The sequence below is a fragment of the Mya arenaria genome, chromosome 9 (genome assembly GCF_026914265.1).
Source record: "Mya arenaria isolate MELC-2E11 chromosome 9, ASM2691426v1".
In the NCBI taxonomy this organism is placed as follows: Eukaryota; Metazoa; Mollusca; class Bivalvia; order Myida; family Myidae; genus Mya; species Mya arenaria.
This window is the reverse complement of record NC_069130.1, coordinates 13,334,879-13,406,967: the sequence shown is the minus strand read 5'-3', so window position 1 is coordinate 13,406,967 and position 72,089 is coordinate 13,334,879. Positions and strand designations below refer to the sequence as shown.

The window sequence follows — 72,089 nt, the reverse complement described above, 5'->3', positions numbered from 1 at the left end:
AATGCTTCTTGATGGGAGGATGCCGGAGTATATACCATTTGAATACTGCAGTGTATACACCTACCTAACCAAGTACCTACCGACTATTTTACATAACGCGTCCGTATGGTTGACAGTTGTCCTCGCCTATGACAGACATATAGCAGTGGAAAAGCCTTTTTTGCTGAAACAGGTCTGCCTGCCAAAAAGAAGTATATCAGTTGTAATAACTATATATCTTGCCTCGGTTTTGGGCAATTTGTGTAGATTTTTGGACACAGACTATGCCCCAGTTAAAATTGTTTCAAGCACAAATGTTCAGAACTATTTTCAGTTTATTAATAGGTCATATACATCTCTTCCTGAAAAAGATCTTTCAGAAGTCATAGATAATACAACACAGTATAATATTACAGGTGCACTCAGAGAAATTTGCGATATGTCTAAAAGCATTGAAACATGCAAAGCGGTGTACAAACCAGCCTTCAGGGATCTAAAATATTACGAGTTTTGCTAGTACTGGTTTGTTATTCTGTTTGTCAAAATCACTTAGAAAATCTAAAAAGCTTCGATACCACATGGCCAATCACACAACAGCAGTGTTATAGTCACTCTCGAGCAGACTGGCGAAATACCAAGATAGTAAAAGGATGACAATCATTCTCGTGATCGCTATCATTATTGTGGTGGTCGTGGAACTACTTATAGCAGTGATTCTAATGTTATGGACACTTGCAAACATCAACGGCCAACAGTTCATGACAGAAATTGCCCTGAACAATTTGAGAAGGATAGCTAACACGGCCGTTTACATCAGTTACCCTGTTATATTTATGTTGTACTGTTGTCTGAGTGCCAGATTCAGGGCAGCGTTCTGTCGTCTCAGCTGTTTTCGAACATGTCGAAATAGTGTTTAATCTAAGACTACGTTATTGATATCAATTTTTTTTCGTACGGTCGTTGGTAAATAGCCACAGTTGTATTTCTTCTGCACTCGGTTGTCTAAGTGTCAGTTTAAGGGCAATGTTTTGTCTTTTGTGTTTTTGTGTTGATGTCGGAAATATGAATTCTCCTTCACATGAACTAACATTTACTTTACCTTTGATTTAAGTGGAGATATTATATAATGTGAAATTCAATAGTGAAAGATGTCGCATTTTCGATTTATTACGATCAATATCACAATAGAACTAACAGGGACAAGCCGAGTATCCAAAACAATAACGAAGAACCCTTGTGTATGTATCACATCGTATGTGTTAACAGGTATAGATAAATGGCAACCGCTGATAAAAACGTTCATTTCCGGAAACTAAGAGAGTATAATTTCAAATGAGTTTTTTATAAATAGCTTTTGACAGATTAAATTTTTATTTTGACCTGGATTAGCATTTAGATATAAATATGAAAAAAAAACTAAAGAAACAAGCACAGTAGTCGAAAGTTTAAACATAAACCCCGTTTAATGACACAGGGTCAACGCCAAAGACATAGAACATATTAACAAACAATCGAAAACGAGAAACCTGTAACAACAGCACAGAACTCCATAAATAACACATACATATATACTATATAAATAAAAGGGTGTGTTTATCAAGAATTGTTAGGTAACGCCTTGGAACGTTAAATAAAATGTAAATTTACTGGGGGTTTAAACCAGTGTACGTGCACAAACCTCACTAGTAAAAAAGTAAGGTAAATCTTATCAAAGTATGCATTTACTTGAAAAACATATTTTTGAAACTATAAAAATCCCACACAGTCTGCCTTAGTAAATAAAAGGTTTAAAACTGTGTGATCATAGAGTTTCATAATGAAAAGCATCCTTGTGCTAAAACTGGGAACAAACAAAGGAACTATTAGTAAAAAACACAACATATATATGCTAAAATCTGCTTCCAAATGATTACCCTAAGTAAAACTTTGAAACAAATCTTTACAATAATCCTTGAGTAAATATTCAGGGCAAATTGCACCAATTTAGAAGTTCCGTCTCTTTTTTGCTCGACATATTTCTTTTAATTGATACATGCTAGTGAATCAAAGCATGGTATAATTATCATCTTAGACCATTGGCTACGTTCCATATAGGCTTTGAAGCTGCAATATCAAAAACATTTGTTTACATTTTCACTGGATTGTTTGTATACCTACACCGGGCTTTGGTCTTTTTTTTAATACACAGTGATAGCGTTCAACTATTTTTCTTTTTTCTTATTAGATACGTAACGTTCTTACGTTGTTTACACTCTAGTTCACATCTGAAACTTTCTTCTCATATACGGTGTTGGGGTAGTGAAGCACTTTACTTCAGGTTTATTCGCATGCAAATTGGTCTGTTGTCTCTAGAATATAAAGGGAATTTATTTAATAGTCTGGGACCTTTAAAAAAAATCTCACCAAAGTCGATAATTGCGCTTTATATCTAGTAAGCCTGTTTTACTTCATAATGACTAAGAAAACATACTTTCAATGACGAAGTTAATGAATGGCGTATCTTATCTGTACCATAAGCATTGCCAAGTAATACGTTTAATAAAGTCCGTGTGGTATATGTGAATAGCATTTTATTTTCTTCTGCACGCTAGTGACTTTGCTGTCAGGCTTCGCCTACATGTTACCATTCCGATATGGAGGTAATGCATTGACGAAAACAAATTAATAGAGCTATAACTCTCCTACTTATCGAGCTATTAAAACTAAACTCCAGCGCGAGTTGGATCACTTTGATCAAGAAGGTTCGGGCTGTACAAACAGTTTTGTCAAGGACAGTATTTAATACGAAGAATGCGAATACAGTCGAACCCGTTGTCTCAAAATCACTTGGCTCGGACTCCTCATTGGCTCGAACTGGAAGTAAATACCGATTTATCTATACTGTATCTAATCATTCCCGCTCGGCTCAAATTTGCCGAGGCTGGAGGTATTTTCGCTGGTCCCTAGGAGTTCGAGCCAACGGGGTTCGAATGTCCGTGAATATCTTTGTTATTAACCACACCCTTTGTAATACACGGTACGAGCCATGGCTAGCCCGTACAGTTTTTTTATGAGGATTAACGAATTCAGCAAATTGAAGTAAACGCTTTCAAATATAGTGCAAATGGATATGAATTATAAAGTGAAACATGTTGTGACATGGGTAATATCTATATAGCCATAATAGCCATATGGAAGGGAGTTGCATGGTATGCTCATTAATTCACACGAGTAGACAACAAATGAAGAGTTCTTGAGTGTGTGGTCTGTTTGAAGTGTATGTGTGTGTGGTGTTCGTACGTGTGTGGCTTAATTCATCGTCAAATAAGTCCTTGCCGTTTGCCTCTTAACAGGATCTACGTTTGAATGCTTGACTAATGAACTTGTCCACTTACACACACAAAAACTGCCGCATTTACATATCCAGAAGATATCGACACTGGTAGTTATAATGTGGGTACAGTGGGATGGACATAGATGTGCTGTTTGTGCGATAAAGCTGAGTCGACACCTGGTTTTGGGAGGTCATATGGGTTAAAATCTCGCCTCTATGGAATTATGTTGGCAAATATTGACTATGGAGTTCATGAAAATGCTCTGTTTTCTGACAAAAATGGATAAATGCTTTACTTGCGACTTTATAGACCTAATTGTTGCGTAGTTTGTCTTTATGTAAATCGGATTTGCCACTATAGATAACTTAACATCGGCTTTACATTGAAGTTAACAAGTCAATGAACACGTGATAGAAATTCGACAATAAGACAAACAAAAAATAGATAGTATTCATAATTGACTTGTTTAAATAATGCTGTTGAATTAGGTTTAACTGTTACCAAGAAAACTGACAATATGTATAAACATCAATATTGTTAAAACACAGTTAATTTATTGAAATACACACGAACACAATACCATTTATAACTATGTGCTTGAAGAAGGCTTATTTAGTGCAGCAATCCGAAATATCGTCAGATTTCTGTTTAACTATGGCCCTACATTAAACATATAGAAGACCAAACCTATTTCCATAAAACACTATACCATAATATTGATAAACTTATACACAGACAAATATAATTTTCTGAAACAGATAAAGATCAACTAGAATCGTTAATTGACATAAACGAAATTGATAAAGTTATTAAAACCTAAAAACATGGGAAATTCCTTTTGAATGATGAAATCGCTGCCAAACTGTACTCTGTTAAGTGGTGTTGTTAGCCAAAAAACTAGGATCGCGATACAAATATGCACCGACGCTCAGTATAAAGTTAAAATCAATAAGTAATATGTTTTGTTTAAAAAAAAAATGGCGACCTATAACATTGCTTGATGTTGATAATAACAAAATAATTTAACAATGTAAAATGCAGATACATCAACGAAACAAAAACATAATAAGACACAAATATACCGAGAAACGCTCTGGACAAAAATGCACACAAATACCTATTGGGACTAAACTAATACAGAAGAGCCGATCAGTCAATTGTTGATGCCACTGAATGTTATTTTGGCAAACTTCTACCATATTTGTTTTATTCTTATTTAAACTACAACAAAACGTCTGTCTCTAAGATAATTAAATGATAGAAATCTGGTATTTTTATAGAAAAAACAAATAAAAGCATTCCGACGTTTAAGGATATATATTGGACGAACAATCATGTTGAAACCATTGGAATACTGACCATGGGTGTAATATAAACCTGAAAGAATTTTATTGTCTTTCATTTCCAAAATAAAATAGTCTATTAACACTTCCAAATCACACAATTTTACACTGCAATAGAAATGTTTTACTGCTAGTATAAAACTTTATAATACATGTATCTAAACTTCTTAATGAAATGTAAATAAACGGTTAACCAGACAAGTACTCACAAATGGTCGGTAAAATGATTTATGTATTTATATTAGACAATAAACAAGTTTGATTTAACAAAATAAGTGTCAATTACAATTTTATAAATGATAGTATAGCTGCCGCTTGCAAATTTATAAATGTAAAATCTATTTGCAGAGTTATATTATCTTAACAAATAAACTGTAATACAATCGGCAAATTCGTATCGACAATCAAATGATGATAAATACATTAACGACGAACACTATTTTCTATGCAAACACTTGTCACTGAAAAGTTAGGATTGCTACTTGGAAGTAATCCATTTTATTTAAAGGCTTCACGAACTTGGCTTTCAACAGGTCCAGGTATTGACGAATATTGATACAAGCATGAACATAGCTCAGAAATCATTCAAATTATCATTCACAAAAAGTAGATAAATGAATCAATACATTGGTCAGTAGAATTGTCGAAATGCATGCTATTGTTTAACGTCTTTGTTTTCGAATATTGCGAATATTTTTAATCTTTAATTGCCAACCATGAAGCCCATTTGGAGCCAAACAAACACATGTGCAACTATACTATACACACCTCAGTACCAAACAGAACACAAGTTGCCAACCATGAAGCCAATTCAGAGCCAAACGAAATTATGTGCAACTCTACACAATTCAGTGCCGAATGGACCACATGCTGTCAACCAAAAAGCCCATTTAGGGCCAAATAAACACATTTCGACTCTAATTTAAACTACTCAGAGGGATAATTAGTTTACAAGTTCTTAACAAATAACTGAAACAATATCGATAATTTCGGAATTTAAAGAAAAATAGATTTGATAATCGTTTTAAGGAAATCGTGATTGTTTATCATCTTTTACAATGATTTCAAGCATTTTGTATAAAAGTGAGAAATACACGAAGGAATCGCTGCGATGTTACCGATTAAGTATTACTGTTTGTAATTAAATCCTTTACCAAATGGCGGGGCGATAAACCAGACCAACAGAAAAAGGGCGCGTGTGAAGTAACAATTTAATTGGTTGATTTAATCATGAGATAGGGCGTAGAATGTGATAAACTGTAGTATTATAATTTCAAACACGCAACTCACTGTCAATAACTCATTTTGTCGATACAAAAGTAATTCAAACATGCATTGTGCAATAACAAGCATAGGGAATAAAAGGTAAAATAGCAAATCGATTAAATATAAATGAAACTGATGGTACTAATGAATTACTGTATGCAAGCAAAACATCATGCAAGTTCAGATCAAATCAAATTATTTCAGTAGGCTAGAACGTCGCGTGCAAGGTGTCACTTATCAGGGAGTTCATGTAACGATGTAGTTTCCTCTTCCCTATCGATCAGATGCGCTCTGAATTTGATCTCCAGTGAGGATAATCGACTACACTTTACCCAAACAAACAAATTGGCGGCGAGACATGATGAAGTAAGTTTTATCTAAATAAAATATTCCTTTAAAAATGGTATGAGAAAGAATTTTAGCTTTCAGCTTGTAACATAATTTCTTTTTGTTTGTATGTTTAAGATAAATGGTTTTCTGAAAACTAGGTCATGAGAATCGAATCATGCAGAGCTATTTGCAGTATGTTCTCTTATCGATAAGTACGTGTTTATATTTGTTTAATGCAAAACTAACGGCTGAAAATCATCTAAACACTTTTTTAAATGTATAGTAAGACACAGTTACCCGAAATAATTGGAAAGGCGCAGTGCCCTTACTTGACATATTATACAATCATATTTATGACAGAATGTTGTATAACACTTACTGAACCAACCGTTGTGATTGACATTATGCACGAGCTTCGCGCTTGTTGTGTAAATTTTCCATCCCTTGGGTAGTAGGTGCTATAACAATCATTTATCTACATTAAAGTTGCATCAGACAATTGCAGAATACAGCTATTGGTCGATTTTATAGAAAATCATGGCCGTTTAAGTGTTTCGATCGTTTTACGTACACGTCATTCACTAGAGTGTTCATATCTCTCTCACTCATATGCCCCAGTATCACCGATATCACGAAAATATCAATCTTGACTCGTCTTACCACATAGTAGCATGTAATGATTTGAAAATAAATGAAAACTATATGGACAAGCCCAGTAGTCGAAGATTACCAAATAAACCCTATTCTGAGGCGCAAGGCAAGGACCCAAACAGAAATGAACTAGAGACACAAGTATGAAACACCACATACACAAATACAAATAGACCACTTACTCACCAAAATAGCTTTACCAATAAATGATGGGAGTACTGCTTTGAAACAGAAGGGTTAAAGAGAACCCGAATCTACTGTGGGCGTAAACTAGTTTATTTGGCCCAAACCTCACAATTGTACCAACATTTATCAACAAAGTGTTTAATTTACGATTTAACAGCCACAAACGAAGAATGTAAGGCAGAAAAAACCCATATTAAATAAAACAAGAAACAAGCAATTTATTGATCAACATTGGGGTACCGCTTTGGAGCGGTCAATGTAAACTCTCATTGGAGGCTCAAAGAATAATGTACATGTCTATATACACTAGTCCTTAATTTTTCAATAATTACTAAATTAAAAAAGTCTTATCTGAGCACGCGGTAATCTCAAAACAATTAAATATGAAGTATGAAAAACACAAATAGACTGATAAAGTACAAACATCACCTGTAAACGATAAAGAGTATATCCAAAGTCGAATTTGACCTGTACTCATTGGTTTTAGACAGGTGAACCCTTTCATGAATAATTATCCAGACACCGTATTTTGTGCAATCTAAGTAAAAAAGGTGCCGTAACCTTATTGGAGTTGAACCGAAACAATAGACTAATAATACGCATCCATTTTGTTATAAAATATGAACGTTTTCTCTGCCTGATTTTGTCTATGAAACACAGGTTACATGAGGGATAAAACGTGTAATATCCTATAAAACGCATAGAATGCTGCCATGCCTTTGTGTGAACTGTAACGCACGTAACAAAGAATATAACACGTTGTAACAAGCTTAGAACCTATATTATTCTTTTCGACATATTACACCCAAATATATATCAGGGTATAACAACCTGTAAAATGAAAAAAAAACTTGCAATTAGTTTCTGTAACAGTTACACGTAGTTAGCCTAGTATAAGGGTGAACAACATTTTATATTATTTATGTTTATATGTGCTTTATCTAACATCCATGTTATGTGTAACCAGTTTAAAGCATCGATTTTAGGAGTTTCATCGACATGTGACCCCGCTTTGAAGTAACAGGGTGAAAAAAGCAATTCAGTTCCTTAATTACGGTTTCTGCAATAGTTACATTTTACAAGCGTAACAGGGTGCAACACAACTTTAAAACATTTTGACATTTTCGTATGTGTTGTAGATCACGTAACATCAATAGAACCCCGATAGTTGGTGTTTGGACATCCTGCACCCTGTTACAAACTATATTGTAACAGGGTGAACACAGTTTTATAACATGTCGACGCCAGTTGTATGTGTTGTAATCTATATAACATAAACGTTCATCGACATGTTACACCCTATTTTGTATCATAAAAAGGGTGCAAAAGGTGTAACAATCTGTAAAATGCCGAAATATTGATGCTAGGCAAGACTCCTATAATAAATTCATGAATGTATTTGCAATACTGTTGATGCTACATGCGAGGCATTTTTTTGTATATTATCTTAATTTTGAAAGGGCAATAACTTTTTCCCCTGAGAATATATTCCTATTTAGTAACACTGGTTATTCTTTCATTTGCGTCCATTTAGACAATAATGAAATAGATTTTGTACGGATGGTTAAAGTAATGGTGACATAAAACAACAAACAAAATGAAGAATATGTATCTGAACTGTGTATGAATTCGAATTTGATTTTGCTTTCATTACAGTGTAATAACAGTGTGTTTTAACATTCTAACGTGTTAACCATAGTTAAAAACGACTGATCATAATGGAAATAGTGATTAATTGTGAGATAAATACACAAGAAAGAATAAGACCAGCAATGCGCATCTCCAACTAAAAGCGATCACGAACGTGTGTACTGTGTGACAATTAATTTGAGAAACAAATGATAAATAGCAGAACGTGAGTGTATTTGAACTTCCTGTAGTGCATTTAGAGTAACTAATGGAAAACAATAATCTCGAACATTCGAAAAATAATTTTAAGTGATGTATAGCTGTCGTTTATATTGTAAATCGTAAACCATTATGAAGAAAGAAATGTTGCAGAAATTAAGAATCTCAAACAAGGGAAACGTGCAATTTCATTAAATTTGCATTAACATAATAGCTGATAGAGTTTATTTAAAATTTATTGTTATGAAGCTGTACTTGAAATTATATTCATAGTGAAAAATATGCAGTTGGTAATGAAAATACGGATAAAGAAACAGAACAAAAGTATTTAAAGGGATATGTCAAGTCTTCTCTGGCGGACAAACTGATGTTCATAAACATGCAAGCTATGCATGAGGGCGTTGTATGTATTTATGAACACGAAACCGGTTGTTATTTTGTTCATTTTCATAAATTATAGCATTATATTTTATGATTTTTTTTTAAATCGAGTATTGTTAGCCTCTTGTTTTTGCTATAATGTTTAGGGTGTAAACTACGTCAGTCAAAGATTGTGTGATCAATGCAAACAACAAACAAAATTAATACAATAATCTTTTAAATGATAGAAAAAAAACCGTCATCTTTTAAGATTTAGACTTTTCGTGTCCCCTTCAAAAAGTACTATTAGATAAAAAAAGATGACAAAAAATGACATTATTTATGTGAAAAACCACAGAAACAAACTCAGTAGACAAAAGTTTAAACGAAAACTTAATGGCACAGGGTAAACGCGAAAGACATCGAAAACAAAAACAAAACATGACAAATACGAAAGATGGAACAACAGCACAAAAGTCCACACACAACACAGTGCATATATACTATATAAAAACACTAGGTATTTTTATCAAGGATTGTTAGGTACCGCCTTCGAGCCGTCAGTAAAATGTTAATTTACTGGGGTTTAAACCCAGTTTACGTGCACAAACGTCACTCTTATCCCGACAATCCTGAATAAAGTTAAAAAGTAAAAGGTAAATCTTATCAAACATATCTAAACAACCGACACTCCAGAAAAATCAATTATTTAATATTTTATCGTTTTCAGCAATTAAATACATGGTAAAGATCTTGCAGTAAGTAAGTATTTTTTTCAATATTTAGAAAGTAGATAAAGGTTTAAAACCCAAATTTATATCTGTTATACATGTGTATGTATTGATTTTGAACAAGAGTGTTCACTTTAAGTACATTCTGGTGTAGGTTCAGTGCAACCCGGTGTAGGTTACAGTCTGAGCCATTTCTAATTTCCAAAAATCGAGTTTCACCAATGTTACAGCTTCCTAATGTCTTTAAGAACTTTTTTTTCTAAAAATTTCTCACTTTTAATTTAATCATGTTATTGTTTTCTTTCAATTCTTGTTCAATATATTGGATGGGTTTGGTAATTAATGTTTACAAACAATGGATATAGGATCAGTCATGAGGCGTCATATAATACACAATTTCAGTAAACTATGAATTTGTTCTGAATGCCTCAGTCAGATTTGCAATGGCGGCCGTAGAGTCTACACTTTCTTCGGCATATAGCAATCATGGATCTGCCGCATTATTCTTACGGTCACACACTGTAGCAGTTACAAATATAAGGGTAGCCGCACACGGTATTTTAAATTTTTGGATATAGAAAATCTGCGGCTGCCGTACGGCATTCAAAGTGATGACGCAGTTGCAAGGTAGCCGCAAGGCCACGGTACGCCCGAGGTATGGTCACCGTGGAAGCGCTTTACGGAATGGCTACGACATGAATATTCTACGGCGAAAATAGAAATGAAAAAGTTTTAACTCGACGCTTTAATCCGACGGCGACATCTACGGTCTGTAAAAAAACGAATACACCGTACGGTTACCCTGCGGCCACAGTAGACCCTCTGCCTTGCTTAGGCGTAGAGCAAATGTGACTGAGGTATTATAGCAAGTTATTGGCGAACTTACTGACATATTTTCTGGACGAGATTTTCACATGTAAATTTAATGCATTATGTCACAGATTCAGATGTGGGCGGCCGTCGTGGGGATTGAACGAGCTTTGTGTTCAATAAATTGTCGTTGTGGCTTATGCTTGCGGTTTGGTTCCACGCTTACAATGCATGCGCTGCGATTCAAATAGTTAACTTGAAGAGAAAATATCAGCTTGTCTACGTGAGCGACTGCAAGCTTTAACTAAATGTTCTTAATCGTGGTTCCCCTGACGTTGGTTTTGCCCTTCAATGATATCTCCTGTGTGCAATGATTTTTGATCCCCGTTTAATTTACTCAAAACAGTAAAGTGTGTTCAAAAAAACAAATGCAATTGTTACCGCATTATGAACAATAATGTCTTTCGAACATATGTTTACTTAACATGTTATCATTTAAGTAACTTTTTTGGTAATCTATATGCATTCTTTTCTTCTATTTTATCTCGCCAACTTTATGCTATGCATCATTGTTTTTCTGGTTCCTTACTGAGTTTCGGTTTACGCCTTTTGTCGGTAGTGTCCATGCAAGCTCGTATGCATGACCCTGATACAAACTGTATTGAGCAGGGCATGATGGGATATGATTTAACGGTGCAGCCTGCAAAATAAACCCGACAAAAGAATCCGTAAACATTGAAGTAAATCAGACAAGAATTTTCCCGGACACGAGGACCGATTTTGCCGGACCTCTTGTTATTTTATGTGACAATGTCAAAGGTCCGTTGGTTTTTCGCAATGACTAAACCTTATCAATACAGAAGTATTTGTTCAGATATTCTCAACTTTTACAAAATGCTTCACCATAAATAGTAAGCACTGTCAATAGACCCATTAACACGGAGAAGTTTGAGCAAGTGTCTTGCATCCAAATCAGATTCTATAACAGCATATGTATATACATTGTTCCTGCACTGCCGTGAGTTGAGTGTTTCTGTTATTTTCGTAGCAGTCAGAATTTCAGATTAAGTTATAACAGGGTAACTGTATATATTATCGATATAAGTTTTACAGGGGTTACTTGCGATAATTGAATCTAGAGGTTTTCGAACCAGCCAGCGTGTTTTGGCATAGATATTTGTGTGTAACCAATGTTTTAAACAAACCTGAAACAAATAAATTGAAATAGAACTAGAAATACAGGTTGTTTTTTAATTCACCCTGATAGAGTCGAGCAGAACTGTTGACAGGCAGTATGAAAATCATTTTGTGAATAAACATCGTTTGTTTATGCTTGCTTATACAAAAATGTAATTAAATATATTGACGATTTCTCACCAAAGCCTCGCCAGGTGTATAATTGTCTTTTCTTTTAAGCCTTCTCACCCTCTCCTGCTTTCTCGTGACATTTCTCAGTAGATAAAGGAAATTAAAAGTGGTAATGGATGTTTTTGTCACAAATTGACTTTTTTCATTTGGTAAACATCTCGTTGATCTTTGCTTTGCAATCATTACCTCTGCAGCCTTTGTGAGGCATACTTATTGGATGTCCTTGGTGTTTTTTCTCCAAAATTCAAAAATTATATGAATACCATTTGTTCATTAACTGAGCATTTTCTGAAACAAGCCAACACACAATATACATAAAACCACTGTCTTTACTGAATATTGAACATTCGATTTCGACTTCCGACACCACAAAATCACTTCGGATATTTGTGGTCCTACCTAAAGGCTGTCAGAGTCGCCCAATCTAATTAAAGCAATATTTCTGAAGTAGAAACAAAATTGAATCCACAAGTGACATATTTACCGATGGCTAATAACCTGACGTACTTCAGTACATTTCTTGAGCCTTTCGTTGTTTCTCCATATAGTTATATCAAACGAGATGTTTAAGAAAAATTGAAAATAGATACAAGGCAAAATTACTGATAGTCTATAAACGGCGAAGCATTCTCATTCATCAGAGGTTTGATAACTGCATAGCGTCATCGCTCTGGTGTACGAGAATGCGGCAAAGTAGAATTCTTTTGATTTGAATATCAAACATTTAAAACAAATACAATGGACCAAGTATTTGCTGATAACATTTCTTCCATTGTTAATTAAAAAATATGGTGTTAGACAACCTATTAGAGATTTTTCGTGTTACCTATTAGATTGAAAAATGTTAGGTTTAAAGAGACTCTCCTATATTTTGTAATTTTTCCGATTCTTTTTAAACACGAACTAAAGTGTGTCAAATCATCAGTAGTGTTAAAACTAAATTGCTGACATATGAAACCCTTGAACAAAAGTTGATATTCGCTGAAATATTTATTTCAAGTCCATATTTTCCAAATCTGCATAAGCCCCTGTTGTCGAGAAGTAAAGATGTTGGTTTTTCTATTTTGCTTTCTAGACTATACCAGTGTGGGTCGGCTACCGACAAAAACCTGATTATATTTTAATACTTTATATTGACTTCGTTATCAAAGAGTAAACTAATTGTAACATAAGTTTTATCAGATGCACTACCGGATAAACTCATTTGTGTGCCACAACGTTAGCGAATCACTTTAACTCTAAATGTTTTACTTACATGGAAGAAGGTTTTAACATCCCCCACCCCCTGAAGTATGAAGCTTCTGTACAATATTTAAGAAAAAAAGTGTTTGTTATTTTAATCGGGACGTTTTTACTGAGCTACTTCATGGGGTGGTCTAAATTACATAAGGTGGAATTTTATTTAGTATCAATATAAACATAACATACTTTCTAGGATGAGGAATATATGAAAAATTGTTTAAGCATTTCGATACATACGTTGCAAGTCTATAATTCAATACATACGGACGTAATATGAAACAAATAATTTGCTACAACTAATACATAACTGACATTTTAAAATGTGCTAATCAATCAATGACATATTAAGGTAAATTTAATTAATAATTTGCAATTAATACACAAACATTTTAGGTCTCAACTAAAAACAAGGCACTTGAACTACAAGCATTTGTTAACTATATTATTTAAATTATTAAGAAAAGATATTCTTAACAGTATTCTTAAAAATCACATTATTGCTAAATGTTCAACTCTTTGTAAGTATAATATAACTTCAAACCGACCACAAATTTCACTAGGTATAAACTTTCAAGTAAGTATTTATAAGCATTTTGGGACAAAATGGACAGACGTCATTGATATTTACAGAAATAGCCATTTAAAACTCCCTAAGAATTCATGCATTTACATATTCATATGACGTTGACACCGATGGTGCTAATGTAAGTAAATGACTCAGGGCTAGAGATACATCTGTTGCTCGCGTGATGAGATGAAGTGGTCAGTAGGTCCCGGCAGGCCATGCGGTTGATAATGGCGGCTCTAGGGAATGTTGTTGACAAATGGTGACAGTGGAGTTCATGGATAGATTCGTAGATATATTGGCTGTCAGAATAGATTCACTGCTTTAGTGAAATAAGTCGAAACTTCGTGAAACTAGTGAATATTATGGTTTATTTGTTTTTACATGGATTAATTGGATAATAGTGTTTATCTATTTTTAATTGTTCGTTAAACTTATCTCCGTTTTCTGTCACATTGGTTCTTCCGTCGGCTGAGTCCTAAATATTCACCGAAATTATGTACGAATCTTTTGTTCGAAGGTTTGAAACAAAAGATCGAAGCATAAAGAATAATTATGTTTGTGAAAGTGTAGGCATTCGAATATAACTCATTATTGCATTCATGATAGTGTCAAAACTTAGTACTGTTTTATAAGGCAGGGACCAGGTAACTGTCAAAATGTATTTGTTTTGTGGTGAATAGTTTTATTCTACTGTTTATAAAGCCGGAATATATCATGTTTATTTAGATTAAACAGTACCAAACAAAAATCCGAACAAAATATTCCAAACCAATTTTTACAAAGGAGATGCGAAACTGAGAGGTTATCATAATGATTAGTGACTGATTGTGTGATGAATTAACCAGATAGTACAGGTACTACAATCCGCAATTGACGTCTTCCATGATTGTGTGTAACGTCGGTACTATACCCATCAGGTTTTGGTTTGTTGATCACAATCATCTAGCTAGATGAGCTCACGAAAGGATATTCATATTAAGTGGTGAAACAAATTATAAACAAATCATGTGTGTGCATTGCCGCATTCTTCAATGTATTCAGGATATTAACCATAAAATGGAGATAGAAACCTCGACCATTTCAGAAAAACAATGCGAAGTGTTGTATGGATGTTGTGGTATTGATTGTTAAGCCTAATGGCGAAACAAATGGTACAAACTTGACAATTTACAAATCTCTACCCTGAGAATTCAATTGAAAAACACGTGATTTCATTAAATTCTCAAAACTGTTCAAGAAGATTTCCAGTAAATTATTTTTAGTGTTTTGTGATATTTATTTTTCATTCCAAGTGAATTTTATACTGAATGTTTGTTAATGTGAATTCGGACATAAGAGGAAAAGAAACATGGATTTGAATAAGATTTTCAAGCCTCCGACGGCGGATAAACTTGTGTTCACACAACATGCAAGTTATGCACGGGGCGTTGACTGTATTTATGACGACGATCTTTTTACAGGTAATTATCCTTATTATTTTCATTAATTATAGCATTATATGATTGGACTTCCTTTGAATATAGAATTATGATTCATTTCTTTATAATTTTGTAATTGTTTAAGGTGAAGGCTTCGCCAGTCAGGAAAATTACGATACATTAAAATAACAAATTAAATTCTGTTTCTTTTAAATCTGCACTCTCAAAAATGGAACGTTTTGACAAATTTTATTTTTTGTCTTGGAACGAGCCAATTTTTGCGAAAATCCATGGAAACCAGTTATATAAGACTGCTGACAATAAATAAGATCGCAGATTTTTAAGTTCAAAAATTTGTATTTGATGCATTTTTCTTAAACCGTTAGTAACTGATTAAGCCATAAAACATTAATTTGCGAACGGAAATAGGAAAATCAACGATCTGGTTTTTTGTCAGCAATCTTATATCATTGGTTTACAGATATTTACGCAAAACATTTGCTCTTTTCAAGATAAATAATAAAATAGTTGTAGAAATGGTACATCTGTGAGAGTGCAGCTTTCAATGGAACCAAACTCTCACTTATAACTTTTCGATTCTGTATCACCCTTAGCAAATCAATTCGATAAAAAGGATAGGAGACAGTAAAAGACGTAAAAATCGAAATTAAATATAAACGACATAATATTATTATAATTACTGTGACATAATAAAGCTTACTTTTATCATGCTTAGATAGCAACATCATTAACAAAAAGTATGAAATTGGTAAACATATTACTTGTTCTTCGACTGAAGAGAATCATATTCCTTTTGACATGAGTGTCTGTCTGTCGCGAGTATATCCAAAAGTGAAGTGTTTCAATTTTACAGTTATGCTTAGTAGCAAGTAAAATTGTAGAACTGGTTTTTGGAGGTTGGCTGCACCCGGGGTTTGCAGAGTTATGGCCCTTGACTTAAAGTTAAAGACCTTTAGTTAAGCCTATAGGGCAAGCAATATTGAGTCAAGCGTATCTCCAAAGTATATTAGCCAGAGTGATAAACTTAAATGTTAAATGTTAAGCGTTCTTGGACTTTATGTATGCCTGCACTAAGAATTTGCAGGATAGTGGCCCTTGACTTAATAAACAATAAGAATATAAAGAATGCAATCTTAATTCGTGTTAATCTCGAAAGGTATTGGATCTATTGCCATAAAACTTTGCAATAATGTTCATCGGCATTTGGAGTTGTGCACCTCGGTTTCTGTTTGTGGTATTGGCATATTCTCTTTATTCTATAAAGAGGTGTGAGTTTTGTAATGGGACTTTACTGCTGAAATCGTTTCAATAAATACGTATTCTGATAAAGTCATTTAGTTATGTATGCTTCTATGCAGTTACAATAAAAGCATGCATTTGAGAACTACAAACATTAAGCATTCATTTTATAAAATATATGGCAATATAAAGGAGACATAAAAAGTCGTCTCGAAAACTAACCACTTCTTAAATTTAATATCTAGATAATAAGTTTGACCTAAAAATCAAAACTGTGAGGTTATTTAGTTGTTTTAAGTTTACATGCTTACAGATTTATTTCAAAGCACCAACTTCATGATAAAACGAGTATTTTAGACAAAGAAATACATAATAAAAAACGAGACTATTTTAAAAGAAAAAAAAAACATGCAATAAACACATGTCCAAAGCAAACGATTATGGCAGATATGATGTTTAACAATGCTTTAAACGAACATTTGTAATATAAACAAAATTAAAGTAACTCATTCACGTTATGATATAAGACTATTACGTTCGATCAGGATATATAACTAAATGGACAAATCAGTATATCATAACCGTAATCATTTGTACGTGTATTTATCTTCAGAGCTGCTAAATGAGGAACTGGACTCCTTTGTGCTGAACCCCTGGTCCTGGGTATTGGATGCAGAAAATATCGCAGCCCGCTTGACAATCATTTCAATAGCCATTGCAACCCTTATTATGAACATACTTGTCATAGTGACTTTCATTAAAGAACAAATGCTGACCGCCTTGAACATCATACTGATAGGAATTTCTGTGTCTGATACCATTACCGTCTGTATACCAGCGTTGACGTTGACATTACTGCTTCTTGACGGGAGAATGCCGGATTATATACCATTTGAATACTGCAGTGTATACGCCTACCTTACCAAGTACCTGCCGACTATATCACATAACGCGTCCGTTTGGTTGACAGTTGTCCTCGCCTATGACAGATACATCGCAGTTGAGAAGCCGTTTTTGCTGAAACAGGTTTGTCTGCCGAAGAGGAGTATATCAGTTGTAATAACAATCTATCTTACCGCGGTCTTGGGACATTTGTGTAGATTTTTTGACACAGACTATGCTCCAGTTAAAATTGTTTCAAGCACAAATGCTCAGAGCTATTTCCAGTTAATGAATACGTCATATACATCTTTTCCTGAGGAAGAAATTTCAGAGGCCATAGGTAATACAACACAGTATAATATAACAGGTGCACTCAGAGAAATTTGCGATATGTCCAAAGGTATTGAAACATGCAAAGCGGTGTATAAGCCAGCCTTCAGGGATCTCAAATATTACGAGTTCTGCTACTACTGGTTTGTCATTCTTTTTGTGAAATTCATTCCATGCACTTTGTTGATAGTCATCGACACACTGATGTTAAAATCACTCAGAAAATCTGAAAAGCTTCGATACCACATGGCCAATCACACGACAGCAGTGCTACATTCGCTCTCTAGCAGACGGGCGAAATACCAAGAGAGTAAAAGGATGACAATCATTCTCGTGATCGCTATCATTATTGTGGTGATCGTGGAACTACCGATAGCAGTGATTCTAATGTTATGGACACTTGCAAACATCCACGGCCAACAGTTCATGACAGAAATTGCCCTGAACAATTTGAGTAGGATAGCTAACACGGCCGTTTACATCAGTTACCCTGTTATATTTATGTTGTACTGTTGTCTTAGTGCCAGATTCAGGGCAGCGTTCTTTAGTCTCGGTTGTTTTCGGAGATGTCGAAATAGTGTTTTATTGAAGTCTTCAGCTTAAATTCAACATTTTGTTGTTTGTGTTATTTTGTGTTTATGTCAGAATAAGGATTCATTTTTCTACACATGAACTAATAGTTACTTTACCTTTGATATTATTCGAAATATTATATAATGTGAACTAAACTGATGAAAGACGTCGTATTTGCGATTTATTTTATATTAGCACGGGTGTCAATAACACAAAAGAACTAACAATGACAAGCCCAGTAGCCAAAACAATAAAGAAGACCCATTGTGTGTGTTTTACGTATCACATCGCTTGTTTTAAAAGGAACAGATAAATGGCAACCGCAGAGAAAACTATTTGGATGATGTTGACACTGGTAGAGGTAATGTGTGTTAATTGTGTTGGACATAAAATTTATGCTGCTTGATTGATAAATCTGAGTGGACACATGGTTATGGAAGGTCATGTGGATTATAATATCGCCTCTTTTGAATTATATTGCCAAATATTGTCAGTGGAGTTCATGGCAATGTTCTGTTTTCTGACAAAAATGGATTACTGCTTTAGTGGCATTTGTGTGGACCTATTCGGTAACAATTTGAGCTGTTTACCCATTGCACTATACACTGCTGACGTCATAAGCAGTTCGTTAGAAAACTTATCGAACTACTATCGTTTGAAGCGGTCCCTTGTGCATAGACGCTTTCAATACCAAATCGACACAAAATTACATTGTGTGACATACCTTTCGGTAGTACGTAAAGAGTTTTCATTGAAATAAAAATAATATTGTACTGTTGAAACGGTGAAAATTTCAATCGATATTTTGCACTGTATTGAAATTTTAGCCCTTTTTTCTACCAAAAACCAACTTCATGAGTGCGCAACTAATGGGACACAATATCAACGACACGAAGGCTATGTTTATCAATATATAAACTGTTCAGTTGGTTTATTTTTTGTCATTCATTACTGAAGTATTGGGGCTATCAGATAAGTAGAAGATATATATTATATGGGTATTGATGTTGTTTTAAAAAATATAATTGTCTTGACTTTCATAATGCGGTTTACAATCTTAAAATTTTGAAAAATGAACGACCAATTATAACTGGTTTGTGCTGAATATCTTTATTTGGTATGTTATAAAGCAAAGCAATTGACGTGTATATCATAATGGACAGTGAATAATTGTATGATGAATAGACCAGACAGTAAAAGTACAGAAATGCACAATTGACGTATGTATCATATTGGAGTGTGACTGAAGTGTGATTACACTAGACAGTACAAGAACTGCAATGTTCAATTTGAGTATCATCATAATGGACACATTGACTGATTGTGTGATGAATAGGCAAGATGGTACAAGTACAGCAGTGCGCAATTGACCGAGGCGCAACCCTCCTTGCTTTGGCTCATGCTTCCTGTATTTTAACTCCAGCTCAACATTGAGTTTTAACATGCTTGTTCCGGTAAACAGGCGGTCTTATTCACTCACGACTAAATGAAAGCATACGATAATACTGTTTTTTTCTTAAAGTGACACTCTTATTCAAAATCAATACTTACACATGTATAACAAACATAAATTTTGAGTGATAAACCTTCAACTACTTACTAAATAATGCATTAATGGAAAATATTGATAACTGTTAACATGTTTATAACCGTGTATGTAAAAGCTGAAAACGAAAAATTATTAAATAATTGGTGAATGCTAAAAGATTTACTGTGATCAACTATCGTATCATAAGGTAAAAATACCATGCTTTCTGCACTTTCTTTCAAATTAAACACAGTATTCTTCATGAAAACCATTGTTTTGACATTTATTAATTATTTTTGGTAAATTAAAACAATTGTATTAAATATGGTAAATCTTTTTTGGGAGTAATAGTGCATCTTTAAATGTAAGCTTTTTATAGTAAAGTTCATCTAAAAACTGATGAAAATGTTCTACTTTCGTTTGTAAACATGCAGGTGCTTTTTTGGGAGAATCGTTCGTATTACTTCTTAAACAGTATGTTTACAAAACGCCGAAATACGTGTGCAGTTTCAGCATATGTATACGGCACTACATTCCCCGATGTCACATATGAGCTCCATAATAGTGATATAAGGTAAAATAATGAGTCTTACGTACTTTTTATAATGATGTCCGCTCTTTTGCTCTTCCTCGGAAGTGTCATTGGCTCGTTTTTATATACATCTACTAAAAGAGCTGTAGGCTAATAAAAAAAATTGTGCGCCCGCTCCTATATTTTTTATCGCCAACCAGGGGTGCGTTTAAGATAGATTTTACGATCTGCCATTATCGTAAATTTACGATCATAACAACGACCAACTTCACGATAATCATAAAGGCGTTTCAGAAACGTCTCGTAAACTCTCCGGTCGTACGTTAAAAATAACGATAAAGCACAGCGTTAAAGCGAGTGACCCAGTCTGAATTGAAATGACGTTACGTCATATTAACCTGATGAGCGCACCTGTCGTTTTTATGAATGATAATTATAATAATAATAATAAATAATAATAATAATAATAATAATAATAATAATAATAACAATGAAATAATAATATTTATAATACTGATAATCTCTTGATTATCAATTAATGTAACTCTCCTTTTTATAATGATTGATACAACTGATACAAACTCGTGGTCTCTATTCTGATTAACCATCTGCTATTTATGTTACAATTGCATCTTAAGTACATCATCATCCGGGAATTTTTGTGATGGAGGCAGTGGCGGGTTCCGACTCTCCCTTTAAAATATGTGTAATTATAATGAAAATTGGACAACAACAAAATACGTTGTTTTTTCAGGCTGGTGATTGTCTTTGATAAGTGAAATATTATAGTATGCGTATAATGAATGTTCTGTAAAGTAAATGCAAACGTGCAGCATGGTGCTGATGATAGTCACGATGATGCGACGACAACGGCAATGATGATTTAATAATAATAATGCGACAATGACACTATAATGATGATGCGATGACGACGAAGAAGAATATTTTGATTATTAAAATGATAATGCGGCGACGACGACTAAGATGATGATAATAATAATGATGATGCGACGACGGCAATGACACTAAATATGATGTGACGATGACGACAATGATCATTACGAGATGATGATGCGTAGATGTTGCTGATGATTGATGATGTGGATGATGATGAAGGTGGTGAAGTTGTTGGTGGTGGTGGTTGTGGTGGGTATGGTGGATGCTGATGATGACTGATTCCAATCATCAACAACCGGCCTTAGTTTAGATAACGAGTAAAGTTCATACGTTTATGCACCAAAACTGTGACTGAGAGTTGTTGTATTGGGAAACAGTTCGAAAATACAATTTTGACTGGTTGAATTTTTTGTATGAAGACAATTCATAAATCCATCTTTATTGTGTCAATCGTTATAATAACAGTTAAATAAACAGTATTTCAGATCCATTCAAAATACATGATAAAATCTACATTTGCAGACATGCTTCAAATACACGAAATGACTTAAAGAAATAGAGCTATTTTACAAGCTCGTCTCATCAAAACACATTATTCAACAAAAAGTATCTTAACTGGTGCAGATTGCCATAGTGGTTAAGTATTCAGAGTTTCATGCAAATAATATCTATTATCTATTTCAATCATGTTATGATATCATGTTATGATATACACTGGAGTATACACTTTAAATAGCATTCTGTGTTTAAACATGAGCCAGTAAAAGTAAAAATAAATGTATTTAGAAATATCAAAAGATTCACATAATTTCTATAAAAAGATAGTATGAAGGTTTATATAATCAACAATGGTAGTGTGTGTTTTATATATTATCAGTTTGAATAAATGTATCATTTAAATTTTCCTAGATAATTCAAAAGTGTTTTAATCTTTAGAGGAAACATGCACAACTGGATATACATCACAGTAGAAACTGTATAAAAATACATATATTTTTGGAAAATCTAATGCTAATGGCTTTTAAATGCAAAGTCAAACTTATAAAAAAAGAAAAAGAAATTTCAAATAATGAAGTTACACACAAATGCCTCACTGCTTATTTAACAATTTAAAGTCTTATGTTGTATTGGGATATGCAATTAATTTCAGGTTATGTTTCAATATATCTGTAGTTATCTGCTGGGTCTGGTATCTCCAGTGTATGTAGGTATAAAGTACTGCTCTGACAGTCTCCTAAATCACACTGGAACCTTTATGGTGAGTATCTTGAAGACTGACTGTGAGCATATTTTAGATGTTTGAAGCATTGTGATTTCTCAGTGTCCTGAAAAAAGACAAAAAGTTATAAAATATTGTTTAATACAGCACAATATAAAACATTTATGAAAACACCCTTTAATGGTTAAACTGCAAGTAACACATAATTTACATTCCCATATTTCAACTGAAATAGTTTGCATATTTTATGAAAAATTATTGTCTTTTTAAAAAAAAAATAAGTAGAGTTTTTAAGAAAACATGAAAAACACCATTCTGGTCACATTTTATTTCTTGTTTAATGTTCATATAAGTTAAATAACAAGTATGTTAACCAGTTAACTGCTCAAAGTAAGATGCCTAGCATTGTATCAATATAAATTAATCTTATTGTATTATTCATAACATTGGTTAATATCCTATTGCATTTTATCATTTCCTACCTACTTTTACATTTCCCTCCATTGCCAGCTTGAAGCATTCCTGATAGTTTTCTATCACCAGTCTGAAATAATTAACTAAAACAAATATTTAACAAGTAAAAACACTAAAAAAATGAAAACATAGAATATCAATAAGCATCTGTACATAGCCTGTGCATTAACTGCAGATACATAATATGGTTTTCAGTTTAATTTCTACATAACTCCTTATGACAATGTGTTCATATGTTGAATACACCTCCATTATTATTCATAAAACCAACATTACAATTTAATTCCCTTTTCCATACCATTATTAAACAGAGGTCAATGAAGAGCACAGTATTTTCCACCAAGACCATGACACTTCTGTTGGCAATTTTCATTTCAGTTTTTATTGTACACTTGGCATCAAATGGTATGACTGAAAAAGACAAGATTTAACCTTTGTCAGTTGAAAACTCACATATGTACATATACTACAAAGTTCTACATAAACCATATGATACCTTACTAAAACAAGTTTCAATTACAAGTAAAGGTGAACTAAAATGATTCCATTGTCACCCGATAGTGTTTATGGTATTAAAGTAGCCAATAATCAACTTATTTGTTGTGACAGTGTTGTTTACATTACTGTACAGTATCTATATTTACATATTTAGCATCAGTTTTCGGTATGTAAAATTAACAAAAATAATTATGTTATATCATGACAAGATAATATGGTAACACTGTTTAATAATTCACTGACTACATGCCACAAAGACCGTTAATATAACAACAGATTATGTACAGGCATTTATTTATCCGAATTAAAAACCATCCGAAATAGAAGAATTTCAAGAACATGTTTTACATGACATATTAAACAGCAATGGAACCAAATCAAATTCAACATCATATTCCATGTTTTAGATGTACTCAATATCAGCACATTAACAAAATATAACAAAAAGCTTACATCTTCTACAGTTAAAATCCGTTTTTGACAGAACGGCGGAAATAGAACATTTTCCATTCAGCTATTTTTAGACATAGTTTGAAAATTCCACACCAGCGAAAATGCTACACGTAATATTAAACTCTCAAATGTTAATAAAAAGTAAAAATATACTTTGATATGGAGAAAATCTTCGTCCGCCATCTTGATCGTTAAGTTAACGAGTGCCTCTTACCGGTCGTAGGTTTACGAGCAAAATTAACGATAAAGCAGGTGCACGTTGCGTCTCTGAAACGGTGCGGATCGGTAATTTTGGTCGTACTACCAAAATCAGCTAACGATCGCCTTAACGATCGTCTCTGAAACGCACCCCAGATTTAATGTAGTAATATTTTTTAAAGGCTGAAAAAAATAATCAATTTTAATTTTCCTACGCTAGTTACTAAGTGTTTTTGTAAAGTAACCGATGCTTGGTGTTTTATACTGTATTTAGATTGGTTTAGCATTTTGGTTTCAATAAATTCAATCAAAATGGCGGCTTCCAGTGTAAACACTGTGGCTCAAATTTTGGAAATTTAATCTTATATTTAACAATAAATGTATTTTGACCATGCTGGAAGTCATTGTTTATCATTTCATTCCTAAAGGATAATTATTGAATCAATTAGTATGCAATTAAACGTGTTATCTGATAATGGTAGCGTTACTAGTGTAGCTACAACTATGAGCGATCTGGGACTTTTTTTTATTATTTTGACATTTCTAATGTACAACTGAAAAAATCGTCAACAGACTCGTAGATGGCCATTTAGGTGGACTAGTTATAAATGATTCTTTTTGGATGGAAATCAAAATGATAAACAATGACTCATTTAATAAGTAGTATTTGGTTCAAGTCATAATACAAGTGACCTATATCTTACCTTATGACGTCAATGCCAATGAAAACAGCTTCAGTTAACAGGAACATGTTTCATTGTTTGGTCCAAAGTGATGTATCAACGTCATTTTTGACCAAATTCTGACAAAACATTAGTTATCGAACAAATGTCTTTTCACAAATAGCGATATTAACACCGGGCCGGATAGAGCAAAAATAGGTCAAGTTTATCACCTAAATTTCAACTTTCTTTTACAGCATTATCCGGGATTATAAAAAGCATATCACTGACCATAAAGTACTTTGGACATATTCTTGTTCTTTTCATTTCGATAAGCACATCCCATTGCATTAACTGTGATCATCATTTATTTCCGTTCGCTCACTCCAATTTGTTGTGGCAAAAGCCCGAGGAACAAAACATTAATTTGGTGTGGACTTACAGGAGAAAGTTGTATGCACGTTACGATCTTACTCAAGAACAAGTTATAACTTCTTATAATGTAAGCAAGTACAAATTATAACCAAGTAAAACTTGGTTAATTATTTTTAACAGGGTGAGTTAGATAATCTAAACCAGGTATACGCTACTAAACATCGGTTGTACATTTAAGATAACAACAATTCAATGAACACATGATGCAAATCCAAAAATAAGACAAACCAAAAATAGACATTATTCATCATTGACTTGTATGAAAAAATGCTATTGAATCAGGTTTAACTATTAACAAGAAAACAGAAACTATGCATTAACATCGATATTGTTAAAACACAATATTTATTTATTGAAATAAAAGTACACGAAAATAATATCATTTATAACTATTTGCTCGAAGAAGGCTAATTGAATGCATCAATCAAAAATATCTGTTTTAGTTTAGTAGAACAACTCGGTAAAATTCAGCTATGGTCCTATATTAATCATACAGAAGAGCAAACCCATTTCCATAAAACATTTGGGAAATATATTGATAAAATTATACACAGACAATTACTATTTTCTGAAACAGATAAAGATCATCTAGAATCTTAAATTGACAAAATCGAAATTGATAAAGTTATTAAACCTTAAAACATTGAAAATTACTTTTGAATAATGGAATCGCTGTCGAATTGTACTCTGTTAAAGGGTGTTGTTAGCCCAAAAAAGTAATATGTTTTTTTCAAATAATTAAAAAATTGCGGCCTAAAACATTGCATAACGTTGATTACTAAATTACAAACTTATTTCAAAATGTAAAATGCAGATACATTAACGAGCAAAATATTTAAAACAGCTGTAATACAAACGTTGATGAATCAGTTAAAGATGGCATTATAATTGTTCTCGTTAAAACGGAAGCCGTTGACCAATGACCGATCTTATACGTTATGAGTGAAAACATTGCCCTTTAAAATTAAATGTTGGCATAAACTTTAGGTCATACACAAAACAGATGCTTGACAATAAACCACGATAAGAACAAACAGCTCGGATCAGTCGCTCTCACTGTGTTGAACAAGCTGGGTCCACTCTCGTATCTATAATGTCGAGAAGAAGCCACGGTAAGGTTACCAATACTGAGGGTATACAACTTCTCGCCCATCATACATACACTATGACCTTCAGGGGAAGTTCGATAGAAAGCCTTACATCTGTACAGAACTTACTACAATCATTTAAGTCCATACCTGTTTGTGTTAAAAATATAATCATTAAATGTAAGACTAGTCATGGGCTCAGAAAGCCGCAGCCATTTTGACTCTTGTCTTTGTTTCCGTGGTTACCCGCTGGATGACAACAGTCAACCTTAAAATAAACTTCAGACACTCCCCGACACATATATACCGAGAAACGTTCTGAACAAACAACCCTGATGCCTATCAAAAATTCTTTCAAAATCTACCATTTCTGTTTTATTCTTGTTCAAACTGCAACAAAACATCTTGCTCTAGGATAATCAAATGAATAAAAAAACTGGTCTTCTTATAAAAAAAACAAATAAAAGCATTCCGACGTTTAAGGATATAAATTGGACAAACAATCATGTTAAACCCTTGGAATATTGACCATGTGTGTAATATAAACCTGAAAGGATTTTATTGTCTTTCATTTCCAAAATAAAATAGTCTATAAACACTTGAAAATCACACCATTTATCGCTCGAATAGAAAAGTTTTATTGGTAGTTAAAATCTTTATAATACATGAATCTAAACTTCTTTATGAAATCTAAATAAACGGTTTACCAGACAACTACTCACAAATGGTCGCTAGAATGATTTCTGGATTTTTATTTTACAATTAACAACTATTACTTAACAAAGCTATTGTCAATTACAATTTTAGAAATGGATGTATAGCTGTCCTTTGCAAAATTATAATCATTAAATCTATTTACACAGTTATACTATCTTGACAAATAAACTGTTATACGATCGGTAAATTTGTATCGACAATCAAAAGAAGATAAATAAATTTACGACGAACACTATTTTGTATGCAAACGCTTGTCACTCATATATGGGATTGCCACTCGGAAATATCACATTTTATTTAAAGGATTTTATGAACTTGGCTTTCAACTGGTCCAAGTTTTGAAGAATACTGAAACAAGCACGAATATAGCTCAGATATCATTTAATATTAATTTTTTTAAATACACAGAAGGTTAATAAATGAATCAGTTATATCTTAGTTGTGATAATTGAGTAGTTATCTTCACTAACCTTGTACATAAAGTTGTATTCATCCTTCAAATTTAAAAACACCAGTTCATTTATTTTGTATGTTTATATCTTGTCCAATGTTGTGTATATAAAACCATGCATTATTTGACATTTGTATTGTACTTTGGTATCAACTAAACCTGCTGTATATATGTTATGCTCTCCATGTATGGAGGAAATAAAAGATCTATCTGTAACCGTGTATTTAATAGGTGAAAACGCGAAAATATTAAATGATTGGTGAATGCTAGAATATTTTTTGTGATCTACTATAGTTACATAAGGTAGAAATACCAATGTTCCCTGAACCTTTCTTTCAAATTAAACTCGGTATCTTTCATAACAACCATTTTTTTCGACATAATTTATGCTTTTTGGTATACCAAAACAATTGTATTAATTGTGGTAAATCTTATTTGGGAGTATCTAAAGAGCGCATCTTACAAATCACATTAAAAACATATAAATGATACTCAATATCGGAACGGATTACAATTAAATCGGCAGTTACAAATTTCTAACAGGCAAAAATCCAGAACCCAAAGCATGACTGATTCAATGCATTCATTTGCAAATATCTGAAAACAAGAAACCCCGAAAATGTCAGGCAGATAAATGAACTTCTGCAATCTAAAACTAAGGGACATCTAACATATGTGTAATAACAAACCTTCAAAGTGAAGTGAACAAAAACATGGGAAGTTCTGTTTAGTATTTTCATTTTCCCGTTATTGGTCTTGATTTGGAGTTATGTAGTAACATCATTGAAAACCGAAAAGTGTAAGCATTGATATTCACTTTGGAAAACTTAAGCAAAATTAATGATTCAGACGAACTATATAATGTGTACAATTTTTCTGTGAATCACGGAAAAAACGAAAAGCGATCTTGCTTGATGTTCCGATTTTTCCTAAAAATTCAACAAATAATATTCTGATAGAAACGGAGAACATGTTTGAAAACGTAGAACAAGTAAATTGTATTAACAATAATGCAAACATATTCAGCTGACCCTACTTGACAGTAAAACAGCCACTTCTGACCGATTCAAATGGTCTGACAATCATAGGTAAGTATAAATATGCAAAGAATATCTTATTGTTCAACGTCTCTGCTTTCGATTATGGCGAATATTAACTTTTATTAGCAACCATACAGCCCATTTGCAGACAAACAAACACAAGTGAGACTATGAAATTTTATACTCATTGCCAAATGGAGCACATGTAGCCAACCATAAAGCCAGTTTGGGCCATACAAATACTTAATTCTTACTACTCTGTACCAAGAGTAGTACACGATAAATTGCTGTGATGCTACCGATTACGAATTATTGTTTCCAGTTAAATCTTTTACAGATATATTTTCTGACCAATAAAAACAAGGTGCTTGTATAGCAACACTTTTTATCGTATTAATTAGGAAATATTTAGTAGAGTTCAATGTGATAAACTACTGGTATAATTTCAAACACGCAATTCTCTGTTAGTCAATGGCTCATTTTGTCGATAGGAAAGTGATTCAAACATGCATTGTGCATACACGAGCGTAGAAATTAAAGATAAAATAGAAAATTTATTAATTTAAATATAAATGGAACTGATTGCACTAATGAATTATTGTATGCAAGCAAAACAACATGCAAGTTCAGATGAAATCAAATTATGTTCATATTAATATGCTAGAACGTCGCGTGCAAGTTGTTACTTAACTTATCAGAAAGTTCATATAACGATGCAGTTTCCTCTCCTAGATCGATCAGATTTGCTCTGACTTCGATCTCCAGGGAAGAAAATCGACTGCACCTTAACCAAACAAACAAATTTGAGGCGAGACATAGTTTTATCTAAATATAATACTCCTTTAAAGGTGGTATGAGAACTAATTTAATCCACCAGCTTGTTACATAAATTCTTATAAAACCTTTTTTGTTTTCATATTTAAAATAAATGACTTTTTTGAAAATTTTATTATGAGAATCGAATCGATCGAAACGTTGACAATTCCATAGGATAAGGTGCAGGTCAGTTTGCTATATTGTTCATTATTTTTAAACTAATAATCTTATTATGTGATGTTATCGATAAGCCCATGTTTCTACTGGTAAACCTATTTGTGAAAGTCAAAATAACGTCATCCGAAAACGTTGTCAAAATGTATAGTAAGATGCCGTTTTCCGGAAATAATTTGTAAAGTGAAGTGTTTTTTCTTGACGGATTACACATATTTATGTCAATATGTTACTTTGCCCAAACGACAATGTCATGGAAACATAAACATGAACACATCACGTACATAACTACATGTACAAACATCCCAAACAGACCACACACTCATCAAAATAGCTTTAGAAATAAATTTTTGGATAATCGTCTTGGAATAGTCTGTGAAACATGAGTTAACTTGAACCCGAGTCTGGGTGCTTAGACCAGTGTAAATGGCCATAAATTCACACTTGTCCCATCAGTAATCAAGTATTTACATTACGAGTTTAACAGTCAATATCGAAAAACGATAGACAGACGAACAAACAAAATACAGAAGAAACAAGCAGTTTATTGAACAGTCAATAAAAACACTCAGAGTTCATGATCACTTGGGGCTTAAACAAGATTGCATGGCTATATCATCACACTTGTCGAAACATTTATCGATAATTACTGCTTTAAAAATATAAGCCTCATAAGATCATGCATCAACTTAAACACAATGAACAATAAAGGAAAAAATAACATTAACTGTTAGTTCAAGTAACCAAGGACCGGATACAGACATCACGAACAAAACGAATAAATTTACCCGGAACAACAGTGCTATCTCTGCAAAGCTACGATAAAGTCTTTCAAAGACAACTATTTCCCATAGCTCGCCTTTTAGGTTTATAAATATGCCTTTAAAACATAAAAAGCATTATCTCATACACTATAGCTCTCACTGGGGTGACGAATAACCCAATTGCCGCCTGGACACAGAAACGCTACACTATTTCCATTTGAAAATAATAACATGAACGAATGGGTTTTATGGTGACAAACCCAGGTACCAAACCAATCTCTGCAAACCATTTAAATCCGTTGACTCTTTTATCACCTTAATATATGTGTGGCGGTTTCTGTAATTGTTACATGTAACAAGCTTGTGGAAAGGTTGTTAAACAATTTTATAACATTTTTGACGTTTTTAGTATGTGTTTGTTTTCGCCTATGTATAATAATAGAAACTTGCCAAATGTTCCACAGCATTTAAACATTCACACTCAACCAGGAGAGAGAAATACTGAGGGAGTCGAAGAATGACAATAATTATCGTGATCATTATCATTATTGTTGTGGTCTGATAGCAGTGGCAGCAATTGTCCTGAACAAGGTCAATTGGATTGCTGACACTGCCGTGTACTTATTATATTCATGTTGTACTGCTGTCTAAGTGCCAGATTCACGGCAGCATTATATCGTCTTTGTTGTTTTCGGAGAGGTCTAAAATAGTGTTAAATTGTTTAAGAAAAATCCAACCCGTCATTGTCTACCATATTTATAAACCAAAGGCATTTTATAACAATAACTACTGTTATATGACCCGGTCACATTTGATTTGATTGACCGCGACTATATCAGTTCTTTGCAAGAGCGGGGGGTCTGTTCTGCGATGGTTGTCAAGTCGTCACACACTAAGTCCTCTCTCCGAATGGTCAGCGACTTTTAGAAGAGCACGACAGGTCGCAAGACCATGAGGGATTTGCAGTACGATTACCAAAGATTAATTATGGTTGTCAATGACCATTTGCGCGAGAAAAGAAAAATTCAACGCTCTGTCGTTCCGTAAAGCTGCCTCAATTGGTGTAAACACTGTAATGTTCAATAGGCTTACCCTCGTTTCGCGAAATTACAATGTACTTGACACAAACATATATGTGATCACAGCTATAACAAAAACACCCAGTTTCCACTGCCTCTGTGCTCTGCGAACAAGTTCAGTTTGGCTCCCAGGTGACTGACTCAACTCTGAGCTTAACTGGACAGTTATGTAGTCTGTACCAATTTCAACTCCGTATTGAAAACAGCTTATAAGTTATACAGTTTTATTATATAAGGCTGAGTACAATTGTTCATACAATAATAATATACATTTAAATAATAAAATGTATTAAGGGTCACGAAAGACTACGTTCTTCGCTGGTTAGCACGTTCCGTAAATACCGTGTTATATTATATAATGTAATATATTTGATCTATTAATCATGAATCTCGCGATGTTACTTTATGCAGTATAACGCGATTTTAATATGGTTCTAGTATGGCAAGCTAAGCTAGATAACACACACAAGTCACCATATTTGCTCAATATTGTTCCTGCCCTTGTTATCTTCAAAACATGTATGTTCTGTAAATGTAATATATCAATTTTATCAAAATTGAACGTTTTTAAAAATACAAATGAATGTATAATTTAATTTCACTTAAGTTACATGCTAATTTTTTTTTTTTAGTATTTATTATATACAGGCGCACTTTAATGTTCTAATCGTTATTTTTTCAGTTAAAACTCTGCTTTATTTCTTTAACAAAGTAACGTTAACATAGCTTTTGGAATATAAGCATAAACAATTCAAAAGGATTAGTCACCTTATATATGACTGATTCTGACTGATTCTGACCTTAAAACAGCGGAAGATGTGCAAAGTAACAAAATGTTTGACATTGTGTGAGTGCAGAAAGTGCAGATCAATGAATGCAAGAAATATGGATATAACGTTACACCAGCGGTGAGGAAAAACAAACTCATTTTAACTTATCGAAGGAAGCATAATTCAACGTTTAAGATCTTAAAGTATGTTTGACTTCAATAAGGTTCACTATATGCTTTTCATTATCGGGTTGGAAAAAGTTCATCTGAATTGTACCTTTGACAAATGCAACCCTTTGTCAGTTTATGATATTTTCAACCTTCCGTATGTCAACATACTCTAAATGGAACGGGGTAAGTATAGAATTGACTCACTTTCAACATAAGATGTCAATATTTATTACTTTCATTACACTATTGTTAATGACCATTTTAACTTCAAAAAAGGTAACTTCCGTGTAGCAAGCAATATTAAACAGAAAAACTTTTTCATGAACTTTCAAAAGGTCCGGGAACAACAATATTAACAAAATGAGATAGAATATGAGCTTAAATAATCTTCCTTCAGTTTACATAATAGGGCAAATACCAAGAATAGACCAGTTCATTAGGGTCATTTTTAATAAAGCAAAATAGAAATTAGAGATGAGTTGCTAATCAGTTATATTTATTTGTAAAGAGAAATACTGAGCGAAGACTGTGTCTCAGGGTCCTTGTATATTGTTAACTTCTAAGCTTGTCTATTTAGTGTCCATTTTAATGAAATGTTTTCATAATGACTGCAAATTATAACGCAAGTTATTTGGCACGATCCGGTGTCCCATCAAACAAAAAAACACCGTAGACCCTGTAGCACACTTTGGAGCCTTTATAACTCGAAATAGTATTTAAAACAATTCAGCAAGGTAAATCCAAAAACCTCTTCACTTCTTTGCCTGTTTCACTATTAACCACACGAACAATGATTTCCGTTCCTCCAAACTCTACGACGAACTTGTAGAGGTTATTTGATAAATAAATCGGAAGCACAATCCGTCCAATGTTTTCGCAACCTGGTTCATTAATGTACATTGGATTTGCTTTTGCTGATCTAAACAGAGGCACTTCAATATTGTCTACAGATATGAAAGGGGTCAAAGAAAACTCTCTGGATGCATCCGATTTAGTGGGCTTTCCACGTTCTATTAACTTCTCAAAACCGTTTTTCACCATCTTCTTTCCGGAATCGGACGTGAACGCATTTTGGGGCTGTTTAGGATCACAATCGGAATGCGCATTAAGTCCATAAGTAGATCTAGCAATACGTGACTGTATTATGTCTCCATTTTGTTGCTCTGTGTGCCCAAAAATAACAGCTCCTTTTATGATTGCTAGGCCAGTCTCACTTGGTAAGATCACCCCGATGTTAGGAAACGCCGATCTGACTGCACTTTGTAGCATTGGCGATTTTGAGAAGCCACCGACCATTACAACGGCTTTGCATGGCGGAATATTGCACACAATGTCACACAGTGAGTGCACAATATTGTTGATAGACATAGAAAATAAATCCTGCATTATTGCAGCTTTAATTGACAAGCGTCCTTGATCAAATGTCAATCGACTTTTAACTTGTGGTGTATCCATAAGTTCTTCTATCGATTTCCCCGTTGTATCCTTGACGAGCCCAATGAAGCTGTATGGGAACGAAAGAACACTATCAGCCTGTTGGTTTGGGGATATCTCTCTTTTAAGAATCTCAAACCTGCGTCTGAACTCCAAATAATCCTCCATGTTTCCTTGTTTTAAGTGATCAAAGATGCCAACACAGCCTGTATAAAATAAGATTAATTACAACGCTATGAATTATAAAAATAACATTATTTCAGATATATTATCGTATGGAAGTATGGAAGTAATTTAAGGACAACGGTGCATCAATTAATTCTTGAACTTCGTTCCAGCAGCTAGGATAAATCGGTGTGACAAAAGTATCATAATTTATTCTTATTTAATTGTATATAGTTTAATTTAATAAATAACGTACAAACTGCTATGAAAATATTTTGTAACTTATTCAGGGAGAGAGATAAAGCAAATATCCAAAATTAAAAAAATATCCATATTTGGTCTTTATGATTGGCCGAGTGCAATGCAATAGCTTATACGTTTATTGTGTGTAAGTACCTGAGATTAATTTATCATTTACATGTGATAAGGTTTGTGTGTTCTTCTTGTAATTTAGCTTATGCTGCTTCAGCGGGCCTTATATCAATGTTTACTTTTACATTCATTGATAAATATAAGGACACTTGAGGTTGAGCACTCGTTGGCCGCTTTAAACGATTTTCCCTAGCTTTCACTGACAATGCAGGTAATACCAAATAAAACTAATTATATTACATGATAAGGCTAGAATGTTGAGCTATGGAGTAAAGTGATTACTGCTAAAGCTGATAAAACTTGTAAGATATTGTAAATACTGCTTGTAATTTGCATACTGATTATGTGGTTAAACGTCCATGTATTTATACTTTGATAAGATTTAACTTTTGCGTTGTATGAATGCACTGTGTTGTTTGTTGAGTTTTGTGCTGTTCTTCTATGTTTCTTGTGATTTTATGTTCTATGTCTTTGGCGTTTACCCAGTGCCATTAAACCGGGTTTGTGTTTAAACTTTTTGCTACTGAGCTTGTTTCTGCAGCTTTTTGGCATAAATATTTTCCTATGTTAAATAATGTTAATAAGATTTTAAGATTTAAATTTGGGTTGTTACTTTAATTAACATTAGTTTGTTATATTTTGTAAAGTAATTGCTGTACCCAAAGTTGCGTCCAATAGTTCCTCGAATGCCTCGTCAACTCTTCGTCCGCCCCAGTTCCCCCCACTAGGTGTATGCATCTCTTTCAATTTGCCATTCTCCAAAACTGTGTGTACAGTTATATCAACGGTTCCACCTTTAAAGGTATTGTCTTAATCTTATAATGCAAACAAACAGTTTATATATTGACGATTGACCGTTAAAAAATCAGTCCAAAGGCATTGCGTTAGCAATTAATCGTAAATTCAGTTGTAAAGTATTCATGTTGCATCAAAAAGAAGACGATGGCAGGACCCTAACATGATAAGAAGTTGTAATTAAAATAAATCATCGCCATATTCACGTGTCACACATTTATACTATCAACATCCCCCTATTGTTTAAATGAAGAACATATGACACTCACACTGTATGAATCGCAAAGGATTACGCCATCATTGATTTTATCGATAATGAGATCTATATGGTAAACGACATAACACTAATCAGCTATTCATTTTTATAAATGAATATTTTATATTACCTTTTAAACAATACATAATCATTGCAAAATACATCATATTTTAATCTTGATGAATACTTATGTATCATACGATTAGGAAATGATGGCATTATGTCCAAGAATCGAACTATGCGCTTATTGCAGATGCAAATTTTTCAAATCGATTTTTTCCTGGTGCTCTCCTGTGTTCATACAGCATGAATACACACACCAATGCGATAAATCTAAATATACTATCCAATGTTCATACCTCCGGCGTCCAAAATAATATACGTTTCTCCGGGCTTGAATGAGGAAACAGATGATTCACCAGACCCAATTGTTTTTTCAACAGATATATTTCGGCAAAACATTGATGCCGCTTCTGGTTCCAATGCAAGTATGAGGTTTTCATTTAAAATACCCGCCTGAAAAAGGCCAAAGTAGTATGTTAGTTCCGCTCATATACTTGTGCTTTGGTGTCATTTTTAACCGTTCCGTTATTTACCATTGTGAAAATGTGATACTAATTGTTTTGAGAGCTACAGTAGGCCTCAAGTCCTAAACAAAATAAAACCGAGTATACCATTACGGCGCATTCCCGCATGAAACATTTTGCTTGGTCACTCCATATAGCTGGCACTGTCAGTACCCAAAGAACGTCATTGTTGTGGATTTGTGTACTATTCCTGCTTCTTACATCTTTCATCAAGTCGTCTTTTAGAAATTTGAGCGCCATTGATATAACTCTTTGAGCAGGCAATTCATTGTTGAACGTATCTTTGATTTTCATGTCCTTATCGATTACCTGCTTAGAAAATAAGCAAATAAAAGTCATACATGTGTATTAAGTTTTGAGCAACGCATGCCATGATAAAATATTTCGACACTAATTGAAGTGGATCTTGTTACGTTCATACCTTATTCGTGAAAAGGAACATTTTCATATTTGAAAAAAAGTATGTGTTTCTGTGTTTGCCATCGCCCGCAAGATTTGAATATCTCTTTTCTGCATCATTACCAAAGGCTTCAAAAGTCAAACCATCTCCACTGATCAAAATAGAGGTAGGTTCTAGGAAGAAGAATTTGTGAAACAAATTAGTACACAAACATCATCTGCAAAAACAAACTGTTTGTTATACATACCATAGTACGATTTGAGTGTATAACTTAATACTTAAGCTTTCTTGTGTGCTTCGATAATACGTACCTTTGTCATTCAAAATGTGTGCTTTTCCCCACTGCTTTGTGACAATCTTTGTCGGATTGTTGACAAACTCCGTATCAAAGGAATATGCCCAGCTAGAATTTGTTGTGCCAAAATCAATGCTGGCAACCAACCTCCGCTGTTCAAGTTTGTCAAGAACACCTATATAATTTCAGTTTCATTTTAATTTAAAATTTCTCTCATAATAACAGATACATTATTTTGCAAATTTGTGTTAACAGTTTATACTTTTAATAAAACTTGTTTATTTTTACTGTTATATAGAAACCTTTCTACTGAGTAACTTTTAAAAAACGCAGTAAATTTGTACTTCATCTTTGTCATATAACAAAATCTTTTTAATACTTTTAATGCACCTCTTACCGGTCGGAAATTTCAACTTAGTACAAATTTCATGGAAATCAACTGATAAGGAAGCTTTCATTTCTTTAAAAAGATTTCTGAACGTGGCATCCATAGCCTTTGCTTGTTTCCATTTTATTAGCATATGGAAGATTTGTTGACTTGAATCCCCATTGTGGTCAATCTTTAGTCTTTGAACAAAAGGAGTGGATAGGCCAAGGCTTGCTGCAAGCAACTCCCAGCCGTTACCAATTTCGTTAGCTACTAAACTCAGTTCTTTATCGTCTGGTATCCGGGACAACACATCAAAATTTTCCATGTTGTGCAGTTGTAAATATAAACCGTAAAAACATGTTTCTGAAATTAAAAGCCGAAATTATCCCAAAACACGTTTAATCCCTTCATTTAAAATGTTTAAAAAATGTTTATAGAAAACATAAGTCTTTGTAGAAAGTCTTTTGCATAAATTTTTATACGAAGACATTTGATAGACATTATCTGTTTATAAAAACCATGGCTTTTTCATATCAAAGAAGTAATAATTTTCTTAAAATCATAAAAACGATGATGTTTGTTGTTGTTGATGTTGGCAGTGGTGGTGGCGGTGGTGGTGACGGTGGTGATGGTGGTAGTGGTGGTGGTGGTGGTGGTGCTGTTGCTGCTGCTGCTGATGATGATGATGCTGCTGCTAATGATGATGATGTAAAAAATTAAAAATAAATGATGATGACGATGATTGCGATGATGACTATGACGATGACGACGACGACGATGATAATGATGATGATGATGATGATGATGATGATGATGATGATGCTGCTGCTGCTGATGATGATGATGATGATGATGATGATGATGATGATGATGATGACGATGACGATGACGATGACGATGATGATGATGATGATGATGATGATGATGATGATGATGATGATGATGATGATGATGATGATGGTGACGACGACGACGACGACGACGACGAAAATGATGACGATGATGATGATGATGATAATGATGATGACGATGACGAAAACGACGACGATAATGATGATGATGATGATGATGGTGGTGGTTTTGGTGGTGGTTGTTTTGGTGGTGGTGGTGGTGGTGGTGGTGATGGTGGTGGTCGTGATGATGATGATGATGATGATGATGATGATGATGATGATGATGATGATGATGATGATGATGATGATGATGATGACGATGATGACGATTATGACGATGATAACGATGATGATGATGACGATGATGATGATGATGATGATGATGATGATGATGATGATGATGATGATGATGATGATGATGATGATGATGATGATGATGATGATGATGATGATGATGATGATGATAACGATGATGATAACGAGGATGATAACGAGGATGATAACGAGGATGATAACGAGGATGATAACGAGGATGATAGCGATGATGATAACGATGATGATAACGATGAAAACGATGATGATGATAGCGATGATAACGATAACGATGAAAACGATGATGATGATAGCGATGATAACGATAACGATGATGATGATGATGATGATGATGATGATGATGATGATGATGATGTTAATAAACGCAAGTTGGCAGGATCTTCATACTGTGACATGGCAATATACTTGAATAGATTGAGGTTAAATTCGCTTTTATCTATATCGACCGCCTTATTTTGCGTACCATTTTAAGGTAGTGTTAAACTAATTGTAGTGTGTATAATGTAAATAGGATATGTTTTCAATACATGTACCTACCTCTGAGATGAATAAAAGAAAATCCACAGTTTTGAACATAAACATTAATCATATACAATGTACTACTATCGCAAAGTATAACTATACAACTCCGACCTTGCGTCATTTTTTTCAACAGTTTTCTTCATTTTGTTTTCTGTTTTCTAGTGTCTCCAAAAATGCTTTTAATCATTTACCAATTTATCAAATTCTTAACTAATCCATCTCAAAATAATTATTTTTTTGGAAGTTAAAAAATAGCTATTGTAAGTGTATAAGAACTCGTTACCTTCGTAGAATAAAACAAGTAAATTGATTCGTCTATCCACTCCCACAGTTTAACATAATGCCAAATATATTGATATTTCACAATACAATACCAGGTATTTCAGGCTATAAACAGAAAAGGAAGTAAATGAAAGGTTTTCCATTTAAGACGAAATCATAGAATGGAGAAGGTAAGATTAAAATACATTAAAGATATATACGATTTTTGTAACAGTAGTCATTAATTGCTTGCATATTCATTGATGCTTTGATTACCTTTTATCGTTTTTTAATTATATGATTATATTTTGACAGTAACTGATATCAAATTTATGTTTTTTAAATATATGTTGGTAGACTATGAAGTAACACAACTTTACAGAATTGTTTTCATTAAGACAACATACACTGCTGTATCAATGCTTTTCAGGCATAGGTTTTATGAACTAAAACACACACAAATGAGCTTAACAAAATAATCTATAGCGACGAACACATAATCCACGGGAAAAGTTCCCGTTATTGCGAATTTATTTGTACATCGAACACCTAAAAGCAGTTTCGTTTTAGAAAATCAAGTTATAACACGAAGTGCTCTAACTTTTTACGAAAACTTGGCATCTGAGAAAGACAGGACGTTGCATTTTTAGGAAAACAGAACCAAAAATATATATAATTTTATACTTATATAAATATACATACATATAAACATATATATACAACTATACCATTAAGAGAGAGAGAGACAGAGAGAGAAACAGAGAGAGAAGAGAGGGAGAGAGGGGGGGATTTATATATAGAGAGAGAGTACTCAATACTACTATGTCATTATTCATAAACAGTTTTACATTTATCAAAATAGGTAGACATACAGTGTTCGGCGATATTATTGATCAAACAATGTATCAAATGATCATCGATCGAATTTGAACTGCCGAATTAATAACCGCGATAAAGCGCTTGTAAACAAAGTGTGGTATCTGTTAAATTTTGACATGAATTAAAACAGGTAAATTTTATGAACATAAAGTGAATGGATTATTGCTGTACAATATGGACCTCATGCATACATGTCACAGAACTGAACTGTTCCAAATGCTTAATAAAGCCGTTCCATAAATCATTATCCGAATGCCAAATAATAGTAAATTTGAAGTATGATCTGGTATATCAGTTTTTATCAGGAAAAGCTTTTTTGAGTGAAACTAGTTTACGTGCTTTGACTGTTGCCATGGCAACAAACTTGTTATTTTTATATATTTCCTTCAGCTAGATTTAAATAAAATGATGAAAAATACGTTTAAATTGTTTTTTATGATTATTGATTACTGAGTTATTTATAATTCTTTATACGTTTTGTATGACAGCATTGTAATTTTGAAATTACAGTTTCTCCAAAAGACTTACAAAACAAAAATGTGAAAATCAAATATTCAATTTGGGAAAATGGCTTTGATAGTTGCGAGTATAGATTTTGGAACAGCACAATCGGGCTGGTGTTTTTCATCGAAGAACGATTTTAAACAAAATCCTACACATGTCTCTGCAAAACAATGGAACGCAGGTACCGGGATATCTCTTAAAGGTAAGCAAGTTTTATATTAACGTTTTTCAATGTAAGTCATTATTCATCAGGCCCCAATATCTCGAAACTTCTTAACCTTGACAGGTCGCTTATTTCAATTAGCCAAAATGCATATTTATAGTGAATTTGTATAACTGAAAAATGGTTTATTGTGATAATTGTAGCGATCATTCCTATCTTAAGTATTAAACCATTTAAAGGAGTATATAAAACGCAAAATATTGAAAGACAAAAATAGTGGGTTTAGCTTAATCCTGTTATAAGAGACTTAAAAAGTTTCGAGAAATTGGGGCCTGATGTTTATGTACGATGGGTGTTTAAAACGTCCGCGGAAAAAAAAGGAAAAATAAAGCATAAATAACTGCACTTGGCAATTCGTCCATGCCATCAAATTGATGTCCTCTTAAGAATATATTAAGCGTAGGGAATAGAAATTGCTTGTACGGTGCTAAATCAGGGCTGTACGGAGTTTTGCAAACATATCCTGAGTTTCAACTGCACGATGGGTTGGTGCATTATCGTGATGTAAAAGCTGACATTGAACAGCTTTGGTGATGGGAAACGTTGCCTTACCATATATTTGATTGTTATTTTGCCTCTGACTCGTATACACTAGTTAAGGTCACGTCAACGGTAACTATGCGTCTCTCGTTTCCTCTCAAATCGCCTAGCAAAATACGAACCACACTCTAATTCTTTAGAATATCCAAAAGCATTTTTGGAATCCATCTTTCACACAATCTTCTTAAGTTCATAATTAATAATATTGTAAACAGTCACAACACCACAGTCAACTTTGTCGCTAATTTCAAGAATTGTGAAACGGCGGTGCTAACAAGCAGTTCCTTGTATTTTTCGACATGATGTGACGTTTTCGATCTTAAGCTAGCACATTTTTGAATTTTCCATTTATCAAATAACGTTTAATAGCTGATCTCAGTTCAATGCTCATTTTCACGCATCGTACAAACATCTTTTGGCCGCCATACAATTAATTGACCTTAAAATTTGAATGAAATCGCGTACACTTGTGGTGCTACACTGCAGCAAAGTTTGACACGTGTAGCTTAGCGAAAGACGCAAAAGGACATCGGTTTTTAAACGAAATTGCACATAATAATGATGTTGCCATAGGACTGATTTTTATGGCTTTGTTTGGTAATAAATTTTCTAAAATAAATGCAATTAAACCAATCTACAAAATGGATTTTTTATTGCATTTTGCATATTTTAAAAAATATGAGAGAACTTTTCGCGAACTTTTTGAACACCCCTTGTATCAATGTATTGAATAGTTAGCAGAACAGAACAGAACAGAACATAATGTTTATTTAACTTAAGCATATACAGCTCATCGTTATAAACAAAGAATGCAAAAATGAAAAATAGCATGCATATGATAAATAAGTAATGAATGTAACAAATAAGTAATGCATATGGATATTTTGGTAACTATACCAACAATACATATGATATACACAAAACCAACTCATTTAACAGCAATATAATGTGAGAATGTCTTATAAAATATCAGAATTTAGTAATGATACAAATGTAATCATACTGGGATTTCTAACATAGTATCTAGGAATATAAGTCTGTCGGATTTCATTATACATTGGGCAGACAAGAACAAAATGAAACTCGTCTTCTATATCGTTTAAATGGCACAGTGTGCATTTTCGATCTTGTTTAGGGATGTTGTTATGTCTACCTAGTTCAATATATAAATAATGCGAGGACAATGTGAGTTTAGCTAAAACATTTCTATATTTTATATTATCCAGTAACACCATGTAGTTAGACAATTGGAACGTATGTTTAACTTCCTTATATAAATACAATGATGAATGTGTCTCCATGGTAGCTCGCCAACTAGTTATGTATACATCTCTTAATCTATTTCTAAACATGGGGAAAAATGAATTTATATTAACCGACTCAGGGAATAACCACACATCCGCATAACCCGCTGACTGTAGTATACTTCTTACTTTAGAGACCCAGTTTATAGTCTGTGGATTATCATCAAGATCCCTGTATTGATCCTTTAATATTGCCCTGAGGATACAATTATCTTTTTTCTCTTTGTATAATTTAAGGAAATACTTAATAACGCGAATATGTCTCTCAATATATAGCGGAAATCTGCCGAGCTCTCCATAAAGTGACAATGAATTTGTGGAGCGCTTGACATTAAGTACCCACTTGCAAAATTTCCTATGTACTCTATCTATCACCTCTGGCTGAATATAGCCCCACACTTCTGAATTATAGTTAAGAATTGACAAAACAAATGCATCAAACAAGTTGAAAATTATACCAATAGGGACCTGGTTACGTTTGATTAAAGCCTTAAGCGAATTCATAGACCGTAATGCCTTGCCAGCCAGTGTATTAGCCGCCTGCATGAAAGATCCACCATAGGAAAATACTACACCGAGATAGTTGAAGGAATTGACAGTTTCAACAGCTTGATCGTTGTACATCCATATATCATTTCTAGCTAACCGACCACCTTTTCTAAACACTACAATTTTAGTCTTTTCCACATTGACCGTCAGATTCCATTTACAGCAATAGGTACATAAATTATTCAATGATTCCTGCAGGCCTTCCTAAGTTTCCGACAAAATAGCTGCATCGTCTGCGAATAACAATAAATAAACCGAAATCTCATCAACTGTCAGACCTGCATTTAAGCCTTGTTGTAAATGTAGCTCAATATCATTGAGAAAGAGAGAAAAGCAAATCGGGAAGGTTTCCCCTTGAAACAAGCCAATATTACTGTCAAAGAAATCTGACAAAGAACCAAGATGTTTAATACACATTTTCACCTCACTATACATCGACCTAAGCAAAGACAAAAACTTTCCATCCATACCAAGTTTGATAAGTTTACACCAAAGGCGCCCTCTATCAATGCAGTCGTATGCCTTCCGGAAGTCCACGAAACAACAATACAATTTCTTCTTCTTACTTAATTGCCTTTGTATAAGATAGTTAAGTATAAACACCGGGTCAACTGTACTATAATTACTTTTAAAACCAAACTGAGCATCTGTCAAAATATCGTGCTCTTTTGCCCACTTTTTAAGCCGGTCATTTAATATAACTGTAAATAGTTTAGCAAAACAGCTTATTAGTGTAATACCTCTATAGTTATTTGGGTCCGTTTGCTCTCCCTTTTTAAATATTGGAATAATGGCTCCTTTAGCCTAACTACTGGGAAAAGATCGCATATCTACTATATGATTGAAGAATATCCCTAGGGGATTAATTATAACAGGTATACTTGACTTGAAATACTCATACAGAATATTATCGAGAGAACAAGCTTTATTATTACCCAATTTCTTCACAGCATTCCTGATCAGATATAGGTTCATCCAAACTAGCAAAAGTTGGGTCATTATTGGCATTATTATCGAAATCCTCAACAAACGTCCTACTTTCCTCATCAGGTTGGACATCTATATTTGACATCAAATTATCATAATTGTCCTTAAAACTCTTTATTCGATATATTGTCCCCTAAATTGCTATTTGACTTATTCTTAAATATCTTCCAAAATTCCCTAGGTGTCTTCTTTCGCATTTCATTCATCTATTTACATCGCGCCTTATTAAAATTGTTCTTAGATGTTCTACACTGGTACTTGTAAACTTTCTTTGCGCTAAACGGTGCTATTCTATCTTCATTGGTTAAAGAAATATTATACAGAGAGAAAGCGTTTTTATATACACTGTATTTTCGCTTGCATTCACTATCATACCAATCATTCTTAATGGACCGTGACCTATCAAAATAAGGCGAAGAATTGGCCTTTCTCTTAAAAAATATCTGACCTTTATTACAAAGAAATGTTGTAAAAATAGTGGTCAGTTTATCAACATTTCCTTCCTTAGAAATTTCATCATGCAAATCATGTTCTAATTTATGGATATCTGCACTTATATCTGCTACAAAATTATCCTTAAATTTCGAGTCCCATTTATAATAAATTATATTAGCTGAAGGCACCTCATCATGTCTAGTATTAATTTTCAAAGAAAACGAAAGGGGTGCATGGTTAGAAAAAGTATTAAAATCCTCTACACTGAAATGCCCTATTGAATCAAAATTATCGAGAGAAGTGATCAAATGATCTACAACACTTTGCCCATTGTAGGTCATGCACGTGAAATTCCCACGATCATTTTTCCAACGACCGTTAAATATACGAATATTGAAGCTTTACAGAGGTCAAGTAGATAATCACCGAAGCGATTGGATGTAAAGTCACGTGATGATCTATGTGTGGGAGTATCAATAGGTAAAACGTCATCATGGTCAATACTACGATCGTTATCAATGAAATCGTGCTTTTGTCCTACTCTGCAATTAGTGTCGCCGGTCAAAGAAGTCTTACCAAACTGACTAAAATGAGTTATATCTTCTTCAATTTGCCTAAAGATGTCTACATTATACATGTTATGTATAAGAGATGCTTCTGGCGCTATGTATGTAACGCACATGTAAAAATCATAATCCGTTTTAAAGAAATATTTATCAAACTTTAACCAAACAAAACAATCGATATCATTTTTAACTACTTTAACGCCTTTTCTTATACGATCTTTAACATATATTATTAAGCCGCCACTAGAGCGTTTTGCTTTGCGATTTTGGTACTTTCTGTATGAATGTATAGGATTACTATAGCCTTTAAAATTAATGTTTGACTTACTATTTGTCCATGTTTCGTTTAAACAAATAATGTCATATTCACACAATAAATTAACAAATTCCGAGTCCGATGTTTTACTTAATGTAAGTCCTTCAATGTTCCATGAGACACATCTTAGCACATCCTCACCACCGTCATACTCACCGTCTAGCTTAAGGTTGTCGTTTTATTATATTTACACTTTTAGTGATTTACCGTGTACACGTTCGATCAGGCCAGGTATAATACACTCTTTGTTCCTCTTCCAAGACTTAAGTATATATATAGTGTTTGTGGACTGGTTGATATATAGTTTTGTTTAAAACAAATTCAGAATAGAAAGATTTCTTCAACATGTCGGCAGTAAAGCTAAATATTAAATTTAGTTAAAACAAAGCCGACTCGTACCTAATTAAAAATATCACAGTTTTGCAATACAATAATTGGTCTCGCCGATATCTTTTGGATCGGTCGTGAGAGGGAAAGCATTTAATATTTGATGTTTATATGAAGCCTCATGTACTCAATTTTATATGATTTAGTATGGAAAATAATGTAATTACTTTTTTTACCACACAGCTCCGACATGCATTCTTTTGAATCAGAATATGAAAGTTATAGCTTTCGGATACGAAGCAGAAACGAAGTTTGCAGAGCTTGCTAAAGATAAGAAACATGCAGATGGGTACTACTACTTCAAAAAATTCAAAATGGTATTGTACAATCAAAAGGTAAGCAATAAACATATATGTTTATAATTTATTTATTTTAAAATGATTGCAAAACATGTTTTTAAAAATGAGCATCATATAGTGATCATTAATAACTGAGGAGACCCAGTTCTCCGGCTTGGTGTCCGTCAAACAAACTCATATGTGCCTATGCCGGTAATCGAACGCGGTACATACATATATTTGTTTATTACTAAGCACAGTTGAACATAATGTTACTGTAGATGCGACTGGTTTCATTCTTTCCAGTATCTTATGAAAATATTATCGAAAGTTTGCACTTAACAGTAACAATTTACAGTCGAAGTGGAATTCACTTTCGTTGACCTTAGAGTTTGATCTCACACCCAAAAGGAGATAAATTACGTCAGTTGCCTGGCTCGTCTGTTCTGCAGAACAACTCGTATGTTTCCTTCGCACGTGGGCACTCATATCCAAGTTATAAATAATAGGGTTATCACGTGTAAGATAATAGTTAATGTCTCTTTTTAAGCTGTTCGAACGTAACGTTATCATAGTTGATTCCAATGATATTTGCATGTGCAAAGTCGAGCCTCAACGAATACAGCGATATGTTCAAGTTGAGTTGTTTCTTGCATCATCAACTTGAAGTATGTTCCTTACAGCATCGTAAGCTGTAGTTCCCGTCCTGCATTTGTTTTTGGTATTTGCACCCAAACACACTTGATGGTGCATAAATTTGTCATTCTCTGTGTGGGGTTGTCTTGAGAAATTTCCTGTAAAATGAAACGTGGCCTTAATGTTGAGATCTTGAATATGATTGGTCCATGCATTCTGCAGTTCATAAACATTCCAAATGAATTTCATTTTCCACAGTTATTGAAACATTTCCTCTCGATTTAGTACAGGTACTTCTCGTCCCCTTCGTGTATCCGTGGATGGTTGCCAACGAAAGCTAATAACTTTGATTGCGTCATGAGTGTCAATCACATTGTCGTCTGCTGCTGTCTGTCGTATTAGCTTAGTGTTTGCCTATAAACGTAGATTGATGCTCGCTAATAATATCCTTAGTAATCAAGTACCTGTGGTTTCTCATTAAATCTCGAAACAACAATATATCTCTCAATTACGTCCGCGAACCCGACGCGCTTGTTCAGTTGTTCCAATGTGATGGCATTTACCATAAACGACGAGCATATTGCATCGAAAAATATTACTCTATGAGAAGGTAACGAAGTCGCTGGGGTCCCGTTTGTCTCAAAAATCACGTAAAATCCTAAGCCCAAGATGAAGAACGCCTTTCCGTTGACCGTCTTGACAGCTTATTGGAAAAAACAAACTCTGACATACAACGTAATTACTGTGTTTATTTTATGCGGTGTTGGAGGATAAGATGGTTTCGCGACTTCTGGTAGCTGATTCATATCAACTTTGTGATGTGTTTTTTTTACTGAGTTGTGGAACATTTTTCTTCGGCAGATCTGGTTTTACCGGGACTTAAGTCACGTTTGTATTGTTCTGTTATGCTCTCACTGTACTTTTGAAGTAATAAAGTTTTAATCCTTCGAATCTTAGTCTATGTTTTTATGGTGATGTCGTAATTTCACAGAAGCGTTTGATGTCCTTCTTCGCATTGTAATGTAGCGTAACCGCATATTTGCACAATTACCGCCCTTTGTTACAAATTTGCCATTTGCGTTACAAAGTTAAATGTCTGGCGGTGTTTTTCAAAGGTTAGTTTCATATTTTAGACTTATTTATTCCATATAAATATTCTATAAGCGACAATAATAATTAAAGAAATCATGTTAAACATTATTTATTAACCGGGAGTTGTTTTCCTAAAGAGTATTAGTTAAAATAAAGCTGCCTCCCTTCATGTTTTCGCAAAGTGGAATATACCCGTTTTACCCATCTTAATAATGAACTCCTCCGCCCGGTGAGTATATGAACGCGTCCCTCAGCTGAAATAGTCATTCTGTGTTTGACCGCAGTCGAGGTAACATCAAACAGTAAACCGGAAATAGCCTTTTTGATGGCAAATAATTAGAGTCTTGACCTTCTGGCTGTTTATTATTGAACACAGAGCATTGCGATCTGTGGAATAAAAAGGCACCAGGAACTTGACATCTATACGGTTATCTAGCGTTCTAGTTCAAGTAGCCAGATACATAGAGCATTGCGATCTAGTCTGGTGAACGGAGCTGGTGACTAGAAACTCTAGTAAGCCTCATACCTGACATCTGCGTTGGCAACAGAGCATTGCGATCTGCGCGCTGACAAAGGTTAAGGTATTTTGCATAGCAAATAAACAAGCTCCCGTAAGAGAAAGCCAATTCATCAAGTGACTGAACTTTATATAAACCAATGCATAATCTTTGAACCCTGATTATTTGGTTGATTATGCTTTAACTCACCAATCATTTTTCGAATCATTTGTTTTAATCATAAGGCAAAGTAGCCTGAGGAAAATTTATATAAGAGCGATCCAAATAGGCTCTACGACACCGATTGAACATACAGCCGACACGTTACACTAACATGGCAAGGTATCTTACATTAGAATACTCGATAAAGTTATGCTGGTAGTCCTGATGGTATTCAATTTACTATTTGATAGCTCCAGAAGCGCTAAATAAAGCTATCGTTTAGAAGACATGCCGTCGTAACGTTCAATATGTGACAGCCTGCTCCTAACGTGATGTTGGTCCTGGTCCACAGAAGATTATACGATACCATATATATACCCAATATAGCCTGCTCTTAAAAACGCCTGTAACGGGGTATTCAGTTGCCTCTTACGGGATGAGCTGATTGCCAAATTAATAAAGAGACTTAAATGTGAGGCCTAATTGTCGGCGCTATCAACACTCGAAAAGGGTTCTTTTCGGATGAGTCTATTACAGTGTTCAAGTGGTTAACTATATTACAACGCTGACAATAAAAGTTGGTAAATCCTCTACCGATATTCGGTATCGATATCGATATTAGAGTACTTCAGACAGTCTATAGCGTTTGGAACCGGCATCTTTTTATTACTTGCGGTTCTGTTAGTATCGACATCCGGCTGAGGGGTAGCATTGCCTGCTTTAATGATGTTAAATTCCTTGTTGATCGTGCGGCGGAATAAGTCTTGATGCCAGTTGTTTCCCCAATGTCATCTAGCCAGGTGTATTTCTACCTCCGGTCCAAACTTCACCAGCACAGCCGAAACCAGTAAATGACCGTACTTGTAATCATATATGTTGGCATTTTATCATAACAATGGTGTAAATTGCGAATATTTGTCATCGGGAAGTTCGCTGTGGTATAGTTTGTATTTTGCGCACGTAATTTTATGTTTATGCCCAAACTTTACTTTAAATAAGTCTACGGAACGGTCGTTGTTTGTATTGGTCAGTTTTTAACCGTAAACAGTCTGGAATTTTAGGAGATATTTCAGTTAACAGAAAATCTGCCATTGAAGACAAACTCGCGTATAAATATATGCTTGTTTCATAAATAAATCCAAAATGCCTGTAATTGTAAACTATGATCTTAAATAAACGTTGGTAGCACTAAATTAGGCAGTCTACGATACTTTGCTGAATAAGCAGAACTGAATGAAACGTTACTTATAATTTCGCCAGAAGAATGTAATAATTTCGCCAGAAGAATGTAATTCTCGTTCAGACTGCATCTCCTATGTTTTGCACCCTGTCCTGGATGTGGCGGCGGATGTGGTAGATTGCTTTGATCTCGATGGGATCTTAATTGTCGAAGTTTGATGCCAATGTCAAGCGTGCAATTTTTCGTATTTATGATCGGATCTCATTGGAAATTTGTTCCTCGTCCACTTTCCATAGAATCTTCTTGTAATTGTTTCAGTTGCATTTTATTTGACTCCAAAGATTTGAGAGTGACGGTATACTGTAAAGCGTTGTATCTAAGTTTGCGTATTTATTGGGCTCCAAAATGCACTGAATAATTCTCTGGTTGTCAAATCAAAGTAAGTGTAGTTACTATTGATTCACACAACCAAATTCGTATAGTGGTTTGTTAAACTGAATTCGCGTTGTGATAGGTTGTGTTATATACAAGACAGGGGAAGTGAAGACAATACCCACTTCCGACGTGTGAGGACATCACATAACAGCAAAATGTGTGCCTTCTTAAATCTGTATTTTATGAAGCAATGTAACGTACCAGCCAGTATGTAGCGGTGTAACGTACCAGCCAGTATGTGGCGGTGTAACGTACCAGCCAGTATGTGGCGGTGTTTACGACGATTAAAACAACATTACTTGTCATCAGAACATTGCAACTTTGTTCATTTCAGAAAGTTCCTGGCAATTTTCAACTGGAAGACGAAAATGGAAAGAAATTAAACGCAAAGATTGTTTTTTCTAAGGCAATAGCATACTTAAAAAACCAGTTATTAGAAATGGCACAAGGCAGAATAATGGGTGGAAAAATAGAAAACGACATTAGCTGGGTAATTACTGTTCCAGCTATCTGGTCAAATGCTGCCAAACAATTCATGCGGGAGAGCGCAAATGAGGTATATTGCTTGGTGCAAAGTTATCATGCGTGTTATACCTTAATTTTATAAATTTCGACGCAAATAGAAATCATTGTTTACTAGTGTCATGAAAAGTAACATTTTTATCAAGGTTGACATCAACAAGTTTCAATGAAATTGGCATATTAATAGAACTTTACTTATTCGGTTATTCTGAAAAACACAATCATTCCTTATTTCATTTTTGCTTTTTATGAAATGTCATAATTAAAATTAAATGATATGATACAGTAAAATATTTAAGTTTCGCTTTCTTTCGCACGACACCTCTTATATTGGACTGTGAGACTGTTATTTATAGCCTTGGGCAACTGTCCGGTATGCAAGAATATGCCCATTCCTGTCAACTAATCATTTGAACAACTTTTAAAACATTGACTTACTAGTTAACTCAATTATCTATTTTATATTAAATCTAATAACATCACTATTTTACTGATACGATTCGGTTAAATAAGGCGTACAATCAAACTATTGTCATGAAATGTAGGCAGGAATACCAGATGAAAGACTCAGCCTTGCTTTGGAACCGGAAGCAGCCTCCTTGTATTGTCGGCATATACCAGTAGAAAAGTCTGGCGAACCAGTGGGAAAATCTGGGTCAGCGGAAATGTCCAGCGGGACGGACGAAATGTCTGACGAAGTAAAAATGTCCGCCGTTAATGATGGCGCAGTAGTTTCGTCATTCAAACCAGGAAGAGTCTACATGGTAGTCGATGCTGGAGGTAATTAGAATAATTGTAGCTCTTGGCGCGTTTGTGCGAATTTGAAATACGGCTTGTTAATAATATTGTAGATATGTGTATATGTGATTATCTCAAAGATGCTAATTTTTGTAAGTGTATGTTTGTTTTCAGGAGGAACTGCGGATATAACCGTGCATGAAGTTGCCAAGGGTGGAAAGCTAAAGGAAATTCACACGGTCAGTGGAGGACCATGGGGGGCTACAAAGGTCGACGAAGCATTTTGTAAACTTTTGGATGACTTGCTAGGTATATATATATAAATATATATATTTGCTAAATCTGAATTTCTTTCTTCATAAATAACAATGCCATTTGATTGTAAAGGTTATAATTATTTGAAATTTAAAAAAAAGATGAGCCCTTATAAACGTGTACTCGTTTGAAAGTGTTTTGACTGCTGATATAATCCAATATTTAGACTCATGAATGGCAGTTTTGGAGACACATTTTTGTCCTTTATTTTTTCATTTTTTTTTCTTTTGTTTTTATTAATCATATTCTGTACCAAAACGCTTTCATATGATACATTATTGGGTAATCACTTTCGTTGTAATGTCTATTTATGCCTACTGGTATTAATTTATCATAAAGGCCTTCACATTTGCAGACATTTAAACAATACTTAATTGTATAACCCAAGATATGATACAAGCCCTGTTTTACTAAAGAATCGTGATAATAAATATATGTTGGAACATAACAGATGAGAACAAGTTATCTCAACTGTATTTTTAACTTTAACACTGACTAAAATTCAACAATTACTAATAAATATGAGTATGAATATTATTAAAGCCAAATTATGAAAATCTGACTCTAAGATTATTTCACCTTACGATTAAAATATTTAATGAATCGAGCTCCATAAGTTTAAAAGAACGTTACGAAATTAATTTGTGTTCGGCATTTTAGCATGCTAGCATGTTTATCGATTATGCACCCGTATTGTATACAAATGGTTTATAAGTGCTTGTATAGAGAAGTGGTGTTGTTGTTTTCGAACGTAAACACATTATGAAGGTAGTCGGCGACCGACATTTTCGAGAGGTCACAAACTCAACTTTTCTTTATGATCTTATTCATAAAATGTCGCTTGTATAAATTTAAACATAGATCTTTACATACAACGAATATGTTGGAGTTATGGTGCTAAATCACTGATAGCAAATTGTGACTTGCTTCTATAATAGTTCCCTGATGTTTTACGTATTAGTAGTTAAATGAACAACAGCAGAAAATTACCGTTCATTTAACAGTTTCAAAATTTATGAAATGTACATAAAAATGATTGTCTTTGTTACTTTAATGTTATTCTCCGGCAGGGAAAGGCATTCTGTCTAAACTCAAGATGGAAAACATGGACGATTACATCACTCTACTGAGGGATTTTGAATTTAAGAAAAGAGAAATCGATTACGATGAAGGACACATAACTATTAGGATTCCCTTCAGTTTGATCGAGCTTGTTCAAAGAAATGGACATGCAGGAATTTTAGAAGCCATACAAGCATCCCCATATGCACATGACAATGACATTAAAACCGCAGACAAGGATAAAATAAGAGTAGGAAAAACGCTTGCACGACGTGTTCTGTTTGAATCAGTCAAACAAATGTGTACACACGTGCAGGGAATTTTAGACAAGCCAGAATTAAAATGCTGCTCAGCAATATTATTAGTAGGAGGGTTTTCAGAGTCGCCCGTTTTGCAATCAGACTTTCGAAAGAGTTTCAGCAAGTACAATATTCTGATACCTGATAACCCTGGGATGACCGTAATGAAAGGAGCTGTGGTGTTCGGGCATAGAAGTAAAGATATACAATCAAGAGTTGTCCAGTACACCTATGGATTGAAGGTGTATAAAGATTTTGACCCCGCCTTGCACCCATTTGAAAGGAAGACTAAAGCCAGCAATGGAAAGGAAAAGGCTAGAGGTTGCTTTGATAAAATTATAGAAATTGGTCAGTCAGCTTCGTCAGAGCGTCCCGTAGTTTCGCGTTCTCTTCAGCCGACTGGTGATTTCAAATCATTTGATGTGAAGCTGTATGCATCAACCGATAAGAATCCACAATATGTCGACCAGCCAAACTGTTTTCTAATGGGGGAATTTAGTGTTAATTGTCAAACTTCGGAAGGAAAAGTCGGGTCTGCTACAGTTGGTTTAATATTTGGAGACACTGAGTTGAAAGTTACTGCAAAGCGTGATGATACAGGCGAGGAAACGACAAAGTTGTATTACTACAACTTTGACTGCTAAATTGCTGAATGAATACATTCGATAGTACACCATGGCCGGTCCGTTTGAATAAGAAGCTGACACACGAACACTTCTTTAATATTTTATAACTAGTATGATAGTTCCTACTTTGCCATTCACGTTTATATTACTAAAAATACACATACGATTAATATGCATGTATAAAAGATTTGTTCATGGTATTATTCGGTATGTTTCGCATTTGGCTCTTACTTTTCTTTTCTTACATTTATTGATAATTCAATGACAACTTCAGAAACAAGCCAAGCAGCCAAACATTCAAATATGAACCCTGTTAGGAGACACAATGTTTAGGCCAAAACGACACTGAACGAATGACGCATACGTACTAACACCACAAACAGACCACAAACGCATCAAAATAGCTTCATTAAGACATGATGGGACTACCGCCTTGGAATTATCAGTAAAACAAGTTAACTGCAACACAAGTTTACAAGGGATTTAAACGGGTTTATATGTGCATAATCTATCACTTGCCCTAACATTTATCAATGCTAACTAACCTATAAATATTACCTTTATATTAAGCAACGGACAATACCAATAAAGCATGATGAAATATTCAGTTTAAGGGCACAGCCTCATTTAATATTTACCCCCGATTCTTTATCTCGTACTCTGAAATAAAAATATACTTTTGTGTTAACAGACTCAAATCAAATTAGTCTTAAATATCAGATTTTTTACAAAAGCTAAAAGGTATTGTTGACTATCTTTCCATATTAATCGAGCTTACCAAATATGCCCGCATTGCATGTTAGCTGGGGCTTTAAGACTTTTATAGTCAGTTGTCTTAGTAAAATGAAGAAAAGTGGAAAAACACGCTTTCGATTTTTAATCCAGTCGTTTCTGGACATTTTACGGGGCCTAAACATAGGTAATTCGCATCATACTTATACTTATTGTGTGTTTCTGTAGATGCATTGAATCATACATACTCAAAACGGCCACTACCACTTATTCAATTGTATACAATAACATGCATAAAACCCCAGGCCCACGCACATATACACACACACGCAAACACGCAAACACACTCAATACACGCTTCTATAGTTCTTTATATATTTATTGATACTGTAATGTTCAACTTGTTCATGATATATCCATATTGTCAATGATAGGCCATCAGACCACTATACTTGTTTTACATTTTGCCAGTACGATTGTTTGTCCACAATCTCAGTCCTGTTGTTATGTATTTCTCATATTGTTTCTTTTTATTCATTTGCAGATCTGTAATTTGTTTGTGATTTATATAATTATTTATTATACGGTTCTTATGTTGTTCTGACCTGATTGTCATTATCGGGGGTTGAACTTACGACGGGTCGAATGGAAAATATCCTCAATTAATATAAAAATCGCCCCAAACTGAGCTAAAGAATGAGATAAAGCCTAACTCCCACTTTTAGAGCTCTGCCTATGGTTGCCCACAACTTAGAAAATCTGCCCACGTTCTCGCGAGTTCGGAAAGCGTGGAGTTTATTAAAGGATACATTTGTAACGGCATTTGCGTAAATCGTTGCTAGTCTTGGGTGATCTAAGTGATTCGGGAAGAGCCACGACAGTGTTGTTTACTGTTCAAAACTGTGGTGCTGGTATGACTTTTTCGAAAACCATTTTTAAGAACGTAGCGCAAACTTAATACATTCGTTATCAATCGGGCAGTCTTATGGGCATTGTTGGGATAGTCGTTGATAATCGCGAAATTACTTTTATGACAATTCAGTTCAAATTAGTAGATCTACATAACGATAAATATCTCTACGATGAGTCAGGGTCGAAGGGAGGAGTCGGTGCTACACCCGTGAATAACTTAAATTAATGGTCAAATTTACAGAGTATCACGCATATCTCGTCGTTATATTGTCCAAACAAATTGACATGGACCTGACATTTACGCATGAAGCATAATATGGTGAAAAATGCTTCCGTTAGCAATATGTGCATTCTCGGTTACTTTCGTACCAAGTTCCGCGATTTAGCATGAATTCAACTAGAAACGCTCCAATGCGACGAAAACCATGTTTCAACATTTGTGCGAAAGGTCGATTAGTGCAAATTTAATAAGTGACTGAAAAGGAATACAGATGTAGAAGGGGTATAAAAGATGTATATGCTGTCATTAGATGAACACCTGGTGTAAACTTAGCCGCGTGTCTGTTACTTACCCTAAGACCAAAAATGTGAGGATATTTTTACCACAGACTCTTAATACTTATGTGCAAAATACAGAATCAAGCTCAGTAGCAAAAAGTTTAAACATAAACCCGGTTTAATGGCACTGGGTAAACGCCAAAGACAAAGAACACAAAAACAAAAAATCACAAACATGGAAGAACAGCACAAAACTCCACAAACAGCACAGTGCATACATAATATATAAAAAATAGGTATGTTTATCAAGGATTGAAAGGTACCTTTGACCTTGACGTTAAACGTATATACATTTTTTGTTCCAAGCGACACACCATCTTGTAGAAGTTATTTTGAATATCCACAATGCATGTCCAAGTATCAGTCTTGACAAAGAAAATGAGCCATAACCCTATATATATGACCTCGACATTTTTACCTACATTAGTGAAGTCATGTGTTTCACATTTGTTTTGTATTTTGGTTTTTGAATCCCCCAATGCAAGGCCAGGGTACAGCTCGGACAAGACAACATACAAAGAATTTTTACCAATGATCCTAAAGTGTGACCATGATTTTTGACCTATAGATAATGGCTCTTGCAGACGACACGTTCTCTAGTTAAAGTAATCGTGTGTGCCTAGTTATTATAAAATCGTCTTATGCATGGTCGAGTTACTGCTCGGAAAAGCCAAAATAAAATCTATTTTTTACAAATGAACCTTCATTGCAACCATTTCATTTGACCTGTATACATGGGTCAAGTCATGTTTAACATGGTTTCAAGTTGTTTTAAAATCCCCCATTGCATGTCATGAGCTATGATATTACAAGCCAAAATGCAAGGCACTCTGACAATAAACCTTATAATAATAAAGTGTGCCCTTAACGTTTGATGAACATACCTTGGACTTATACGCGTCTAACTGTCGAGTTGTAAAGATTTAAAACCCGATGATTAAGTGTTGATCAATAACATTTAAACGTTACCCTCACCTTTAATGTACATGCCTGGGTCTTGTAGGCGACACAACATCTTGGTATGGAGAACATTATTATTGCCAAGTTATTTTCAAATCCTGCTGTTCCTGGCATAGAATTTTAGGTTCATTTTAAAACTTTCGACCACTGGACTTGTTTCTGTATTATAATTTGTTTCATATAAATATTTATAACCCGAACAAGGACTGCAAACTGATAAATATAAAAAATAAGAATCAAATAATAACAATAAACTATTTCTGTGATAGGACACAGCTATCTTTTTTTCTATGACACGACACTTCTTTTTAAAAAATGATTGTATTGCAAGTGAGTAAGTTACAGCGTTCACAGTCAGAGGATCTAACAAGTTCTCTCATTATTGTGTTTTGTTTGTGGTCGAATCCAATATTTGCAGAGTTATGGCCCTTCACTTATTTAAAACTGTCCGATAGAACATACATTCATGTATTGTATGTATCTTCAAAGGCTTTTGATCTACAAGCATGAAACTTTACAAGAATGCAGTGCAGCGTAGATATAGCTGTGGGCCTTTACTTAGCCAATATTTATATACAAAGAGGTGTAAATTTTGTGTTGTGCATATATTGATGAATCAATGTAATAATTTGTTCTGATAAATAATTGGCAATGCAGTTTTAATGACAACATGCATTGGAGGAATAAAGCCACATTTTCACATGTTCATACAAACGTACAGCTCACAAAGGGATAATATGAAGGGTGACATATGTGTTTGTGCGCAAAAATACCCCCTATATCTAGTTAAATCAAATATGTAGAAGTTAATTCGTTCTAGACTCGTTGTTCTGAGTCTAGGATGTGTAATATGTAACAGCCCGAATGACCATCAAGTGAACTGTACTAAAGAACAAAATGCTGGCCCATTTGACACTGATTGGAATTTCTGTTTCAGATACGTTAACCATCTGTATAATATTGCAACTTATGCTTCTTTACGGGAGGATAGCGGGGTATATTGTATTTGAATACTCTAGTCAGGCCTAGCTTACCAAGCATATATGTAAACTGACTAGTTCATACAATGCGCCTGTTTTTTTAATGTAATGAGAACATTGTAGAGGAAATTCCTTTCTTGTTGAAACAGCAATGCTTACCAAAAAAAGAATACCAGTTATACCAACAGTTTATCTAGGCGCAATCTTGGGACACAAATTATGATCCAGTTAAAACATTTGCAAACGCAAATTTCAGAACTATTTCCAGTTCATGAATTCGTCAATCATATATTTTTTCCTGAATACTGTAGCGCAGAGGCAATGGATAATACAACACATGATAATACAACCGGTGCACTTGAAGAAATTTGCGAAAGACATTGAAACATGCAAAGTGGTATACAAACCCCCCCTTCTAGGATCTCAAATGTTACGAGTTTTGCTACTACCGTTTGTAATTCTGTGTGTGAAAATCATACCGTGTACAATATGAATAGTCATTGACACATTGATGAAAAGCTGAACAACTTCGAAACCACATGCCCAATCACACAACAGCAGTACTACATTCGCTCTCGAGCAGACGTATGAAATTCCAAGAGAGAAGAAGTGTAACAAGGTGTCGTTTCAATATATGAGGGAAATCTCTTTAGGGTGGGTTATTATATAGGCTTATTTCCGGCCTATATAACATCTAAGCAGCCCTGAAATACCTGTTACAGTGGCATGATACAATTATTTAGCCTATATAACATATTACGAGGTATCTTTTGGCCGATACTGGAATACATGAAACGTTGATAACAAACAACAATACAATCACCTTAGAAACAGTACACATATAAAACACATACAAAGTACATAAAATTCAAAGGTACAAGTTCAGAACAGAACCTACCGATAGTGGAGGTCGTGACTCTATTAAAAACATGCAGTACATTGTTCTTTAGAAATATGCCGCCATAATGAAATATATAGGTACAGCCATGTAAATAAAATATTATTAAAAAAACATAATATAATTTAATAAACATTTTGCAAACATATTGCAAATACAGAATATAAACTGATACAAAACTAATCTCAAAATCCACAAGCGCCTGACACGTTAAAATTAGACCATTTTTCTTAAGTGAACAAACTTGTTCATCCATCTCCTCCAATAATCAGTAAAAAAAGTGTTTTGTTACATGACCAATTTAAGTATTATAAAACACGAACTTTGGGAAACTACCCGATCATTTCAAGGAGTAAGCACGATTTGTAAAAGTAATGGTCAAAGGGAAACAATCAACAACTCTTGTCAAATCGAAAGTTCACGACCACCAAATACGATATAATTGTAAAGCATGATTTTTCACCCCGTTCACAGAAGGATGACAATTATTCTCATGATTGCAATCAATATCTTGATTATCTTGGAACGAAAGCAGCGATTATAATATTTCGGACATTTGCAAACATACACCGCCAACATCTCATGACAAAAACATGCTCTGAATCAGTTAAGTAGAATTGCAAACACGGTCATGCGTTTCAGTTACCCAGTTATATTTCTGCTGTACTGTAGTGCCCGGTTCAGGGTTCTGACGTCTTTCTTGATTCCGAGGATGTTGAAATCTTGTTTAATTTTAACATACTGTATTAATATATCAATATTGATATTAGTATTTGACTGATTTGTTTTTATTTTTGCGATATTTTGTCGTAGGGTTGTTCTTACGATGGCCCTGTTATATCTACTGCTGTCTTAATGCGCTGTTTAGGGCAGCGTTTTGGAGATCTTGGAACAGGGAAAAAGTCTTCTTCAGGTGAATAAAAAATTACTTACCCTTGACATTATTCGAGATGAAATGTAAATTAAAAAGTTGAAAGAAGTCGTATTTGCGCTTTTTTATACGGTTAATACACCATTTTAAGGTCGTTACCATCTGCAAAATGGTGCACAGCATCAGTAAAAACAGGTGCACCACTGTCAACACCCTTGGCATCCGGCTTACAGCAGTCTCGGTTAGGTTGAGACTGTTCATTGACAACAATAATAAGTGCACCACTGTCAACACCCTTGGAATCGGCTTTCAGCAGTCTCGGTTAGGTTGAGACTGTTCATTGACAACAATAATAAGTGCACCACTGTCAACACCCTTGGAATCGGCTTTCAGCAGTCTCGGTTAGGTTGAGACTGTTCATTGACAACAATAATAAGTGTACCACTGTCAACACCCTTGGAACCGGCTTACAACAGTCTCGGTTTGATTGAGACTGTTCATTGACAGTAATAATACGTGCACCACTGTCAACGTCATATTCCATCGGCTTACTTGTTGGTCTTTTTTAATAATCACAAATACATCATATTCCCAATGATCCTCAAAGACTAGAAAATAACTATCAGCAAACACCGTTTATGATATTTAAGACTTTATAAGTGAGAAATGCAATACCATACAAAATGTTCTTACAGTAATGATTTAAAAGTTATATGTTGTCAATTACAAAAATAATACAAATCATACATTTTATTTAATGACTAATTTGTTCATACTATTTTGATATGTCATGAATTCAGTTGCATAACAATACACACTTCAGTATATCTACTGACGCGTTCATGTGTGTGACTAAGCTTTCAGGGTAACATGATTCAATTTGCTAGCACAAATAGAACAACAGATACTGATTTTGTATGCGAGGGAAAAGTTACCCACAGAGGTAGTCACTTTTAGATTTTTTTTTATTATCCAATTATGTTTTTTTATATTCAATAAACAAACTATAGGTGAATATGTACCAAGAGTAGATGTTTATCGATATACATAACAGTATACGTGTTAATATATATGGGTCAAAGAATGAAAACTCTGTTTAAAACCTAAGCAGTTCTTAAATAATGTTTCAATCAAAAGTCACTTTTAACAATATTTACACATTTAACGCAAAACAATGTTTAATGTTTCAAAGAAAATAACATGGATGCAAAAACACATTTGTCCTTCACTTACTTAAACAATTCCTTAAACAACGATGCTTTTCGGAAAACAATGTGTCACAGAGTTATGATTCGTAAAATGTGCAGAAATAGATATTGCCGTTAATCCTTCATTGTCAATCATTTTACGAAATAAGTTTTTGAAAAAAAAACACATGCATTTTGAATACTTAGTCACTTAGTTTTTCTGATGTTCATATAAAATCGTCGTTTAGTGATGCATCAAGTTTCATTCGCATCCATTCAAAACTTTTAAGTTGATGAAAGTTGGTATATCTATGCACAATTTTTTTTCTGTTAGCAAATGTTCCAAGTTTGAAGTGTTTACATTTGATATTTTTGAATAAATTAAATGAACATCAGAGACGTGTAGGGACGAACAGGTAAGTACTGAAGCAACGGCAGTAGCTTTTGCAAGTCCTTATTTTTGCATAAAGTATATTTTAATTTAACGAGCTATCATACACACTAATAAATTACTTGAAAACTGTTTGTAAAGGTTTGGAATATTTTTTACAACAAAATAAAATCCGATTAAACATTCAGTACATGTACAAGCTGTAGATATTTAATCAGGAAGATCGAAGGTTGCTGTAGCTTCTTCAAGGGTACTTTGTAAAACTGCCCGAGCTTCAACCTCCGTGCCCCCAAAGAGAAGGGATAGATTTGCACTTCCAATATTTCCAAATTTATCGCGACAATTCACTTTAAAACGTCCAATATGGTGGCAACCTTCTTCGTCGACATATTGTGGATACTCTTTTGATGAGCAATACAGATTAGCATCAAAATATGAAAATGGCCTAAGTGGACTAAAGCCTTTTTGTTTGCATGCTGTTTCCATGTCAACTGTTTCGTACTTTCGAACAAGTGTGGAAAAACATCCCTTACATTTTGGTTTACCTTCTACAATAATCAGTTTTTCCTCTGGATGTGACTTCGGTTCGAATTTTACACAAGCAGATAAACCATACGAATATCTTGCAATTCGCGATACAATTTCCCTCCTATTGTGTCCAAAAACAACTGCTCCTTTCAATACAGCCAAACCTGCATCCGGAGGAACTATCAGGGTTTTTTTGTTAAACGCAACCTTAACTTTGTCTTGTAGCAGTTTAGAGTCTGAAAATCCCCCAACCATCAGAACAGTTTGGCAACCCGTAGCCGTCTTCTGAAATAGTGTTCCAACATGGCCAACGATATTCTCTATTGTAGTGTTGAAAATTGACACTAATACTGATGTGTCAAATTTTAACTTATCTTTGTCCTGTCGGATGCTTTCTTTATACGGCGAATTTTGCAGCAATTGCTTGAGACTTTTTCCGGTCATCTCTTCAGCAAGTTCCATCAAACTGATTGGAATACGAATGACGGTTATCCCAGGTTTGTCAATGATATCCCGTTTCTTCACTTCGAAATTTCTTATCAGTTCTAAGTAATCTTCCATATTTTCACTTTTTAGTCTCTCGATAATGTTAACACCTGCGTAAAAAGTATGTATAAGTGTTCTATTAAAGGAGTATAGCAAAGAAAATCATGCTTTAAGTTCAAATCTGATTGCAGAGATTTAACAACTTAGCCAAAAACAGTTTGTGAATTGGCTACAAAGAACTGCCTGTTTATGGTGTTTTACTTCTTTTAAGTATGGCATTGCTATCACAAATAAAATACCATGTACATTTACCTGCTATTTTATTGAATAGCTCTAGAAACGCATCGTCTACCTTTGTGCCACCCCATGCGCCCCCTGATGCCTGTAAAAGTTCTTTCAGTTTTCCCTCTTGAGTGATTTCGTGAACTGTTATGTCCACAGTACCACCTGAAAATTCCAACACATTGATTCTGTTTTATACGCAGCCCGTAAAACGATGCTAAAGTATGCATACAGTATGTAGTTTCCCAATATCCATTGGATGTCTTTATATGCTGTGTTTAATGTTTAAAAGATTATAATTTCTATTCCTTGTGACTTTTCTCGTAATGGAAACACACCAAGATATCTACGACTCGTTCTTAACAGATACTTTTCGTACATATATGTATATGTATATAAAACCAGACATTAAAGATGGACTTTGTTGCACTTAACTAGACTTACATTTATGTTTACTATTATTTTTCTAATATTTCTATGATAAATACCGCCAGCATCCAAGACCAAGTATTTTGTTCCCGGTTTGAAAGTTGACACGGAGGTGTCAGAACTTTTTTCCATTAGCAAATGGCGGCAATAAATGGAAGCCGCCTCCGGTTCGAGGCAAATGCTCAACTGACCAAATGGTATGCCAGCCTAAGTAAACACCAGTTAAAATATAACAAAACATACAATCTAAATATACAAACATACTGCTATGTGTCTGGTGGAACCTTTAATATTGCCTTTACCAGTGTTCGACACTAACGGGGTCCCGGGATCCCGAGGACACCAATTTTTCGGGAGGGACACCTAAATTCAAAGTCTGGTATTCCGTCGGGACACTTAAATTTCTGACCGATAAACGCTAAATATCAATAAATATGTAGCATTTTATAATTTATTACCTAAATTCGGGTCCCCCTAAATTTCTTGACAGTGCATGTCACAATGATATTATAATTATTATTATCGGACCAAAGCGAAAGTATAGCTGGCTTTTTGACTATAGTTACGTCATGAATCTATAAATAAACTGGGCGCATGTGGGTTAACGCTTCCGTTTTGTTGTTTACATTTTCAACAAGGTCAAAGGTAACCGAGATTTATTATCGGTTTTATACTTATGTGGAATTGTTTTGCTTATGTGTCAGAACCGCTCAAAAAAGATGCCAACACTGGTGATACCTTTATGATACGACCTTCGAGTATTTACAATAATATTTATGGCACAAAAGACCGGCATCATGCATTCAGCATTCTTTGTTAATTGCCATTTAACTTATCAGTATTCTTTGTTAATTTTAAAGGCGTATATTTTAATGCTATGATCAAATCAGAATAGAAATAAACTTTGCTAAGTTTTATTCATCATTTACAGTCAATTTATAAAATGTTACGACTTTATGGCGCGAAAATTAACATACACAATTTTTGGTCGTCTGCTCTTCCAGTATGCACTATAATATCTCAAATGAAAAGCACCGACATCTGACAACACCCTGAACCATAAAGTATTTTATGCGTATTTTCTGAAAATCTTAAAATAGTAACAAAATCAAGTTTTTGTATACATAGTTTCCATCTTTGTTTTTGACTGAAAACAAAAGGGACTTAGACACTCTACCGCTTTGAACCCAATCTACCAACTTAGAGACCCAAATATACCTAAATGCCATTGCCAGAGGTTCACATGTCTGACATTCAGTGCTACTAAACTTGTCATTACATGCTGCTGAAAACATGTATAATATGGTGTATACTTGAAATACAAATTGTAAAGTAAAAGACACTGTATTTGTATATTGAATATAATATTAAACAGGCTCAACAATATAAATATGTAAAAAGTGGAAGGGACTCCTAATTTCAGGAAGGGACACCTGATTTCAAATGTTGGTGTCCCTTCGGGATCCCTTGGAAAAATGGTTAGTGTCGACCCCTGCCTTTACTATACGAATTGAATCTCAAGCATGTAAAACTGAGTCAAGTTTACATACGAATTATATAACAATGGTAGTAAAGACATTTCGTAGGTTTTAGTTAAATGCAGCACATGTGTAAGAATATATAATTGTCTTTATAGTTTTATTAATGATGGAAATAAACCTACACAGACAAGACCAATGGCCAAAAACCTTCAAGTGATCTTCTTTAATTACAAAATGGTCAAAGGCCTTAGGTCAAATAGACCGACAAAAGTAGACACTCAAGACAACATATAGGTAGTTATTTTAGGAACATATACCTCTCTAGCTGCCTCACGCATGAATTTCTTGGCCGGTTCACTCCAAATTGCTGGGACTGTGATAACCCAATGAATGTCCTTATGCGTGATATCGCCACTTAATTTGTCAGAAGAAGTTTTCATTAAATCGTCCTTCAGATAGCGAATGGACAAGGAAAAGACCGTGCTTGCTTTCAGCCGCTTTCCATCTTCATCTTCAATCTCTAAAGACATCGTCAGTGTCTGAAAGTAAGAAACACATTGTCTTGATATTTGAAAATGTATTTTATACTCAATAACAGATGTCAGTTTTTGACACAGCTGACTTTATAAAACAAACATTTAACTTAAGTACGAAACGCGCCATTATTTTAGGCGGTGTAATAGCAGAAGCATTATCTTTTATCATTGTTCAATGCAAACTAGAGGAACAATCATTCAAGGTCATCTATTTAATGACTCAAAGAATAAAGCAAAAGAAAACAAACACTCAATAAGACACACAAAACAACAAATAAAGCCCCCCATTAAAATGTATAAGAGTATATTTAATATAGTTTGAGTTATTTTAATATTGGGTTTGAGACTTTAACTATAATAAATAATATATTTTTTGCAATAAAACCAAATAATAAGAAAATCCTTTAAAACGTACTTCTTTGTCAAAAAGCTTCATTTTGAACCTCCGAAAGTAGTACCACTCTTTGTGTTTATTCTCAGCGGCTAGATCTGCATATTGGGTCTCAGCATCGTAGCCAAAAGCTTCAATGGTCTTCCCATCTGGTTTAATAAGGACACATGTTGGGCCTGTTGAAAGAAGGAAAAGAGAGAAAAATGATACAAATATAAGTTTACATTAAAATATAGATTACACGTTTACCCTTTTCAGTATAACATGATGATGATGATGAGTGTGTATCTTAAAATGCATGAAATGTACTTTCCAAGTTGTTCTTCCCATACCGCGTTTACGCAAGCCCCTGTCACACCTATCCGCGATGCCACTGCGATTGGACGGCGTTGTCAAATTTCCCTGAGCGCCGTGATATCGCAGAAAAAATTGATATTTTTCTGAAGATTGCGATGGCACGGCGTTGTCACGGCGTTCTTGTCGTTACTATGGAGCTCCATGGCGTTCTACCGCGTTCCTAGGGAGTTCTAGTTGGCGATTGCCTGCGCTCTCATTGCGCTCTCACGGCGCTCCAACTGCGTGCATTGATTTGTCACGGCGCCTGCACTGCATGTGCACTGCGCTTTCACTGCGCTGATGGCGTGTTGTTTTGCACTACATATTAAAACGATATCTCCATAAGAAAAATAAAAGTCCTTGTAAGCACCGTACACGCGCCGTATACGCGCGGTAGAGACGCACTGTGGCATTGTAGGGGACCTTACCGTGCTGCTAAGGCGACCTCGGGCGATCCCACTGCGCTCTTATCAGAAAGCCGAGCGACTTCGTTTGGTTTTGGGCTTGCTCAAAGTGCGCGCCGTCGCCTAGGGCTGACCTCACCGGGCTCACTGGCGAAGCCATTACGTTGCCGCGGCGATGCTTGCGATTCCACTGCGCGCCGATCGGGGTTCTGCATTTTTTCTTGGTCGCCGTGGGGACGCGGGGTTTAACCAATAGCATAATAGTCGAATGAGCAGTCAGTCTGTGTGTACTTTTAATACGAAACAAAAGTTGTGCTTATTTTAATTATTGCGCAACCTTTCCGTTGCATGTGAATAATCAAAAAAAGAAAAAAATATGTTAAAGATTTCGATTACTTGTTTCTGTAGTTTTCATAAAAATGGATACAAATATATACATTTCGACAAACCCATACTCTGTAAAACAAGTCCTAAAAAAACCTGCTTAATATTATGAATTATTTTTTTACCTTTAAGTGAAACAAAATTGCCGCCGTGCCATGTTTTTGCGTTCACTTTAGCGGGGTTTTCTTCGAACTCGTGGCGGAATGAGTAGGCCCATCCCGAGTAGGTGGTTCCAAAATCTATGCTGGCGACTACCAGAAAGGTCGACATAGTCACTGGTTCGGGTGGTTCTTTTGCAAAATAGATCGTACTCATGTTATTTATTTTACAACTCCGTGAACATGTACGCGTTTATATCATTTTAAATTAATCAAATAAATGAAACTACGGATACAAACTAGAAGCTATTAAGTTTTATGCAACTTTTATACACCATATATATATAAGAAACCTATACACAGTTTGATCCATGTGTAATAATTTATTTAAGAATATACACAAGCGTAAGTTCGGAATACTGTTTTCATTTACATTTAGAACATTTAGAACATGTTTAAAAAATAATAAGAAATCTGACATTGTAAGGAATATACATTCTCAAAATAATTGTTTGGCGTTTGAAGTCCTGGCAAAATCCAATTTTCTAAAGAAAATATTTAGCAGCAAGCCCAAAAGCAATTTTAATTTCACATCTGATAAATATAATTGATGTATGTTTTGAAAAAAATAAGTATTTGCGTTTGATGACGACAATGACGCAGTGACATAAAGTCAAAGAAAGTGTCGCTTTAAATTATCATTTAAAAAGCGTAATGATGTTGTTGTTGTTGTTTTCTTTTAAAGATTAAAGAATATCTCTTTGATTCCAATTACTATTGTCTAACAACAATAGCTGTGGTCAAACAACAGTTTTTTTGCTGCAAGGCCGCCATGCAAACATGAAATAATACATACAGTTCATCGATAGAGTCATTCGTCATGAAATGGCTAATATATTATCCTTATTTTACATATTTAGCACTACATCTGATTATAAAGATAATAATGCGCACTTCCTTTTCTAAACAAGGAAGTAGTTTGGTTTTTAGAAAATTACCAAAGACAAGATGTGCCTTAACGTGTTAGACTGTACAGAACCGAAAGAACATCGTACTTAAATTTAATAATACAAAGCTAGCATGACTATCAACGTCAAAAATAAACATATTAATGAAATAAATGGAGTGGTTAAAAAAATGAAATAGTTCACCGCTTTAAAAGTAACGATTAACATCAATTCAACGATTGAAATCTTTAAATTTTGAAAAAAAAAGCTTAAGACATTTTCGCAAATTGCTGGTTGTACTAACAATTACTAATATCTACACGTAGTTGTTAATTTAATAACATAACTTAATAAGAACACTTACCTCAAATGAAAAATGTTGATGGCATTTTGTACAACCTGTTCCTTTCCAAATGTATATTACTTCCGCCCTCGAGCAGTTTTAAACCCAGTCCAAACACGAGATATGAAACGAGGTATTGATAACCAATATGTAAACGTTTTACACGTGTTGGTTATACTGAATGTTATCTACAACCCCGCTTAAATGATTTAATGTTTTCAATTTATAAATATTAGACAGGTAATATTTTAAGTTTTGAATTAACCGTGAGTATCCTATTTTATCTTAATATATAAATCTAGTGCATACTGTCAAAATAGTTAAACATATGTGACCAGTCACGGGATTTTTGGCCCGAAACCACTTTTTGGGCGAAAATGAGATATGAGTAATTTCTGACTGTACTATTCTTTAGGATAAAAATACTGAAAAGAAAATTCAAAAATTCCTATTTTTAACGAAACTATGACAAAAACTAGAAGGGCACTTGGTTAAGAAACAGCTGGAAATTCGGTATAGTTCAAGAAATTATTGAAACATTTGTATTCACAGATGCTATAAATATTCATCACTACAATATACACAATTGCCACATTATATTTCAGTCATCATAAGTATGCAAAAAGTGAATATCTGCTAGATTTTGATCTGTTTACATTTTCAATGTCAGACTGTCAAATTTCACTTCCGCTTTCTTTTCCTGCGATCAATTTCCATCCATTTGACCGAATTTAGAATATATTGCATTACATTAAAGATATACACATTTGTTAAATTATATGCTTAAACAATGAAAATAATTCTACTTACCAACAAATTCCTAATTTGATGGAAAATGCCTTTGGTTCAGCTTGACCTACATCCTCAAATTTGGGTTAAAAAATAGCTCATGACAACTACGGGAGATAACACCAAAAGTAATAAACAATACGAAAGAAAGTGGTTAAAAACACTATTTCTATGAACATTACATTTTAAAGACTATATTTGACTGAACAATATAGGGTGACAAATTGTTTAATGGTTGTTATAACGATAAAACCTTCGTTACTTTCTTATTTTTTACGCTTCAACTTTGCGCACGTTTTTCTCGATATCGAGGCTATCGGTTTCGGGCCAAAAGTCTCATGACGCGTCACATATGTTTGATTCAATGAGCTTTAATTTTAGAACTTTATGTAATACCCTCGCATTCTCTTATATATTATATTTATAAAAAGAATACTTTAAAGAAAAATACTGCATTTTCTTATTTTTACCCTTTTCCCTCTAAAATGATAATTCTTTAAAATATTGAGCAATGATTTTAATCATCATAATCTATTAGAAAACGATCTGTTATGAATTAGCATCATACTTAAGATATGTTTTAATTATCTTAGAAAAACATAGATTGAGTTTTCTAAAAACGGATAAATAAATAGTATGTATTCAAACATTTATTCCATTTTTCCAATTCATATTCAATTTAAGATTGTATTCAAAAGGGTTAAATGGCAATTTTATTGAACACTCTTTCTTCTTTATATTGATAATAAGAACAATTTATTGTTCGCTCTTCGTTCGCTTCGGGGTTTTTTGAAAACTAACAAAATTTTGTTTTTTATTTATTTTTCGCTCGCTCGCTCTAACATGTTTATGCAAAAATCCATGGAACAAAATATTAATTTGGTATGGCCTAAGCCATTTATAATTAGATACGCACGTTTATGCATGTATGATTTTTGTCGTCAAGTATTTGATAGATCTGCGGTTGATCTGAGTTTTGAGCCGTGCACAACTTAAGCGTGGCTTATCAGCATGCCTATCCACCTATCCAATGGATGGCATCAGGAAGAAATAATAATTATAGATACTTTTTGACAATATTTTGCTATATTAATACCCTAACTTTAGGCTTAGCGGAGATGTCATTACAAAAGGGATCGCTAAATACAGTGAATGTTTTCAAAATCGGCACTGCCATCGAGGTTATACATCATTACGTGCTACGCAGGCGAATGACAATACAGCTGATGACAACGCGGCGGATGACAACTCAGCGGAAGAAATACAGCTGAGGAAAACGCAGCAGGTAATAACACAGCGGATGGCAACGCAGCGGATGCCGATATAGTGAATGACAACGCAGCGGATGACAACGCAGCGGATGACAATACAGCGAATGATAAGGCGCGTCAGTTTCTGTCGATCAATGGGCACAAGTCGACAAATGCAAACACCAGTATTATATAACCACGAAACAAATACTTGTTTTGTCATTGATAAAAGGTGTTCAAACTATTCATTTTCAAGATGGCGGATTTATAAAGATATAGAAGGAATCAACAACGTGAAGCGTGTAGCAGACGTGCTGTTTCGTATTGTCACACTTATGCCTTCCACGAAACATGGATTGAATAATCAAAGACCTATCTTTCAATCATATATCTACTTTTTTAATATGCCAGTTTGGAAGACCACGTTCCAGCAGTACAATGTATAAGTCAACGTAGTTCTGGATAAGCCCTTGTATTTATACGGAACACGCTTGAAACATAAATAAAACTACTACTAAAAAAACACTACAACAACTCCGTTTCGTATAAGACATTTTTATTTTACATCATTATACGTAGTCTAATGGGCTCATCAAGACCAAACGCACTCGTTGACCCCTTCTTTATTCTATCTAAACTCTAAAGACGTCATCTTGAATGGAATAAAAAAATGAGTCGCTTTTTAGGTGTGCTTCTGTAGAACGCTTGTAGAGTATCGATTAAACGTTTCTGATTAGCAGACGACGTTTTTGCTAGGTTTTAGCGTATACATGTTGAAACATGTCCAAACTTATTTTATAGGTTGATCAGATTTACCTTTTACGTTTTTACTTTATTCAGGATTGTTGGGATAAGAGTGAGATTGTGCACACAAACTGGTTTAAATCCCCCAGTAAATTTACATTTTACTGACCGTTCCAAGGCGGTACCTAAAATTCTTGATAAACATTCCTATTTTTTATATATATATATATATAGTATGTATGCACTGTGCTGTTTGTGGAGTTTTGTGCTTTTCTTCTATGTTTCTTGTTTGTGATTTTGTCTTTGGCGTTTGCCCAGTGCCACTAAACCGGATTTATGTTTAAACTTTTTGCTACTGAGCTTGTTTCTGTAGCTTTTTACATAAATATTAACTATGATACGATCGATAGACAGGTATACCCAAATGTTTAAACTATTTTACGGATTAAACAGTGTATGGTTCAGAGCGGTCAACATTTATAAACTGAAATAACACTCTGTACGATGTCTCTGGTGTAAAGGCTTCTTCACTCGCTTACCATGCCAGAGGTCCCGGGTTCGATCCTGGGAGCGGGTAAAAAAGTAAAAGTTATAAAATGTTTTCTTTCTTCAATATTATCAGCAATATGCGATTATCAGTGATCTTATAAATACAACGACTTGAAAAATTCAACAACAACTCCGTTTCTTATAAGTCATTTTATTGTACATCATTAGACATTTCATTTACTTTAAAAACAAGTACGTGCTGCAAAACTATCAGATACAAATGTGTTATGGAATTAAATGGCGTCTGCATTCCGCATTATGTTAGATATCACAACAAATTAATCCACGATACATTCCAGCTCGCTCCAAAGTATCTCTCAGTGATTTTCACTGTTCTGTTTCTTTTTATTTCTCTGCATCCAACTGAGGAACGTCGTAACTGTCTAATACCTTATCGAACAGAAATCTCCGCTTAAGGATGGCGTACTTTACGGCTTCCTGTTCTTCGTAGTTCTCTGTGTCTTTTAGTTGATTAACTGTCTTTTTTATGGATTTATAGATGGCATCTCGCTTGATAGCGTCAAACCACGTCAGCCTGGCCTCAAAACTATTCACCAGGGCCTTTCTGTAAGTACCTCGCATATCCTCCAAGACATCCTTCTTGGCTTCGCTTTTACTAAGCTCGGTATCTTCCTGCATAAGTTCACGCACTTCCTCCTCATACTGAGATTGACATTCTTAAAAAGTCTCATCGACAACCTCTTGCCAAGGATCAATACCCGAAGAGTTCTCCGAGGTTACAGACATGTCGTCGTCCCTGTTATCAGACTCGTTTTCATCAACAGATGCAAAAATATCCTCTTGGTCAGTAACGTCAGATATAGCGTCTTCATCCGAATCTTCGTTTCAATGCGCAGACCTTTGATGTCGCAACATATGATCGCGTCTTCCGAAACTTTTCAAACAAATATCACACTGGTGAATCGCAACGAAATCCTTTAGCGCTAATGAGGAGGAGTGAGTGAAACATTCAGCTTTATACCT

At 34.2% G+C, this 72,089-nt stretch overlaps 4 protein-coding genes across 8 annotated transcripts; 2 read left to right on the top strand and 2 right to left on the bottom strand.

The window, feature by feature from the left end:
• Positions 1-14,990: 14,990 nt before the first annotated feature.
• On the top strand, positions 14,991-19,216 carry LOC128245313 (sex peptide receptor-like). Its single transcript, XM_052963438.1, has 2 exons — positions 14,991-15,456; positions 17,288-19,216. The coding sequence occupies exons 1-2, from the start codon at positions 15,345-15,347 to the stop codon at positions 18,487-18,489; spliced, it is 1,314 nt and encodes a 437-aa protein (XP_052819398.1). The 5' UTR covers positions 14,991-15,344; the 3' UTR covers positions 18,490-19,216.
• Positions 19,217-32,143: 12,927 nt separating this feature from the next.
• On the bottom strand, positions 32,144-39,206 carry LOC128203355 (heat shock 70 kDa protein 12A-like). 3 transcript variants are annotated; one of them, XM_052904746.1, is made up of 8 exons: positions 39,130-39,206; positions 37,126-37,461; positions 36,745-36,903; positions 36,455-36,606; positions 36,121-36,345; positions 35,806-35,962; positions 35,055-35,189; positions 32,144-34,064 (listed from the first exon to the last, which is right to left on the bottom strand). In XM_052904746.1, exons 2-8 carry the CDS (start codon positions 37,421-37,423, stop codon positions 33,151-33,153), a joined length of 2,040 nt encoding a protein of 679 aa, XP_052760706.1. In that variant the 5' UTR covers positions 37,424-37,461; positions 39,130-39,206; the 3' UTR covers positions 32,144-33,150. The 3 variants fall into 3 exon arrangements, with proteins under 3 accessions (XP_052760706.1, XP_052760704.1, XP_052760705.1); XM_052904744.1 differs by lacking the exon at positions 39,130-39,206 and adding an exon at positions 38,862-39,074; XM_052904745.1 differs by lacking the exon at positions 39,130-39,206 and adding an exon at positions 38,862-39,072 and having other exon boundaries at positions 36,121-36,342.
• Positions 39,207-40,496: 1,290 nt separating this feature from the next.
• Positions 40,497-54,969, top strand: LOC128203082 (heat shock 70 kDa protein 12A-like). The gene is made up of 6 exons (XM_052904353.1): positions 40,497-40,692; positions 45,981-46,132; positions 50,412-50,633; positions 51,145-51,379; positions 51,512-51,646; positions 52,723-54,969. Exons 1-6 carry the CDS (start codon positions 40,554-40,556, stop codon positions 53,655-53,657), a joined length of 1,818 nt encoding a protein of 605 aa, XP_052760313.1. The 5' UTR covers positions 40,497-40,553; the 3' UTR covers positions 53,658-54,969.
• Positions 54,970-60,198: 5,229 nt separating this feature from the next.
• Positions 60,199-68,663, bottom strand: LOC128203659 (heat shock 70 kDa protein 12A-like). Of its 3 annotated transcripts, none has more exons than XM_052905168.1 (8): positions 68,584-68,631; positions 67,795-67,972; positions 66,511-66,675; positions 65,286-65,437; positions 64,652-64,873; positions 62,913-63,060; positions 62,455-62,589; positions 60,199-62,252 (listed from the first exon to the last, which is right to left on the bottom strand). In XM_052905168.1, exons 3-8 carry the CDS (start codon positions 66,653-66,655, stop codon positions 61,339-61,341), a joined length of 1,716 nt encoding a protein of 571 aa, XP_052761128.1. In that variant the 5' UTR covers positions 66,656-66,675; positions 67,795-67,972; positions 68,584-68,631; the 3' UTR covers positions 60,199-61,338. The 3 variants fall into 3 exon arrangements, with proteins under 3 accessions (XP_052761128.1, XP_052761129.1, XP_052761126.1); XM_052905169.1 differs by having other exon boundaries at positions 67,795-67,884; positions 68,585-68,614; XM_052905166.1 differs by having other exon boundaries at positions 67,795-68,663.
• Between the last annotated feature and the right edge of the window lie 3,426 nt (positions 68,664-72,089).

What these genes read in the sequence shown, in the direction of transcription:
- LOC128245313 (XM_052963438.1), top strand. Translation starts at nt 15,345, where the DNA reads ATGGATTTGAATAAGATTTTCAAGCCTCCGACGGCGGATAAACTTGTG. An exon ending in TGACGACGATCTTTTTACAG is followed by an intron (nt 15,457 to 17,287) that starts GTAATTATCCTT and finishes ATTTATCTTCAG; the next exon opens with AGCTGCTAAATGAGGAACTG.
- LOC128203355 (XM_052904744.1), bottom strand. Translation starts at nt 38,967, where the DNA reads ATGACGCAAGGTCGGAGTTGTATAGTTATACTTTGCGATAGTAGTACA. An exon ending in TAAGTTGAAATTTCCGACCG is followed by an intron (nt 36,904 to 37,125) that starts GTAAGAGGTGCA and finishes GAAATTATATAG; the next exon opens with GTGTTCTTGACAAACTTGAA. An exon ending in ACACATTTTGAATGACAAAG is followed by an intron (nt 36,607 to 36,744) that starts GTACGTATTATC and finishes TCTTCTTCCTAG; the next exon opens with AACCTACCTCTATTTTGATC.
- LOC128203082 (XM_052904353.1), top strand. Translation starts at nt 40,554, where the DNA reads ATGGCTTTGATAGTTGCGAGTATAGATTTTGGAACAGCACAATCGGGC. An exon ending in TGCGGGAGAGCGCAAATGAG is followed by an intron (nt 50,634 to 51,144) that starts GTATATTGCTTG and finishes CATGAAATGTAG; the next exon opens with GCAGGAATACCAGATGAAAG. An exon ending in CATGGTAGTCGATGCTGGAG is followed by an intron (nt 51,380 to 51,511) that starts GTAATTAGAATA and finishes GTTTGTTTTCAG; the next exon opens with GAGGAACTGCGGATATAACC.
- LOC128203659 (XM_052905166.1), bottom strand. Translation starts at nt 66,655, where the DNA reads ATGTCGACCTTTCTGGTAGTCGCCAGCATAGATTTTGGAACCACCTAC. An exon ending in TGAAGCTTTTTGACAAAGAA is followed by an intron (nt 64,874 to 65,285) that starts GTACGTTTTAAA and finishes TCTTACTTTCAG; the next exon opens with ACACTGACGATGTCTTTAGA. An exon ending in GCTATTCAATAAAATAGCAG is followed by an intron (nt 62,253 to 62,454) that starts GTAAATGTACAT and finishes CTTTTTACGCAG; the next exon opens with GTGTTAACATTATCGAGAGA.